Genomic DNA, 72089 nt, shown 5'->3' on the forward strand with positions numbered 1-72089 from the left:
CTCATCGTGAAGAGTAAGCCTCAAACATTCCAAGCAACGTTCTTTCAAACCAATGCTTTGGAAGAGAAACAATTTAAAGTGGTGGGGGTTCCTAGTGGCCCCAAAGATGCACCCTGAAATTTGTATTATAAATAGAAGAGTCTATCTCAAAAAGTGGGGCCGGGCACACGCTCTGGAGGGCTGTCATACTAGCTGATTAATGCTATCAGTCCAAAGGGTTCTGTGTCTCTGTCCTTCGCCTGAGCCTGGGTCCAGCTTTTTCAAAGGACATTTACTTGATTCAAAGCAAGGGAAATTTTTAGCTTATCTATGTTTTAAGTACTATTTTCCCAGCCCCTGCTTGAATCCCTCTCTCTGTCCTCACACCCACATCTCCTTTCTTCCCGTTACACATGTGTGCACACGGCAAACACTTTTCCTGAATTGATATTTCACTTGTTTTCTTTGTAGTTCGATGGCTCGCGTGGTCTCTGTTTTATCCACCTGCTTCACATTTTAGGTTATACTTGCTTTCAAAATATCTCACAAGGTTGTTTTGATTAAAGCTTCAACATGCTAAACTCAGAGGAAAATAAGGGGAGATGGTGGCCGTTGAGAAAAGCAGGATCATGTACGTGACACTGATTTGAAAACAATAAAGTGCTGGTCAGACACATTTGAACATTGCTGTTGAGGGAAGGTTCCCTGTATAAGGCAAAGTGGACTGGGAGTCAGATGATATGACTTTGGTAGATTTATCTAACTTCTGTGAACATCAATTTCCATCTGTTCTACTTTTTTTGGGGGGGGGGTGAAAAGTTTTTGTTTTTTATTGTAGTGAAATACACATAACATAAAATTTACCATCTTAACCATTTTTGTGTACAGTTCACTGCTGTTAAGTATATTCACATTGTGCAACCAGTCTCCAGAACTCTCTGGCAAAACTGAAACTCTATACCCATTAAACAGCAATTACCCGTTCCTCTCTTCCCCAGCTTTTGGCAGCAAGCATTCTAATTTTTGTCTCTGTGAATTTGACTACTTTAGGTACCTCGGGTGGAATCATACAGTATTTGTCTCTTTGTGGCTAGCTTTTTTCACTTAGCATAATGTTCTCAAGGTTTATCCTGTTTTTTCTTTTAATTTTTTTAATTAACTGGCTGCGTCCATCTGTTCTACTTTTATTTATTTTTTCACATTAACGTGTTATAGAAATAATTTTAAGTCCCCATGGTCTGAAAGCCACTTGGAAGCTGTAGTTTTTATTGTGGTTGTTGTTGTTGTTTTGTTAAGAAATGGCTTTATTCTCTGGGTATTTACATTTTTAGATGTCTTGTGATTCTTTCTCCCCACCCATCACTCTCCCGTATTAATTCTTTTTCATTTGTAGTGTATCATTTGTGTATATTTACAGCTTAAATTTAGACCAATATTCAATTATTACTTTCCCAGAGTTTTTCCAATGATTCAGGTACAAGAGACCTGTGGGAATTATTTACTTGTTGCTATGAGGCTGCTTGGTTTCCTGAGTGCACTGCTCAGAGCTCAGGTCACATTAAGAAGGTCATTCCACCAGCCTGCATTACATATAAACAATGAATACCAGGATTGGCAAATTCAGTATCTTTTCCCCTTTTTAACTTAAAAAGAAAATATTCAAAGGGTTTTGTAAAAGTGTTATATACCATGACCAAGTGGGATTTATCCCAGAAATGCAAAGCTGATATAACCTCCGAAAAATCAACCAATGTAATCTATCAATACAATAAAGGGAAAACAATCCACATAATTATATTAATGGATGTAGAAAAGTATTTGACAAAATCCCATATCCTTTCATGATTACAAACACATAACAAACTAGGAATAGAAAGAACTTCCTTAACTTGATAAATAGCATCTGCAAAGTGCCCGGAGTTAACAGAATTCTTAATGGTGAAAGACTGTTCTTGCCATTTCTATCGACAGATGTACCGGAGAATCTGACAAGGTCCATTTAAAAAGAAAGAAATGAAATGCATCAGAATTGGAAAGGGAGAAGTAAAACTTTATTTGCAGTTGACAAGATCTTGTATATAGAAAATCCTAAGGAATGCAAAAGAAAAAACAAGACACTAATATAATATTGTATGTTAATTATACCACATAAGTGCAAAACAAAACAAAACAAAACAAAACAAAACAAAAAAACCCTAACCCCAAATAGAACAAATGAGTAAGTTCAACAAAGTTGCAAGATTCAAGATTACTATTAAAAAATAAATTGAATTTCAATACATTAGCAATGAACATTATGAAGATAATATTAGGGAAAATTCCACTTATAGTAGCATCAAAAATAATGAAATACTCGAGTAGAAGTTTAACAGAAGTCCAACATTTGTACTCTAATAAATGCAAAGTGTTGTTGAAAGGAGTCAAAGAAGACCTAAATAAATGGAAAGACATTTTATGTTCACGGGTTGGAAGATTTAACATTATTAAGATGGCAATACTTCCCAAATTGATGTACAGATCAACACAGTCTTTATCAAAATTCCGGCGCAAAATTTCAGCTAGCTTTTTTGTAGAAATTGACAAGGCGATCCTAAAATTCACATGGGAATACAAGGGTTGCAGAACAGCTAAAACAAAGTTGGAAGACTCGTACTTACTGATTTACTTACTGCAAAGCTACAGGAATCAAGGCAGTGTAGTACTCACATAAGATAAACTTATCAATCAATGAAATAAAACTGAGAATTCAGACCTTAAAACCCTTATGTTTATGATTTTTGACAAGGGTGCCAAGATTATTCAATGGCGGAAAGATAATCTCTCTTCGCTGGGGTGACGGGATAGTCACAGGCGAAAAAACGAGCTCAGATTCTTTCCTTATACCATCCTCCCAAATTAACTCAAAATGGATACAGACCTGACTATAAGAGCTAAACCTATAAAACTATTAGATGAAAACACAGCAGTAAATAGTTATGACTTTGGGTTAGGCAAAGTCTTTGTATCTGACACTGAAGTACAAATAAAGGAAAAAAAGAGAAAAGTTGGACTTCATCAAAATTAAAAGTCTTCATGCTGCAAGTGTATCAAGAGAGTAAGACGACAACACACAGACTGTGAGAAAATACTTGCGCATCATGTATCTGATAAGGGACTTGTATCCAGAATATACGAAGAACTCTTACAACTCAATAATAAAAAGACAGCTCGATTTAAAATGGGCCAAAAGGTCTGAAAGATATTTCTCCAAAAATGATACGCAAATGGCAACTGAACATGTTAAAGGGTACTAAAAATCTTTAGCCATAATGGAAATGCAAACAAAACCACAATGAGATACCATTGCATACCCAGTAGGATGGCTATCATAAAAACACAGAGACTAGCAAGTGCTGACAAGGATGCTGAGAGACTGGAACCTTCATATATTGACAGTAGGGATGTGAAATGTTGTAGCCACTTTGGAAAACAGTTTGGCAGTTCCTCAAAAGATTAATCATAGAGCTACTATGTTACCCAGCAATTCCACTCCTACCTAAACGCTCAAGAGAAAGAAGAATGCATATTCACACAAAAACTTGTATGCAAAGGTTCATAGGACCATTATTCATAAGTCAACAGTAGAAACAATCCAAATGTCCATCAACTCATGAACGGGTAAATAAAATGATATATTCATACAACAGAATATTATTGAGCAACAAAAAGGAAGAAAATTCTGACACATGCTATAACATGGATGGAATCTTGAAAACATTATGTTAAATGAAAGCAGTGACTCACAAAAGACTACACATTGTATAGTCCTGCCTGTATGAATGGCCAGGATAGGGAAACCAGTTGAGAGAGAAAGTGGGGCCGCGGGCCTGGCTTGAGGTGGGGGATGGTGACTGACTGTATGAACACAGGGTCTCATTTGGGGACAGTGAGAATGTTCTAAAGTAGACGGTGCTGACGCTTGCACAACTCTATGACTGTACTGTAAACCACTGAATTGTACACTTTAAAGGGATGAATTATATTGCATGTGGATTATATCTCAAACAACTTTTACGCATAAAGTAGATGGGTCAGGATAATACTGTCTTAATTCTACTGATTTGGAGAACATTAGGCGCCATTTATGAAGCCAAACATTTTCTCAGAAAAGCTGAACTTTGGGGTAGGAAGGGACGTGAAAAAAATGAAAAGGAGATTCCAACTAGCTTAAATAGCCAGGGAAGAGGAGCGCCTTAGCAGAAGTATGGGAACTTAAGAATTCAGGTGCTTAAATGGCTGAAAGGGAAGAGGGAGAGGAATCTAAAATGGGTGTAAATGTTTGCAAAAGAACCTCCCCAAGGCTGTTGGATTCGGGTGGCAGGAAAGAAGAGAAGTGAACCCTTTGCCTTGGAGAAGGTGTACGAAGCCTGGGAGAAACTGTGTGGAGACAGGGGGTGAGGTTTGCTGTTTGTCCGTCGCTGCATTTCTTCTAGGGCCCTTTGTTTCCCGACTTGCTTCTAGACTGGCGTGGTCACTCTGTGGTCTCTGCACAGGGATTTGGGCTGCTCTGGAAGAGGGTGTTCCCAGAAAGCTCCCGGGGAGTCTGGCTGACACAATGGTCATAAATACACTTGAGAAACTGGGTTTCATCAGCAACACTCTGAGCGCCGGGCACAAACTCTGGATGGATGTTGTGCAAATGTTTGGCAGAAATACGGACTTTCCTTACTTTTAGGCATATCTGTGGCTTTTTGATACTGTAAACAACTGCCACAGCCATGGAGGAGTAGTGTATCTGAAATTGTTTATACAAAAGAATTCCATCTGTCAGTCTGTTTACAGTTCACATGTGAATGGGTGAAACCTTCATAATAACCCGGAAAAAAAAAAAAAATCTGGGATTTGCTGCAAATGATGGTTTCAACAGGGTGTACTGAGAATGTTCTTCCTCCACGAAGAGTGGTTTGCTTAGAAATCATGCTCCTTGATGACGGTGTGGTAATTCAGTGTTCTTTAAAGTTAAAGATTCAGACGCCAGGGCTCCAGTTTGGGGTTTCTGTGTGGCAGGTTGTGCAATGCTCTCCAAAGCCAGTCAAGAGAATTGGACCAGAAAAGTGTTTAGCCTGAGGCAAGGTCAGATGCTGACCTAAAAGCACTGAAAAATCTTCACCATAAAAGATATTATGAGTCCCTGGTGCAAGGGAGTCCTACTTAGTTTGCCCTTTAAGCCCTCTTTTTGTTCCTCTTTGAGTAACATTTTATTCAGCGTTTGCAGCTCTTAACCCCTGTAGCTGGGTCACTTCGTCTGGTTCATCCACGTAGACATTGCCAGAGATGCAGGCGCAGAGAAAGCACTAAAGTAGCAACAGGGGTGTTTGCGTTGTGACTTGCTAATGGTGTCCGGGTTTTTATTTTGCAGAACATGTTTTTTTTTTTTTTTTTTTTTCTTAACTTTTTATTTTTTTATTTTTTACAATAAACTGCATATATTTAGAGCGTACAATTTGGTATCCCAGTCTCCCATTTCGTTCCCCCCCCAACCTTTCCCCACTTGGTGTCCATATGTTTGTTCTCTACATCTGTGTCTCTATTTCTGCCTTGCAAACTGGTTGATCTGTACCATTTTCCTATAGTCCACATATATGTGTTAATATACAATATTTGTTTTTCTCTTTCTGACGCACTTCACTCTGTATGACAGTCTCTAGGTCCATCCATGTCTCTACAGATGTCCCAGTTTCATTGCTTTTTACAGCTGAGTAATATTCCATTGTATGTATGTACCACATCTTCTTTATCCATTCATCAGAACATGTTCTTTTAAACTGCTTTATAGTTGCTGAATGTGTAATATCATGATTTAAATCGGGTACGGATTTTCAAAAATGAGGGCATTCAGGGGATTTCACTGGTGGTGCTGTGGTTAAGGCACAGTACAGGCTGCCTGGGTTCCACTCCTGGTCAGGGAACTAGATTCCACATGCATGCTGCAACTGAGTTGGCATGCCACAACTAAAGAGCCTGCCTGCTGCAACTAAGACCCAGTGCAACCAAAATAAATAAATAAATAAAAATTTTTTGTAAAAAGAGGGCATTCAGTGAATGAGATAAAAATGTTTTCAAGCAATTATATTCCAATAAAGAGCTTAAAAAGATAAAAAAAAGGTTTTCAATTAAAAAATTTTGTTTCAAAGGATGAATTAATAATCCTAGTCATAGTTCAAAATTTTAATCATTTGACCACAGGAAAAAAAGATCATCAAAAAAGTAATCGTGCCTGGAAAATGAAACATGAGGGCAGACCTGCCTTCAAATCACCTTCAGAATTACTTATCTGTACATATCATATCATATGTTTTTTTTTCCCTTTTGGCTTTCCTATAAAATCTCTACATAGACTTGAGAAACCTCGCTCAGTGATGTTTCTGAGGACATTCGTGCCTCCAGCATCAGAGCATTTCTCCTGGTACCTAATCTAATACCCACGCACGGCTTACTGGGCTTACAGTCTTTTACTAATTGTTTGTTAACGGAAAATTATTTTTTAAAGTCGTTAGGCGGAACACTGACTGAAACCGCCTTCCCTGGTCAGGAACAATAGTATGAGCTGTCTTACACCAGGAAGTCCTGGTGAGGAACGCGGAACTGATAAGCTACCACCGACGGGAAGAATTCGGAAAAGGTCCAAAGGAGAGAGGAGACGCCAGTCCACACGTCCTACCAACCTCCCAGAATCCTCCTCGCTGGAACTCATCTTGGCTGGGTGATGTGTGCGCCACCAGGAAGGACCCTGAGGCAGGAGGATTGACCGGAGACAACCCGGAAACTCACCCCATCACCATGGAACCCGAGACTGGGAGCCACGTGGAGCGCCGTGCTCCTGGGCTCCCTCACCTGCTGCTCTCCGCCCGGGCGCCGCTTCCCAATGAAGCCTCTCGCTTTGTCAGCACGTGTGTCTCCTCGGACAATTCACTTCTGAGTGTGAGACAAGAGCCCCCTCTCGGGCCCTGGAGGGGTCCCCCTTTCTGCAACATTTAATTTATATTGGTTCAATTCTTCCTTTCTCGCTGAATTGCAATCTTGGTAGATCATACATATTTAACTCTATAGCATCTCTGACATACACGAGATTTACTCACATAAATCTCATTCAGGTTAATGAGTATTTTCCCTGGAAATATCCTTTGACTGGACCGGATATTTTAACATGTCAAAATATCTTTATCTTCCTCTCATCCCCCTTTCTGTTTCTTTTTCCCCCTTTCTTTCCTTTCTTTCCACGACTTCTTTCCATTCTTCTTAAGTTTCTTCCCTTTACAATTATACGTTGAGGTCCTACTGTGTGATGGGCCCTAGGCATTCAAAGACAAACCTAATGGAAGCAACTGTCAAGTGGTTCCTATTCTGATGCGTTAGGCATTAAAGAATATCAGTGATTAAAGCAGCCTAAGTGCATCCACAAGACAGGTGGGAGGAGCACCTAACTCAACCAGGAGGCCTGGGGGAGGCTGCTAAGAGGTAGGGACATTTGAAGCGAGACTTATAGGAAGAATAAAAGTTGGCCAGGCAGATGGAGTCGGGCAGGAAGCTCCTTGCAAAATGAATAACACTTTCCAAAGTGCTGAAGCAAGAAACGTGGTGGTTTTCCTCCTTCCATCCATCCTTCCTCCCTTCCTTCCTTCTTCCCTCCCTCTTCCTTTCTTCTATTATCTATCTATATCTATCATCTATCATCTATCTATATCTATCTATTTCTATCTATCATCTATCTATATCTATCTATCTATCATCTATCTATCTATCTATCTATCTATCTATCTATCTATCTATCTATCATCTATCTATCACCTATCTATATGTATCTATCTATCTTAGTCTGCTAGGGCTGCCTTAATGAAATACCACAGACTGGGTGGCTTAAACAACAGAAACATATTTTCTCGCAGTTCTGGAGTCTGGAAGTCGAAGAACGAGGTGCTAGCAAGTTTGGTTTCTCCTGAGGCCTCTTTCCTCGGCCTTCTCACCGTGGCCTCCGATGGTCTTTTCTCTGTGTGCCTGCACCCCTGGTGTCTCCTCCTCTTGTGAGGACACCAGTCCTGTTGGGTTGAGGCCCCACCCTCATGACCTCATTTAACCATAATTGCATCTTTAAAGGCCTATCTCCAAACGTAGTCGCATTGGGAGTTAGGACGTCAAACATATGAATTTGGGGGAACACAATTCAGTTCATAACAGCATCTTTCTATCCTAAACTCCAAGGCATGCCCGCTAGTTGGCCTTCAGTGAGAGGTGGTCTTAGTCAGTGTAGAAATGGCCATTACAATGCTGCATGGGTTATTCAAAGCCTGCCAAGCTCTGGGTTTAGCAAAAAGTATTGAGTCTATGAAATCAAAATCTCTATTTTTAGAAGCCTTAAAGGTATCTAATTCATCCCCTTCATTTTGCAGAAGAAAAAATTGAGACCCAGAGGGTTGAGATGACTTACCCAAGATCATACAGCTTGTTTATGGAAGAACTAGGATCAGCACCTGGGTCTGTCTATCATGGCTAAGGCTGAGTTTACACATTGAGAACAGCCTTTAGTTTTGTAAAATATGCCTTACCTCCATCCACAATCTAGAGCTTTTCAAGGTATACTTGGGGTTTTTGTGAATCACCGTCATCAGAAAAATGGAAAAGAGGCTAAGTGGAGTAGAAGAAAGGGGAAAAGACAGAAGAAACAGAAGTACGTACTCAACGAGGAAGAAAAAAAATAATCTGGCTTCCTTGATTGGCTAAAACTGAGGTCATGGCCTTTCCTAGGGTTCTTACCCCAGCACTTTTTACCTATTTGCTACATAGTAATTGGAAACATCTATGTCTCCTCTCTCTCCCTTTCTCTCACTGAGAAACTCTAGCCCATCACTCCATCACAGACCCTGCCAATTTTGCCTTCTAAAATTGTTCTCAATCTCTCCTCTCCAGCTAATCCTATTACCATTTCTACATTCAGGTTTCACCCTCCTTCACACGGATGCTACCAACCGTCCCCGGACTGTTCTCCGTGTCTCAGTCTTGTTCTTCTTCAATCCATTCTTCACTCTTTGCACAAAACCTCTCATTGCCTATAGCAGAGTTCCCAATCTTTTCTGACATATTTCTCTTTTAAAACTATATAATCTCTTGATCCTTCTTGGAGGTTTTTTAAAAAATAATTTTATTGTGTGTGTAATATACAATAAAGGAGCTACTTTAGGTAAATCAAATCCTATTTTAGATTATTTTATTATTAATTTTATTTTGATTCCAGCCTCGGTAATACTCATAACATATAGACCCTATTTCATGAGTGATGCATAAGATTTAACTTTCAGTAAAATATGTAGTAAGAAGTATAATGTAAGGCAAATACACTGAAAATATCATTGTACTTGGAATGAAGACAAACACACTGGAAAATGTAGGTTGAAATTTAATTGTTTAATGGCGTAAAAATCGACAAAAAATGCTTTCACTATCTGATGTTTGTACTTTGGTACTTAAGTGGTTTGATTTTATGATTTTTCTGTTTTCTTTCCAACTCGAAATCTGGAAGAGGTTTTGAGGTTGCCATCTGCAAGTGTTTCTGCACAAGCAATACCTTTCAAACATGGGTAGTCTTTATTGCCAGTAAATTAAAGCTAAATCAGGTAATAATTGTCACTAAAATTTTTTGTCACTTTGAAGTACCAGGGACTTCTTCACCTATACCAAAATTATGATGAAATGAATGCCCTTTGTGAATATGAAGATAAATTGAGTTGAATTTGCAGAATTATTGTTTTTATTCTCATTATTGCTATGATTTTAACATTGAGGTTGTTTATGCTTTCCAACTTTGAAGATCAATTACGAGTGTATGAATTATTCATAAATGCATTCATATTCATATATTTGTGTGAATTATGAATATATGATGAAACAAATGAGAAATTGTAAGAAGTTAAGATCCCCCCCCGGGTCAGTAATATAAGAATAATAATGCCTAATATTTTTCATTAGAGCTTTCATGGAACAGCTTAATTCTTGCTCATTATAACCTCAAAAGGGGGCGATGACTGGCATTTCACAAACAAAGAGACAGAGATTCAGAGAAGTCAGGTAACTTGCCTGAAATCACACAGCTAATAAGTGACGGAGCTGGGTTCCCAGGTTGAGTCTGGAACCCACACTCTCCACCGTGTTGTTTGCCTGCTGAGGAAGGTCCTAGCAGGCTCACGTGGAGGCTCTGGATGGGTTCTGTTTAAAGGGGACAAAAATCATTTTATTTTCTGATTAAAAACACAGGTGAAATTGGAGGAGAAGCTTGCCACCACGGACGTGGACTCGTTGCTCGTGCACCCTTGCTCTAGCTCCCTGCGGGCCCCGCTCACGCTGCGCCTTCTGCCTGCTGCGCCCTCCTCTCCTCTCCTGGCTTGGTTCACTGACTCATTCTTTAACCCACTTCAGGCAACCTCCTCCAGGGAGCCATTCCGCCTCCTTTCTCCTCTCTTACCTGGATTAGAGGGTGGTGACTGTCTCTCTGCAGGACCCTTTCCCGACTCACGGTGGATTCTCTATAGTCAGCTGCCCGCCCCCCGCCACCATTTCTGTCTGAGGCTGGAACCTTGTTTACCAGAATCACTTCCCTTGTATAGCTCCAGATGTGACCTTGCCAATGAGAGGAACTCACGTGAGGTTTGGGGATGGATGTGAAATGGAGGTCACTGTTCCCAGCAAGGTGTGGGGACAGGCACGGCCGATCCCCAGCCCTCTCCCTGAGCTCTGTGTTCGTGTGGGCTTCACACACCTCTCTGCAGGACCCCTCCACAGACTCCCGGAGAGCTCGGTTCCTCCATCCACACTCAGGCGCTCAGCTTGCCACCTTCACTGTCAATCTCTCGACCTTCAGGAGAAGCTTTCCGGGTGTCTGCTCTCCCAGCTCTTCCAGCAAGCCTGTTGTCTCCTGATTTTATACAGAATCTTTTCTATAGAGAGAGTGGCTTCTGTTTCCGGACCGAACCTTGCCTGGTGTGCCGCCTTCATCATCCTTCCCATCCCACTGGGTTGTAATCACCTGTAATCAGGCATGACTATCTCCCCAGCCAGGCACAGGTGCTCTAAAGGCTGGATGGACTTTGAATAGCAAATACCTGGTATGGTATATAGGAGGCCCTCAATAAATATTTGATTGATGAAGATACTTGGCTTCAAGAAACCTCAGTTACCTTCGGGAGCAGAAGGTCCGTATTTGGGGTCGCCAGTGGGTTACCTCTTGACAACGGCTGCCACTTGCAGGCATAAGGGACAAAAGGAGGGAGAGAAAATAAGAGAGGGGAAAGAGAGGGCACAAGAGAGGAAAATCAGAGGAAAGGAATGAGGGAGGTGGAGAGAGGGGAGCAGAAGAGGAAGCAGAAGGGCTTGGGTGGCCGCGTGTCTCCTGCTGTTGGCCCTGGGCTGGGATATCTCACCTGGAGTGGCTCTGCTGTCTTCTCCACAGTCCTGTCCCAGAAGAAGAACTTCCAGATTCTGCCATACTATTAGCCAAGCCACACGAAAGCCTCCATATATAAAGACTAGCCAGTCCCTGGGATACCACAGTGCCCCCTGGGGACCGCCAGAAGCAAAGCCCTGCAGGAAGCCTATTAGTTCAGAAGGATACCCATTCAGGTATCCTCAAAGGAGTAGGAGCAGGCAGAGCCCTAAGGCAAAGTTTTATAAAGGATAGAATCCATTTCTACATTTTTAAAAATCTCAGGCTAATAAATTCAAATAGGTATATTGTTTCTTCCTTGGTTAGTAATTAGGAACATTTTTATTTTGGAGGCTAGGGAGGTGAGAATGTTTTCAACCAAAAATATTAGAGAATTTTTCAAGATGTATTTTGTGAAGCTATTATTTTTTTATCAAATTTAAAATTTTCGTGACCAAACTCTCACCACTGAAAATGATGGTTTTAGATGAATTGTCTTTTTAAATAATTTTAACCGTTTGTGCAGACTTCTTGGTGCTTAGCTGACATGCTGTCCACTTAGGATGAAAGAGAACAGAAAACGGCTTGTTTGTTTTGCGCAATTCACAGAACTTCTAGCGTCCTTCAAAGAGAGAGCTGCATCGCCCCCACCACCACCCCCATCTTTTGCTCCCTTTTCCAAGGGGAATATGTACCAAAATATCAACTGCTAAACAGAGAACAAGTTGAAATCTTCCAATAGATCAGGATACATTTGAATTTTAAATTTAAATAAGTGGTTTGCAACAATGTAGATTTACTTAACAATTTTCTTAATTTTTTTCCAAAGTAATTTAATTTTTTTAACATACAATAAACTGCACATATTTAGAGTGTATAATTTGGTATCCCAATCTCCTAATTCATTCCCCGCAACCCTCCCCGCTTTCTCCACTTGGTGTCCATATGTTTGTTCTCTACATCTGTGTCTCTATTTCTGCCTTGCAAATGGGTTGATTTGTACCATTTTTCTATAGTCCGCATATATGTGTTAATATACGATATGTGTTTTCCTCTTTCTGACTCACTTCACTCTGTATGACAGTCTCTAGGTCCATCCATGTCTCTATAAATGTCCCAGTTTCATTGCTTTTTATAGCTGAGTAATATTCCATTGTGTATATGTACCACATCTTCTTTATCCATTCATCAGTTGTTGGACATTTAGGTTGCTTCCATGTCCTGGCTATTGTAAATAGTGCTGCAGTGAACATTGGGGTGCATGTGTCTTTTTGAATTATGGTGTTCCATGGGTATATGCCCAGGAATGGGATTGCTGGGTCATATGGTAACTTTAGTTTTAGTTTTTTAAGGAACCTCCATATTGTTCTCCATAGTGGCTGTATCAATTTACATTCCCACCAACAGTGTAAGAGCGTCCCCTTTTCTCCACACCCTCTCCAGCATTTACTTTTTGTAGATTTTCTGATGATGCCCATTCTCACCGGTGTGAGGTAATACCTTATTGTAGTTTTGATTTAAATTTCTCTAATAATTCGTGATGTTGAGCAGCTTTTCATGTGCTTCTTGGCCATCCATATGTCCCCTTTGGAGAAATGCCTGTTTAGGTCTTCTGCCCATTTTTGGATTGGGTTGTTTGTGTTTTTGATATTGAGCTGCATGAACTGTTTATATATTTTGGAGATTAATCCTTTGTCTGTTGATTTGTTTGCAAATATGTTCTCCCTTTCTGAGGGTTGTCTTTTCATCTTGCTTATAGTTTCCTTGGCTGTGAAGAAGCTTTGAAGTTTCCTTAGGTCCCACTTATTTATGTTTGTTTTTATTTCCATTACTCTAGGGGGTGAATCAAAGAAGATCTTGCTGTGATTTATGTTGAAGAGTATTCTTCCTATGTTTTCCTCTAGGAGTTTTATAGTGTCTGGCCTTACGTTTAGGTCTTTAATCCATTTTGAGTTTATTTTTGTGTATGGTGTTAGGGAGTGTCCTAACTTCATTCTTTTACATGTAGCTGTCCAGTTTTCCCAGCACCACTTATTGAAGAGGCTGTCTTTTCTCCAATGTATATCCTTGCCTCCTCTGTCGTAGATTAGTTGACCATAGTTTATCTCTGGGCTTTCTGTGCTGTTCCATTGATGTATATTTCTGTTTTTGTGCCAGTACCATACTGTCTTGATCACTGTAGCTTTGTAATATAGCCTGAAGTCAGGAAGCCTGATTCCACCAACTCCGTCTTTCCTTCTCAAGATTGCTTTGGCTATTCAGAGTCTTCTGCATTTCCATACAAATCATAAAATTTCTTGCTCTAGTTCAGTGAAAAATGGCATTGGTCATTTGATAGGGATTGCATTGAATCTGTAATTGCTTTGGGTAGCATAGTCATTTTCACAATGTTGATTCTTCCAATCCAAGAACATGGTATGTCCCTCCATTTGTTTGTGTTGTCTTTGATTTCTTTCATGAGTGTCTTATAGTTTTCTGAGTACAGGTCTTTTACCTTCTTGATTAAGTTTATTCCTAGGTATTTTATTCTGTTTGTTGCAATGGTGAATGGGATTGTTTCCTTCATTTCTCTTTCTGATCTTTCATTGTTAGTGTATAGAAATGCAAGAAATTTCTGTGTGTTAATTTTGTATCCTTCAGCTTTCCCAAATTCATTGATTAGCTCAAGTAGTTTTCTGGTGGCATCTTTAGGATTTTCTATGTATAGTATCATGTCATCTGTGAACAGTGACAGTTTTACTTCTTCTTTCCCAATTTGGATTCCTTTGATTTCTTTTTCTTCTCTGATTGCTGTGGCAAGGACTTCCAAAACTATGTTGAATAGTAGTGGTGAGAGTGGACATCCTTGTCTTGTTCCTGATCTTAGAGGGAATGCTTCCATTTTTTTCACCATTGAGAATGATATTTGCTGTGGGTTTGTCATATATGGCTTTTATTATGTTGAGGTAGGTTCCCTCTATGCCCACCTTCTGGAGAGTTTTTATCATAAATAGGTGTTCAATTTTGTCAAAAGCTTTTTCTGCATCTATTGAGATGATCATGTGGTTTTTATCCTTCAATTTATTAATATGGTGTATCACATTGATGATTTGCATACATTGGAGAATCCTTGCATTCCAGGGATAAACCCCACTTGATCATGGTGGATGATCGTTTAATGTGTTTTTGGATTGTGTTGGCTAGTATTTTGTTGAGGATTTTTACATCTAAATTCATCAGTGATATTGGTCTGTAGTTTTCTTTTTTTGTAGTATCTTTGTCTGGTTTTGGTATCAGGGTGATGGTGGCCTTGTAGAATGAGCTTGGGAGTGTTCCTTCCTCTGCAATGTTTTGGAAGAGTTTGAGAAGGATGAGTGTTAGCTCTTCTCTAAATGTTTGGTAAAATTCACCTGTGAATCCATCTGGTCCTGGACTTTTGTTTGTTGGGAGATTTTTTAATCATGGTTTCAATTCCATTCCTTGTGATTGGTCTGTTCATATTTTCTATTTCTTCCTGATTCAGTCTTGGAAGGTTATACCTTTCTAAGAATCTGTCCATTTCATCCAGGTTATCCATTTTATTAGCATATAGTTGCTTGTAGTAGTCTCTTATGGTGCTTTTTATTTCTGCAGTGTCTGTTGTAACTTCTGTTTCATTTCTAATTTTATTGATTTCAGTCCTCTTCCTCTTTTTCTTGATGAGTCTTGCTAGAGGTTTATCGATTTTATGTATCTTCTCAAAGAACCAGCTTTTAGTTTTATTGATTTTTGCTATTGTTTTCTTTCTTTCTATTTCATTTATTTCTGCTCTGATCTTTATGATTTCTCTCCATCTACTCACTTTGGGTTTTGTTTGCTCTTCTTTCTCTAGTTTCTTTAGGTGTAAGATTAGATTGTTTATTTGGGATGTTTCTTGTTTCTTGAGGTAGGATTGTATCACTATAAACTTCCCTCTTAGAACTGCCGTTGCTGCATCCTATAGGTTTTGGATCATTGTGTTTTCATTGTCATTTGTCTCTAGGTATTTTTTGATTTTCTCTTTGATTTCTTCAGTGATCTCTTGGTTATTTAGTAGCATATTGTTTAGCCTCCATGTGTTTGTGGTTTTTACAGTTATTTTCCTGTAATTGATTTCTACTCTCATAGTGTTGTGGTTGGAAAAGATGCTTGATATGATTTCAATTTTCTTGAATTTATCAAGGCTTGATTTATGACCCAAAATGTGATCTATCCTGGAGAATGTTCCATGTGCACTTGAGAAGAACATGTAATCTGCTGTTTTTGGATGTAATGTCCTTAAATATCTATTAAATCAAGCTGATTTATTGTGTCATTTAAAGCTGTGTTTCCTTATTAATTTTCTGTGTGGATGATCTGTCCATTGGTGTAAGTGGGGTGTTAAAGTCCCCCACTATGATTGTGTTCCTGTCGATTTCCTCTTTCATAGTTGTTAGCATTTGCCTTATGTATTGAGGTGCTCCTATATTGGGTGCATATATATTTATAATTGTTATCTCTTTTTCTTGGACTAATCCCTCGATCTTTATGTAGTGTCCTCTCTTGTCTCTTGTAACATTTTTTATTTTAAAGTCTATTTTATCTGATATGAGTAGTGCTACTCCAGCTTTCTTTTGATTTCCATTTGCATGGAATATCTTTTTCCATCTCCTCACTTTCAGTCTGTATGTGTCCCTAGGTCTGAAGTGAGTCTCTTGTAGACAGCATATATATGGGTCTTGTTTTTGTATCCATTCAGCCAGTCTGTGTCTTTTGGTTGGAGCATTTAGTCCATTTACATTCAAGGTAATTATCGATATGTATGTTCCTAGTACCATGTTCTTAATTGTTTGGTTTTTGTTTTTGTAGGTCCTTTTCTTCTCTTATGTTTCTCACTTAGAGAAGTTCCTTTAGCATTTGTTGTAGGGCTGGTTTGGTGGTGCGGAATTCTCTTAGCTGTTGCTTGTCTGCAAAGCTTTTGATTTCTCCGTCGAATCTGAATGAGATCCTTGCTGGGTAGAGTATTCTTAGTTGTAAGTTCTTCCCTGTCATCACTTGAAATATATCATGCCACTCCCTTCTGACTTGCAGAGATTCTGCTGAGAAATCAGCTGTTACCCTTATGGGAGTTCCCTTGTATGTTATTTGTCATCTTTCCCTTGTTGCTTTTAATAACTTTTCTCTGTCTTTAATTTTTGTCAGTTTGACTACTATATGTCCTGGTGTGTTTCTCCTTGGGTTTATCCTGCCTGGTGCTCTCTGTGCTTCCTGGACTTGGGTAGCTATTTCCTTTCCCATGTTAGGGAAGTTTTCAACTATAATCTCTTCCAATATTTTCTTGGATCCTTTCTTTCTCTCTTCTCCTTCTGGGACCCCTATAATGTGAATGTTGGTGTGTTTAACATTGTCCCAGAGGTCTCTTACACTGTTTTCAGTTCTTTTCATTCTTTTTTCCTTATTCTTTTCTGCATCAATGATTTTCACCATTCTGTCTTCCAGGTCACTTGTTCGCCCTTCTGCCTCAGTTAATCTGCTACTGGTTTCTTCTAGTGTATTTTTCATTTGTTATTGTGTTGCATATCTCTGTTTGTTTGCTCTTTAATTCTTTATTTGGTAAACTTTTCGATGTTTGCATCCAGTCTTTTTTCAAAGTCCTGGATTGTCTTCACCATCATTATTCTGAATTCTTTTTCTGGAAGGGTGCCTAGCTCCTCTTCATTCAGTTGTTTTTCTGGGGTTTTATCCTGTCCCTTCATTTGGTACCAAGTCCTGTGCTTTTCCATTTTCTCTATCTTTCTGTGGCTGTGGGTTTCAGTTCCACAAGACGAAATACTGCTGATACTGCTTGATACTGTTGTCTGCCCTCTTGTGGAGGAAGCTATCTAGGAGGCTCGTGGGTGCTTCCTGATGGGAGGGACTGATGGTGGGTAGGACTGGGTGGGTGGAGCTCAGTAAGACTTTAATCTGCTTCTCTGCTAATGGGTGTGACTGTGTTCCCACCCTGGTGGTCATTAGACCTGAGGTTACCTAGCATTGGAGCCCACAGGCTCTTTGGTGAGACTAATGGCAGACTCTGGCTCATGCCAATGAGCACTTCCCAGAACCCCTGCTGCCAGTGCCCCTGTCTCCTCAGTGAGCCACAGCTACCCCCCACCTCTGCAGGCAACCCTCCAACGCCAGCAGGTAGGTCTGGTTCAGTCTCCTATGGGGTCACTGCTCCTTCCGCCTGGGTCCTGGTGAACACACTTTTTTGTGTGCCCTCCAAGAGTGGAGTCTCCGTTTCCCCCAGTCCTGTGGAGGTCCTGCAATCAAATCCCGCTGGCTTTCAAAGTCTGATTCTCTGGGGATTCCTCCTCCTGTTGCCAGACTCCCAGGCTGGGAAGCCTGACATGGGGCCCAGAACCCTCACTTTAGTGGGTGGACTTTCTTCAGTATAAGTGTGCTCCAGTTTGTGAGTCACCCACCCAGCATGTATGGGATTTGATTTTAAAGCAATTGTGCCCCTCCTACCATCTGATTGTGGCTTCTCCTTTGTCTCTGGATGTGGGATGTCTTTTTTGGTGAGTTCCAGTGTCTTTCTGTCGATGGTTGTTCAGCAGTTAGTTGTAATTCCGGTGCTCTTGCAAGAGGGAGTGAGCTCACATCCTCCTACTCCGCCATCTTGAACTGTCCCCTTAACAATTTGCTTTAAATTCAAAGAGTCAGTGTTGCTTCTAACTGTTCTCACTGACCCGTGAGGAATACATCATCTGTACTCACAGTCTTTCACTAAAGCTGCCTTCACATAAAAGACAGTAAAATTACTTAAAAATACCAAATTTACTTATAATTTTTATGAAGTACCCTGGAGAGTTTAAGAATTTACTGGCAAAAATTTATCTGTATATATCTTTCTCATTTTTTTTTAAGAAACTGTATACTTCCTTCTTTAAATTAAAATAATTCTCAAGTAGCACAAAACAGTGAAAACCAATAGGAAAAGTAAAAGGCATTAAAGGGGTGAATCAGGAGTGAGGGAAATTGTGCGTTTGAGCATGGGGTGGGAAGGTGGGCTGGAGGGGTGAGGGATGGAGTCGATGGAGCGCTTTTCTTTTTATTGTATTTAGACCTTGCTGTCCACACAGCCTTCTGACATGTTCACAAATACAAATTCAACATGAAAGGTAAATCGAACAGTTAAAAAAAAAAAAACCCGAAACAGTCCCGTGAAGAAGACGACAGGGCTGCCCATTAGGGACGACCAGAAGAGGATCCTGGGTTGCCTGTCTCAGGCTTCCTCTTCCATAAGAGGTGAACCTGGGCGGGGAGCCTGCAGACACACGGGGCTGGGGACGTCCTCGTGGAAGGCTGGATAGGAAGGGGGACGTGGTCACGGGAAACAGTGTCACGAGACTAGAGCTCTCTGGGGTGAGTGGCGAGCCCTCCGGGGTCTTGGAGGGGTGACGGGGGGTGGGGGGGGCAGAGCGGCAGGGGTGGTCGTGGTGGCAGAAGAGGAGGACGCACAAGGTGCACTTTGCCTGCTGGCGGGAGCCGTGCGCCGTGCCGCGGCAGGCGGCTGCGCTCTGGGCCTCCCCTCTCCCCGCCATCCCCCCAGGAGCCTGGGCACCAGCGTCCCCTCCTCCTGGTGCGACCCTCCCTAGCACACTCAGCAGAAAAACACCGCGGGGCGCGTTACATCGGCCCAGGGTGGGGCCTGGAGAACAGAACAGCCGCTCACCGCTTTGAGTGGGGACGCTTCCCCTCCATCCAGGAAGGGGCCAAGGGGGGACCTCTGCCACGCAGACCGAGTAACGGTTGCCTCTTGGGTGCAGAGAGCCTGCAGCGGGAGTGAGGAGCGAGCCAGAGCTGTCCGTCTTTCGCTTTAAAGGCGCCCCTTCTGAGGATGCCTTTGCTATTCCTTTGGAGCACGTCTTGCCTTTCCATACTCATCTTTAAAAAAAGAAAAAAAAAACTGCTTTAATGTTTAATAGTTCTTGTCATGATGCTAAGGGCCAGACTCCAGCTGTTCTTCCCAAACCTCTGGGAGAGGCCTGGTTACATCTCGTTCTCATAAATCTTGACTCCAGTTCTAGCAAGTCTTTAAGCCTGACCCTGACATGCCCAGGCAACGGATGATTAGAAACAGGAGAGGTGGAAAAGGCCACTGCCAAGTTGTGTCCACTTAAAAAATACATCAGCTGGCAACAGCCGTTTCAACATGCGGAGCGAAGTGGCACATGTCTGCCTGTCTGAGGCAGTGCAAGGTTACAGACTTACAGTTTTACTTTTCTATTTTTATACGACTTTCCCGAGAAGACCGAAGTCACGACAAGTCTGCTGATGTGCTGACAATGTCTGGGCCCCCGGAGAGAGGCCTCTGTTATTCGTAAAAGTATATTTACCTGTGGTGTTCCGTGACGGAGACATAATTTAATAGATATGAAATCAATTATTTATCAATATATATTTATCAGCACATGTCTATTCATATCATGATAACTTTTTAATAACAAATGTTTATTGGTATTAGTTACTCAATATTTACTAAAGTTAAGGATGTAATTAGTAACTGAATGTTCACCAAAGTCTTTGGGTGGGGCTACACGACTCTTTTTTTGGTCAAAGCACTTTGAGTGAAATGATGTGTCTGCTCCTGGCTGGGGTGGTTAAAAGCTGTTACCTAACCCTTCAGCTCTCCCTTCCTCCCCTGCTTCCACCGAGGAGACTACGTGTTGTCGTCTTGATGTGGCAAGAACCACCTGGTGGCCCTGGATCACCACGGGAAGCTGTAACGGAGAGTCTTCGAAACCTAAACGGACTTTGTGCGAGCAAGAAGTGAATGTTCACGTGTAAGCCACTGAGATATCGCGTTTTGTGCGCTACTGCAGCATAGCTGCACCTCTCCTAGCTAACACTTCCTCCACCAGCATCTCTCTGAAGAAGAAGGAAAGCTGTGAAAAGGGGAGGAAGTAAGTAAGCTAGGCAGTTAAGAGGTCGCATCTTCAGATCATCAGATAGCTGACCAGAGGAGTTAGTGAAGGAACCCTGGGGAAGAGGCCATGAGAAGGAGGTGACCCCATCCCAGCACTTCCTACCTTGTGGGAAAGTGGAACGGCAAAATCTTTCAACGTTTAATACGTAAAGTATTAGAAACCGTTGAGAGAGAAATTGGCACGGCATCTGTGGGAGGCAGTTCGGCACCATGGATGAATAATGAAATTTCTGCAGGCCCTTTGGCCGAGCAACATCCGTGCTAGAAATCGATCCTTCAGAAATCGTTGGGTAAGTGTGAACATGTATGTGTTGAAGAATGACTACTGCAAAATTCATGGGAAATTATAACATCCTAACTATCCAATAATAGGGAATTGTTCAACTATTTACTTGCTACATTTCTACTTTAGAGTACTACATAGCTTCAACAACAAGGAGACAGGTTTACATCCACCAACACGGAGGGCCGGGCGCTCCGGCAGGCAGCCTCTGAGACGGCCCCCAGGGATCCTTGGCTCTGGTGTTCATGCCCTCGTTTCCTCCCTTCCCCTTGAATGTAGGTTGAATCCAGTGACTGGCTTCTAATAAGCAGATATGGCAAAAGTAATTGGATGACACTTCTGAGATTAGGTTTCCAAAAGACCAGCTTCCGTCTCTCTCTCCTTGCTCTTTTATTTGTGCAGTCAGGGAGGACAGCTGCCTCACTGCAAGCTGGCCTATTGTGATGCTGTGATTTATAATAAGAAATACAAACTTGGTCTTTGTCCCCATGCCTGGAACAGAGCTCCTAAAACCTGGGGAATTTCCTAAATGATGAGAACCATAAAGGTATCTTCTGCTGTGTTGATGAGGGGACTTTTGGGAAACACTTAGGTAACTTAAGGCTGGGAACTGACTTCCAAGGGACTCAAGCATGTGGTTACATGGCTGGAACTTTCCGTCTCATGCCGTGACCTCTGGGAGGGAGAGGGACTGTGGCTTGATGCATTCACCAGTGGCCAATGAGTCAGTCAACCGTGGCTGTGTAACGAAGCCTCCATGAAATCCCTGAAGGACACGGTTTGGAGAGCTTCCAGGTTGGTGAACATTTGGAGGTTCAGGGATAGTGGCATATCCAGAGGGGCCTGGAAGCTCCACGCCCCTCCTCACACGCCTTTGCCCTCTGCATCTCTTCCGTCCGGCTGCTCCTGAGCTATATCCTTTTATAATAAACCAGTCACCTGGGACGTAAAACATTTCTCTAAGTTCTGTGAGCCCCTCCAGCAAAGTAATCAAACCCAAGAAGGGGGTCGTTGGAAGCCACAACCTACAACGGATGGGTCCGAAGCACCGGTGATGGACAGCCTGCACAGGCATCTAAAGTGGGGGCAGTCTTGTAGGACGGAGCACTTACCCTGTGGAATGTGGGGCTACCTCTGGGCTGACGGTGTCAGAGCCGAGTGCATTGTAGGACACCCTGCTGATGCCAGAGAACGGCTCGGTGTGGGGAAAAAACCCACACACTGGAAGCGGGTGCTGAATCCTATTTACGGAGATGTTCCCGTGTCTGTGTCTGCACCTGGCGTGTAACAGACCTGTAAAAGACTTGTGCTGTGTATTTGTAGTCATGTATCCAGGAAACACTGGACACCCACACGCCAGGCGTCGTGCCAGCTCTGTGGGTGCAGTGTTGCGCTGCTGGACCGTCCTTCCCCTCATAAAAGGTAGAGTCTGTTCAAACACACCCCAGAGAGGCCTCCAACCCGGGGGACTGCAGAGGCGCTCACCCTGGAAAGGGGATGTTTGTCTCCAGCTTCTGACAAACGTGGCAGCTGGGGGAGTGGTCTCAACATGCACGCCAAACCCAGGTAGGAATTTTAGAATTAACATTATATTTTCCCCTAATCTCACTTTATTAATTGCTAGCATTACGCCTGCACATGGTAATAAAAATTCAAAAGTATCGTGGCTTCCCTGCCGGCGCAGTGGTTAAGAATCCACCTGCCAACTCAGGGGATGTGAGTTCCACCCCTGGTCTGGGAAGATCCCACATGCCTCGGAGCAGCAAAGCCCGTGCACCACAACTACTGAGCCCACATGCCGCAACTACTGAAGCCCAAGTTCCTACAACCCGTGCTCCGCAACAAGAGAAGCCATTGCAGTGAGGTGCCTGCGCACCACAATGAGGAATAGCCCGCACTTGTCGCACCTAGAGAAAGCCCACATGTAGCAACGAAGACTCAACACAGCCAATAAATAAAAATAAATAAATTTATTAAAAAATTCCCAAGTTACAGACGTGTATCAAATGAAAGATGAAAGCCTCCCCATTCCTGACACCCTCCCATGCCAGGGGTAGCCTATTTGCCATCTATATGTTTTGAAGTCCTGCTCCTCTGTTTCTAGTTTTATCAGTTTTAAGCGGTAATTGGCCTTCATGAAAGCCGAGGAACTTAAACCACACAATCTTCCCCTTTTTTCCTGTTCTCCTTTTCCCAATTTCGACTTATTATATGTTTGCTTGTTTTTTCGTTAAAAAATTAAAGGGTCTAGTCTCGGGAGGGAGCCCGATGCAGAGAGCAGCCTGTGGGAGAATCCCGGGGAGGGGAGGCTCTGGGAGGGTTTGGGAGTGAAGGAGGGGATGGGAGAGGTGAGGCTGGGAGAGGTGAGGCTGGGCCGGTGCGCAGAGGCCGCCGGAAGATGTTCGATTCCCTCCTAAGAGCCACGTGGAGCCGCGGGAAGGGCTTCACACAGTAACCCTCTTATTTTGAAAAGCTTATTTTGAAAAAATGATTTTGGCAGCTTTGTGGAGACGAGGCTGGCACTGGACCACGGACGAGAGCAGGAAGGCTGGTTCCGAGGGGAGGGCCTGGGTCCACGCGAGACAGGCGGCCGTGACGAGGCCGGGGATGGACAGGGTGTGAGGCTGGGAGAAGGCGCGTGTCAGAACGACCCCCGTGCTCCTGTCGTTACAGAGCTGTTTACCGAGCAGGGGACGTCGGAGAAGTGGCTGCCGTACGAGGACAGGTGGGCGGCGCCCCTGGAGATGCCTGAGGATACCCAAGAGGCGCGGCCAGCGGGGCGGCTGGGATGCGGGTCCGGAGGACAGAGATGAGGTCTGGCTGGAGACCGCGATTCCAGAATGATTCGCACACGCGTGGGTTTTCAGTCCACCGGGGAGAGTGAGGAGGGAGAACGCAGTGCGAGGTCGGGGCCGAGGGCCTGAGACGGTGCCTGGAGACACACTGGGCACGCGGCCTGGGGCGGAGTGAGCGCTCGGCAGGTGTCACCGTAACCTACAGAAACGAGCACTGCTGCGTCTGCTGTTTTTGTTGTTAGTGGAGACAGAGATAAAAACCAGGAGGGTGTTGGTGCCACAGACGCCCAGAGAAGGGGTGTGTGTGTGTAGGGGGGGGGTGACCACGTCCCAGGGTCGAGAGCCAGAGGTGTTGATGTAGAGACGCTTCACTGTCCGTAGAGGGTGGGCGCTCGGGCTCTGACGTCCCCTGGGTTCGGAGAGCACGGCATTCTTCCTGATGCACTTGCTGCTGTCACTTAAACCACCAACAGTCGTTGCCGTTTAAACCCGGTCTGGGCACCCCCGGGGTGCCCTGAGCCACCTAAGCGCGTCCTGATCTCTACGGGAACCCACAGAGAGAAGAGTCCCTACAGCCCCTGGAGATACTTCTTCCTGTTTCGTCCAGGATAGGGCAGGACCTAGACACAGACGGGCTAGGCTTACTTAGGCTGACAGTGTGATCTGAGGGACTCAGAGAGACTTGCCATCTTGTCTCTGATTCTCCTCCGACTGGGAGAAGGAAGGCGGAGGGACCAGGCCTGTGAGGGCCTGGAGGCGGAGCTGGGGACACCGGGCCCAGCCCAGCGAGGCCTCCGGAGAAGGGCCGAGATAGCTGAGACGTGTGATCCAAGACCCTGGAAACTGAGTGTGTGTGTGTCCAGATGTGTGTAAGTATGACGAAGAAGCAAAGGACAGCTGCGGCACGGGAAGACAGTGGAAGGAGGATGAAGAGGGACTACTTGGCTTTCCTTAGAGGTTGCTCAATCCCGGGCAAACCCCTTTACAAGCTGGGTGAGCCAAGGAATGGAAAGGGCAGGCCGGTCCCAGCTCTGAGTGAGGGGCGTCACCTGACCACGGGGTCTTGTCGCAGCCCACTTCCCCGGGCACAACGTGAGACTGGGACGTCTTGGATCCTGTATATTGTACAGGCGGCCTCATTTTAAGAAAATCTAATAAATAAAAAATGAAATTCTTGAATCCATTCCCTGAATTGGAATCTGATGGAGGGCAAAGGGCATGTCTTATATTTCTTCCACATCCTTCACCCATTAAGCCCTCCATAAATACGCAGTGTTTCTCTACTAAATCATTCATCTCAGGGCGCTTGGAAATAATGAGCTCCCCAGCACTCGAAAGATACATTTCTATTTTCAAAGATTTCCTGGCAACTCTTTATGGGTGTATCTATTCTTTAGTCAAAAATACATCTGTAGACAATTTTAGTCCCAGTACACATATAACCAGACAGAATCGAATTCATGCATTCATAACGACTTACCGTGGCATCGCCCAGTTTGGCAGTTTTATTTTAATCGGCAAATATGTACTTTATAATCAGTAATAACTGTGTTCCCAGGTGCCACAGGAGGAAAAAGGAGCATGAGACACACTGCTTATAGGAAACTGGGTACTTTCTATTTGAGTTGATTTTTCCAGGCAAACAGTTATGACCTTTAAAAAGTTTTATTGGCTTTTATTTTTATTTTCTAATTTTTTTGGCCATACTACGCAGCGTGCGGAATCTTAGTCCCCTGACCAGGGATTGAACCCGTGCCCCCTGCAATGGAAGTGTGGCGTCTTAACCACTGGACAGCCAGGGAAGCCCTCTTGGCTTTTTAGAAGAACACGTTTCTGGGACCCCAGGACCTGCTCAGAAGAGAAAAATCAATCTTCTGAATTCAAAGAACTCGCACGGATTCCAGAGGCCAGCTTCTCCTCTGTCCTCGTCCTCTGTTCCAGTAGAGCAGAGGGGACGCGTCTGGTGGCAGTGGCCCTCGGTCTCTGGGGGGGGCGCGGGGAGCCTGGGGCCAGCTGTGGGCGCTGTTGAATCGCTCTCCTCAGACCCCGACGTGCAGACACCCCCCCAGCAAGCTTGCACCGCCGGTGGGAGCCTTCCTACTCCAAGTCTTGAAAGGATGAGCGCTTTCACGTCTAGTCTTTATTTTGTGCAAGCCACCCAAAGTTAAGAGGCCCTCTTCCCAAGATTCTCTGTGTATGTATGTTGTATTCTTTTGGAAGGGCGGATTTTAACATCCGCTCCTGTTGGGCTTATGGTTCGGCTCACAGACACCCCCTCCCTTTTGGCATTTCGGTTGGATTCCAAGGAGCTGTTTCAGAGCAGGGTGCTGGGGGAGGGGCACGGAGGGATCCTGTCCTATCGAGAGCTGGGCTTCTTTTGCTCTCCGGGTTTCTAACGCCTCCTGGTGTGTGTCTCCTTGTGCCATCACGGTAGCACATCACGACCACAAATACGCCTCTGCCTGCTGGAGTGCTGTGTGGCGTGTTCCCACAGAGGCGAGTTGTCTGGAGTGAACCCGTTTGCTCCTTGAGCCACGCTAAGAACAGACTTCTATGCACGTATACCTGTGTGGCCACCCAGGCTGCGAGCGTCTTGGAACTCTGAGACCCGTAATTCAAGGAAACCACTTTTCTGCGTAAATGAGAAATACATCCCTGGGTCGTGTATCGCTGAGGGCTGGGCCACCAGGAGACAGCAGCCACAGTGCACAGAAGGAACAAGAAAACCACCGCGGTGCCTGCAAAAGTGGCTGCTTGAAGCAGGGTGTGCTCGCACTTTGGACAGGTTTTACGCTCAAATTTGCTACATCATTTCTAGGAATCTCTTTTAAAAACAGAAATCTTTCCTTAAGCATCTGCGTTCTGAATGAGACACATCTCTGTTTAAACGACTTTAGTTTTCGTTATTATGGTGACGTGCAGGTGCAAGTGTGGAAAAGCAAACATCTGAGAAAAGCAATGGTTTTTATAGAGGAGCAGGGCTCAGTGTGCCATCAGCTGACGCTTTGCAGTGGGTCAGCAAAGAGCTGAAAGAAGTGCATTCTCTTTAGGACACTGAGATTGTGGAAGAGTCCATTATTTTGACTTGTTAACATAAGTAATGGCAAAGGATGTCACCAATTCTCTTCAGGCACGAAGGTGTCACAGAAGTCCTTTGTCGTGGACTATTACTCTGAGGGTGAGTGGAAGCTGGCTGCAGCTGGCCAGAAAGAAGCTCTTGAAATCCAGCTAAAGATAGAGAATTGGCCCAAGTCAAGTCCAGAGAAGGCTGCCAAGGCAAAGGGAGCAGGCAGATTACAGGAGGTAGGAATACAGGTGTTAGGGGGTGAGTGCTGGCCCCTGGGAGGAGGTCAACATTTCCTGGCTTGCTTTTATGCTTTCTGTTGGGTGTGGATCGACCTGAGTTCACGGGTTCTAGTTCCTGGCTGGAAGCAGATGAGAGATCTACGGGCGATGCAATGAGGACGACCGGGACGGTGATGACAGCAGGCGCTTTCCCGAGGATTCCTGTGCTCACTGCTCTAAACGCTTTACGTATTTTAACTCGTTAATTCTCACAGGGACTCCATGACATAGATGCAAGTGTCGCTCCCATTTCACAGACGTGCACGCGAGAAGTTTACAGAACTAGCCTGAGCACAGTAACTGATGGGCCAGGATCTGAACCCAGGCAGTCCGTGCCCAGCGTGTGAGTCCGTGCCCATAGCTCGGTTTCTTGGTGTATATTGTCCAGCACAGTCTGGCTCGCCTACTAAGTACTTTTCCTGAGGAACCTACGACGGAGGTCACCTTGGAAGCGTGATGTTCTTTCAGCAAATACCTCCGGCAGCCGGGAAAATATGAAAACAGCCTCTGTGATTTGAGGTATAAACTGTTTCCATTCTTATTTGCCTCGAGAACGTCCTTTGAATACTTCTTTTGCCCTCCCCTTAAGCACACACCATGGCCAAGCCGTGGAAAGCGCTCTCTGCGCACCTCTTCAGACCGTTGATTCTAACGCACTTAGCTCTGCTGAGCCGACGGGGGCGTGACCATCAGAATAACTCTCCCCTTTCTGGGCACTGATGGCGTGGAAGGCAGTATTCTTGCATGTGACCTGCACGATCTCCCTTCATCGTTGATCTGATGGATGAGGCAGGTGTCATAACCCCCGTCTTACAGACGTGGAAACTGAGGCACAGAGAGGTCCGTAATGTACCTGCTCGTTTGTACCTAAACAAGGACGTGGCAAACCTTGGATTTGAACCTGTGTCGGGAAGACTTGAAAGTTCTCACTCTTTACCACTGCAGGACCGGGTGACGCTGGTCTGGATAACTGTGTGAAGGTACTACGTCAGTCTCCCAAGGGTAACGTAGGGAAGAAAAATTTGCCGCCCCCAAATACCTCTTTGCCACGCAGGTTATTTTGAGCTGAAAACAATAAAAGGCCTAAAAAAACTCAGGAAGAAGCTTGGAACTTCCGCCTCAGCCACCTGGAGAATTTGGATGGAGGGTCTGTTTTGTAACAGAGCTGTCACAGAGACAGCTGCACAGACTCTGGGCAAAGTGTGCCGGGGGACCTCGAGGCAGGTGCTAGAGGCCGGCGTCCACCCCGTGTCCCACCGTCTCCCTGTGGCATAGCAGACATTTGTTCACCAAACATCTGCTTGTCCATCTTCACGCACGTTGCCTTCCTCCCCTCTGAAGACCCAGGCCCCTTCCCTCGACACCCTCTTTTGTCTTTAGCTGAAGATGGTGTTTAAGGTGAGGGTTTTGGCCCGTGTGGCGGGTTACTCCGTTCTCCTGGGCCTCTCCCACGTCTACATGGTATTAAACTTTTGTTTAATTTCTCCTATTAACCTGTCTCATGCCAATTTAATTCTTAGACCAGCCAGAAGAAGGCAGAGAGTAGAGGGACATTTCTTCCTCCTTGACAGTAATCAAGAGATTTGTGATTTTTTTTTAGCGTGTCGACTTGGCTAGACTGAACCACACTCCCCCGGAATTCATTTTCTTGTATGTTTCTGGTGACAGAGGAACCGAGGGAAAACTCTTGGGAGATTTTGAGGACTAAAGGGAGGCCGTAGCCATCCTGCAGCTCACACATGTTGCCGCGGGTTTGCTGAGTCACTTCCTGGTTCGTGTGAAACAGCATCTGGATCTGCAGGGCTCTCCTCCCCTGGACCCTGCTTCAGGTCCTCGGACGCTTGGGCCAGGTGTGTGTGTGTTTAGCTCTGTGACGAAGGGTCCAGCTTCTGTCTGTCACCAAGGTGAGGCGCAGGTTTTACCTACCCGTGAGGAGTTTCGGCTTGGGACCATGGCTTCCAGCACTTGATGTCCTTTACTTGACAGCCGTCTTCTCTTTGTCCTGTGGACATCCAGCTCCAGCGTTAGACGAAGAGGCAGAGACTGTTTATCAAGCTCCACGGTTGCACAAGGCCAATTCCCTGCAACGCATCTCTACTGGCTCTGCTCCTCTGGTTAAACCCTGACTGCTGTGGTCCCCTGCATGTCCTTGCTACTATGTGGTCCACGTCGCAGCGTGAAGACCACCACCTAGCCTCTGTATTCCATTATGCTATTCTTTCTGATAGTTACCTATGAAATAAACAAGGTGGGAACTCTTGTCTCATTTTACAGAAGATGAAGCTGAGGTCCCGTGATGTTTGGTGGCTTTCCCACAAACTGTACAGGACTAGGACTGTTCAAGAGAAAACCATAGCCTCAAAATGGTGTCACCTGTGCTAAAACCCGTAATACCAAACCTAGGCTGAACACCTGACCTAATGTGCAGTTTCGACCTTCCCAGAAATGTAGTCTTAATCGGTCAGTCTGGAATTTTCCGGTCAGCACCGCGATGAGGTAACAGGTCACATGGGGCCTCTCCATCCCCCACCCTAAAGGAAGAAGGGATGGTCTCCGTGATAGACCCTCACGCTTCTCCCTAAAAGGATGTGACCTGGCCTGAAACGATCCTTTCTTTGCTGTTGCTAATAGCGTCCTGGCCTCAGCCTCCAGCTATAAAAAGCTTTGATTTTGTCCACGCTTTCTGAGTGCACTTCCATTCAGTAGCTGGGATACTGCCTGATTCATGAATCATTGAATAAAGCCAATTCCATCTTGGTGTTTACTTACCTGAATTTTGTTTCTTTAACAGATTCCAGGCCATTGGACCTGGAAGTTAGTGTCCTATACTTAGTCTGAGTTTAAATATCATGATTTTTCAAACCGATGCAAATACATTTGGTGTTAGATCTTGTTGCCTGGGTCAGCCCTTCTGTCTGCAGTTTGAGCTGAGATTTCTTAGTGGAAGTCAAATTATAATGGAGCTTGATTTGACATTTCCTCCTATCTGTGTTTGAAAAGAACCTGCTCTTGCAGACGGACTGTTTCTGTCCCCTCAACATTCGTATTTTGAGATCTTAAACCCTCAATGTGATGGTGTGAGAAGGGGAGGTGTTTGGGAGGTGATTGGATCATGAGGGTGGAGCCCTCATGAATGGGTTGGTGCCCTTATCAAAGAGACCCCGGAGAGCTCCCTCGCCCCTTCTGCTGTGTGAGGACACAGGGAGAAGATGGCCGTCTTTAAACCAGGAAGTGGGAGTGGGTCTCACGAGACGCGGAATCCGCCGGCACGTCGATGCTGGACTTGCCCAGCTCCCAGAACAGTGAGAAAGAAAACTCCTGTTGTTTACAAGCCACCGGCGCTACGGTGTTCTGCTATAGCAGAGCCCAGAGGAACCAGGACCGCTGCTGCTGAATTTCTTCAAGGCGCACGCACACTGTTTACCTTCTCTCGTCTTTCATGGCAGAGGTGTTACTGTCCAGGGCGAGGGAGCCTAATAGTCCTCTCTCCTTCCCAGCAGGCACCTGGGAAAGGACCACGTTGAGGAAAGTCAATAACAGAAAGCCTTCCGGCAGCTTATGGAACAGAAGAGAGCTATTTTCATAGGAATGACAAGATCAGGACCAAGCTCTAAAGGATGTGAACGCATTAATCCCTTGCCTGCAGACAGAGAAAACTCTGGGTTTTTTCCCTTCGTTAAAACTGAATCTTAGTTGAAACTTCTCTGAGCGCGCACAGTGCCCAGCCTGCTAGGATGTCAGCGACGTGAGACCAGAGACTGTATCTGTCTTGCTTATGGCGGCCTTTACAACACAGCACATGAACAGGGCTTAGTGCGTAGTAAGCCCTCAAAAACACCGACAGAATGAGGTGTTTTTAAATTGAAATACAGTTGGCTTACAATGTTGTGTTGGTTTTGGGTATACGGCAAAGTGATTCAGTTATACATGTATATAAGAATCTGAAAAGAACATATGTGTATATTTTCACATCCTTTTCCATTATAGGCTGTTACAAGATATTGAATATAGTTCCCTGTGCTATACAGTGAAATGATTTTTAATGGAATTGAATAAAGAGAAATCTTTGCAGACAAGGATTTCTCTCCCGTAATGATAGCCACGGCTAGAGTAGCTATTTCATCCCCCTCTTTTAGAACCTGTGTGTGTTAGATGTGTCTACACACCAGCATGTGTACATACACATGGATGTTTACCCTGTGATGTCTCTTTCACAAACTGCATGATAATCACATAGGAATTAGTTATAAAAAGGGTTAACGCCTCAAAATGCAGGGGTTTCCCCCTCACGTGGCTGCACTACCATCCTTACTAGTGACTGGAACTCCCAACTGTTTTTGGAAGAAGGTGAGACGTGTGAACAGCGAGGCCACATGGAAAAAAGAGAAGGAAGGGAGGGGTATCTTGAACAGCTCCCAAGTTGACACCTCTCAATAGACATTAAACGATAACAGTTCTCCTTAAAGTTTTAACGATGGAATGGGACGGAAGGAATTTTCAAGATGCAAGCGTCAGGGCCGCTCTGGGTGTGACCTGTGTGAGCACAGAGCCTTTAGGAAAAACTGCTCTCCTGAGTTTGCTGTCATGTTGAAATTAATTGAACCATATCGTAAAGGAGTAACTTTAAAATGTGAGAACTGGCTGGTCTCTTTCTCTCATTGGTTGCTCGCCCTACACCTCTGCCACCCCTCCTCTACTGTTGGGTTCATCTGCTCTGTGTCCTTGCTCTGCTCTGCGAGTGATCTGGGTCCTGCCACATTTCCGTGGTCACCACACACGGGGACCACGAGCCGGAGTCCAGCTCTCGAGCCCAGGGGTTCTCATTGTTTAGATGTAACGGGTTTCTGGTGCTGTTACAAAGCTTACCTGCTCAGGTTATTTCTCAATATCGAATCACAGTAGAAAAACAGAATTCCCCTGCTTGACGCAGGTGGGATGACACTTGGGAGTACTGATGACTTAAGCAGAGACTTTCCACCTACAGCCAAATCATTGACGGCTTAACCATTTGCACCTAAAACCAAGGTTTCAATCTTGGTCCGAACAGGTCCTTATCACCCGCAGTTTCCAAACAAGCGAATATTCCCCCCCAAAGTAAAATACCAAGCAACGAGAATGAAAGCCTGCAAGTTCAGCACACTGGAGGAGCCTGTCGCGTGTCACGTTACTGGTTCTGTGTGGCGCTGGGGTGGGTCCTGAGGAGGAGGCCGGATTTAGTCTGCAGTTTTTCCCACGCTGTCTTCCCACAGCTGGAGAGGAAAGCCCATCCCCGCAGGGTCATAAACACCGATTTCTTTATCAATTCGATCTAACCATGTAACTAGACACGAAGGGGTTTTGACTTTCCTGGGAAAACTGAGAGAGTGGTTTTGAGGCAAATAAAAGGAAAACGTAGATGTTTTCCTGTCTTTTGTTAAATTTTCCGTCAATTTGATCCATCCTTGGGTATCAAAACCTGTTTCCTATTCAACTTCTTGTCCCAGTTCTAAAAGTGCTACGCATGCACTCCTAAGTGTACTGTGTATGTACGGATATGTGTGTAAACGCACACGCACACACGCACACTGTTAAGTCATTTCTATTTTGAAGAGCGTTCAGACTGGTGTTTTGCCCCAATGTCTAAAGCAGAGTTAGCATGCTACTTGCATTCTGCTACCGCCTGAGCCGGCATGAATTCTCACCTGGACCACTGGGATCAGCTCTGGATGGGGCCTCCCGCTTTCACCCTTGCTCCTCACAGCCACCTTCTACGCAGCAGCCAGAGTACTTTAAAAAGGTGAACCAGACCATATCACGCCCCCACGCATCGCGTTCTGGTAGCTTCCCCCGCAATAGGCATAGACTCCAAACGCCGTACCATGGTCTACACAGTCCCGTGACCTGCCTGTCTCTCTAACCTGTCCCCGTAAGGAGACCTGTCCTCCACTCTACTTTGGATAAAGATCCCTTCTGCCTCGGGAGCCTTTCCACTCTCTTCCCCGCACTTCAGCAAGGGCAGTTTTTCTATTCATTCAAGTCTGCAGCTCAGATGACATTTTCCAAGGGAGGACGTCCCTGCTCACCCTGGCTAAAGAAGCACCCCCACCCCCCATCCTACTCTTTTATTTTTATATTCTTTATGGAACTTGTCACCACCTGAAATTACCAGATGCACTATTTGTAAAAGCGGTTTCTGTGTGGGACCCCCACAGGAATTCAAGTCGCATGAAGGCAGTGCCGTCATCTGCTCTTCTGTCGCTGCACTCTGCTGTCTGGAATCTTACAGGCATAGTCTAGGGGCTCAGAGAATTATTTGATGAGTGGATGAATAAATGGGTAATTCTGCTTTAAAAGCACTGTTGTGTAAATTTGTTGATTTTGTGCCTGCCTTTTTATTTTGAAAACCTTTAATCATAATTACCAGGGCTGATTGGCACTTAGGGAATATTTTAGTTGGAAGTACTGTTCAAACATTATTCCAGGGAGACATTCCCTTAGCAACATCCCTGACAAGGAGTCATCTAGTTTCTATTAAAATATCTCCAGTGTTGAAAAGCTCACTCCTTATTTATGTAGCATGTTCAAAGGTTAGACAACTCTGATTTTTTTTCCCTTGAAACAAAGTAAAATCTTCCTATTATGCTGAATCTTAATCCTAGTTCTGTCTTGAGGGGTTATACAAGATAAGTCTTTTCTGTCTCCCACACAGAAGAACTATCCCATAGCGTCTTCTCTCATCTAAATCTCTTCTCTCATCTCAATAATTCCTCACATGACACTTTTACCAGACCCTTCATTGTTGTAACATTTTTAAGAAATGCTTCCTTCCTTTTCCTTTCCCCTGAATGCATTCTTTTTTGCCAGCATTCCTATTAAATTCTGCTGCCCAGTGTAGAGCAAAATACGAAGCCATCTGAGTATGGAAAAAACATCAGGGATCTGAAAAATCACAGAGAAGTTGAATTGTGAGAGTCCCCTAATTATGGATTTGAGGGAAAGGAATCGTGAGAAGCCACTGGATTTCCCCCTTTGTGCCACCGTGGAGATGGATGGGCTTTGCAGGTGTCACTCTTTCTCTTTGGACCCTCAGTAGGCGAGCATCCATTCTAGAAGAAAGGGCGTCCTTGACTCCTTGCCTGTATGGTTCTGCTACATCTTCAGCCTGAAATTGTAACAAATATAGATTATTTTTCCAACACTTTATATTGCTTCAAAGGCCACAGTGCATTTCTTCCTGGTCCCCTTCCAACTTCAATAACAAGCACAGTACAAAAGCTGGACTCATCATAGGAACCAAGTGGTGACTGTCCTTCCAACAGAGACGTGATCACATGGATAATCTCTGCCCCTTGGATTTCTCTGAAATTACTTTGGTCTGTACACTTTGGATGGCATGTGATTTACCTGGCTGTGTTGAAATGGCTTGAATGGATTCCAAGAAACCACTGAAGTAGGAATAAAAACAAACACACACACAAAAAACACTTAAAAAAATTTAAAAAGTAGCAGGCCAAGAAATGTTTTTTTTTTTTTTTTCTGTTCCAAATGGCTAGGTTTCTTAAAATCTATTTCTGTAGAGTTAAGTTCTGTTTTGAAAACTGACGTTCATTTGACTCTATTATCTTAAGTGGCCGTTGTTATGTCATGAGAAAATAGAAGTATTCAATGGACAGTGTTGTCCCAGTCACGGGGTAATTGATTTTATGAAGGTCTGCGGCTTGGGGACCCCTGTGCTGCTGGTACACGGGCAGGGAGAGGGAAGGTGGCTTCACGAGCCTGAAAGGGACACAATGCCCTCAGATATTTCAGTCATTGAAATACTCACTGCCAGTGTCTTACTCAAAGCGGAGAGCAGGACAACGAGTTTTACTTCCATACACACCTCTTGGCTGGCCTCTAAGGACTTGGACAAGCGATTTCTTTTCCCATCCAAACCTGCCCTTAATCTCTATTGAAGGCATATAAAATTTTACAGCAATAGTGTTGGTGGAGAGAAGCGAAGAAATCGACTGGCGTGATACCTCTGAGGGCTTCTTTTAATGAGTTTTACCAGTAGACTCTAGCTCTCCTGGTACTTCCTTGAAGGTCCAGTGGTCAACTGGTATAGGGCCCAGACCTCACGAAGCTAGAAATTCCAAATGGATCCCGTTCAAACATTTTTTTTTTTTTTTTACCTTCAAGGTTATTCACCTGGGCACATTTGCAGGAAAAGAAAGATTTTAATACCAGCAGTATCATTGATTCTAGACATCTGTGGTTAAGGATTCTGGAAGGGAGAATTTAAATATTTTTAATTTTCTTTGATGGTCATGGTGTTTTCATGTGATCTTTACTAATGAGCTGTGCTTGATGGAATGAAGAAGATGGGGGAGGGTGCATGCGAGAAGATACATGAAACAGCAGTGACAGGCTGCGGAACCTGGAGCGAGGGTTGGAGGAGATGTGCTGGGAGGGTTGGTCTAGTCCAAGGAAATGACTGTATCATCTGTTTGATAGCTCTCCAGGGAGAAGATGCCCAGTTCGCTGGAAGAGAAGCCAGGGCGGATTTATTTGGGGATGTGTGAGCTATCTTCCACAACTGGAGAAGATTAGAGGGAGAGCTGGCACGTGGGTGCTGGAGATCTTCTCTTCGTCACGGGAACGTCAGTGCGCAATTTCAAAACCTAGAGCTCCTAAAGACAGTATGAGAAATCAAAGATGCACGTGGCTTAAAGGTGACATTTCTTTGCTAAAGGTGGTGGGCTTTTCCAGGAGGTGCTCTGTTGTCACGGCTCACGTAGAGATTTTTCTGTTAAGGGTTCTTAAAGAACCTACATAGGCTGAGAGGAGAATAAAGGTGAGAAACGGTGCAACAGTTGTGGTCGTTGGCGTTTGCCGGCAAGATTCTTAAACCGAAGTCTTTATCTTAAAATCAAAGAACAAGGGTAAACAGAGTCTTTCGTGAGGGGATGTTTTGTACCCATTTTCAAGCTGGTGCTCTAGAAGGAATGTAAAACAGAGTGAAAATTACACGTAGGAACAAGCTTCTGTTCTCTTCATAGACAGCTTCTCCTCCTGGGATAAAGCAAGACCACCCATTGCTGTAAGGGGGAGACCTGGTAGCTTTACTATTCCTCTGGACGCAGCCAGCCAGCATGACTTTGCTCTGCCCTTTCCTTGTTTAGCAGTGCAGGCAGGCCCGTCCTTGTTCTTCCAGTCGATTCGGACTCCTTGCTTTTCTGCACGGCTACCTGGCGTCTCTGCGCATCCGTGTTTCACAGCTGAGGTTAGCTCAGGATTCCGTCTTCCCCTCTCACGTACCAGTTGTGCCGTGGGAGCAACACGGCTTCTCTTAGCCCGTTGTCAGCCTGGAAAACAAGGCTTGAGGCAAAACTCCGCGTGTTATCACTTCAGAGGGAAACGCCACCCTAGAGAAAACACAGTGAAGGGAAAAGAGAGTGAGGCAGCCCAGGAGGAAGAGCAAATGCAAAGGGAGATATTCCCAAGCTGGCCAAAGCTTTGTGACTAGTAGGGTGGATCGTTGCATCTTTTAGGACATCCTCAGGGTACCATGGGAACGGTCATGTCTCGGAAGAGTCCACCCGTGGGGAGGGAAGGAGAGGCCTTTATCCATCCGCTCCCATCTCCCGTTGGTCAAAGTTTGCCCCACAGCCCCTTTGCACTTCTGGGTTGTACCAGCTGGTCCTGTAGCCACTGTGGAAGCCCAGACCCAAGAGCGAGGCCTCTTCGGTGCAGCGCAGCGGCCAGCCAGGGGCCCTGCGGGCAGCCCTTCCCGTGCGCCGCGGGGCCAGCGCTCGGTCCGCGGGCGTGGACACCGGGAGGCTCTCAGAGCGCCTCACACCCCGGGGACTCAAACAAAGCCTTTGGCAAGAGGCAGGAAGCCCTGGGTGGGCGGTGGGAGGAAAGGTGCCTTCAGTCACGTCCACCGTGACATTGGACTCCAGGAGCAGCTACGGCAGGGGCCCCGCGGGCTCAGCGCACGGACTGGCACGGCGAAGACAGGTGAACTCCCGCCTGCGGAGCTCCAAACCTCTCCTCGTGGCCGGCCAGGCAACGCTCGGCGCTGGGCAAGCGTCCTGAAGGGCGGTGTGCAACGGGAACCTGTCACCGCGCTCAGCGCACGGACCCTGCTCAGGCCGCCTGCCTCGGCAGGGAAGATGCTTGTCCCTTTAGTTCAAGCAGCCAATGACGAGACCAAAGCCGAGACTGATTCCGTGCACGCTTGATTCAGCGGCCAAAGGATGGAGACGCGGGGATTCAGTTCAGTTCACAGAGTAGCTTGTCCCCCACGCGGCGAGAGGGATCGGAGTGTGATGAGGGAAGACAAGGGAGGCGAAGGAGGCTGATGCTGCGCGGGCTCACGCGTCGGTCCGCTGGGGAAGGCACAGCGCTTTTCTGGGGGAGTGGGCCGCCGCCCTCTCTGCCTCCTTTTCTGGTCCTCAGTGTCTGCGCGTGGCTGCTGGCAGCTGTGTCGTTTACTACGCTGCGGGAGCAACATTAGCGCGGAGCCACACCCAGGGTCTGTTGCAGGTCAGATGCGTCACCATCTTGGCCCCAGCTGGCTCCATCTGATTTTCTTGTTTGTGTCCCTCTGGCTTCCTCTCTTATCTCAGAACCCTGTGGATTACAGGCGTATGTTACCTCCTGCCAGAGGTGGGGGGTTGGCAGGTCTTGAGCAAGGACCTGGCGCAGCTCTGGCAACAGAGCTCTCTCTGTGCGTCCAGGGCAGGAAGGGAGCGTAACTTGGGTCCAGCCCATCACCCATCCTTTCTAAACCCTGGTTTCTTTCTGGGTAGTGAGCAGCAGCGACTGTTATCTCCCCTTCTTCTCCATCACACGCTTCCCTCCACAACATCCTCTCTCTCCAATCACGTGCCTGGCTCAGCTCTGAGTCTGAGTGTGTGAGGTCTCTTACCCTCGGGATCTCCTCTTCTCCCAGGCTTTCTAAGTTGCTTCACCGCTGGTTTGCAAGGGTCCTAACGACTCAGCCTCTTGGACGATGCTTCCTGACGGACTGGAAGCAACTCTTGCGTGTTCCTTACCTTCCAAGGAAAATAGATGAGCGCGTTATTTAGGTTCTCCTAATGCTTTATTTATTTGATAAGGACTTGACAGTGACTGCATTTGGAACGTCCTTCTGAAGTACTGTGGGCGTTGACATTGCCAGTTTCATCTCCTAAAAGCAAGTGTCTCTTAATGAGGAACAGCCGTGTTCTCGCCATAGGAGCAAACGTTTCACAGCTTTTGGCTGTTGATGTTGAGGAGGTAGGCCTACTCCTTATTGTCACTGTTTTCTTATTATGATTTATTAGTATTCATTAATGTCCCCTTATCTCCTCTAAGGAGGTTTTTCTTTCTGTTTAATCCCATGGGGTGACTCCTTAATAGGTAACAAGCTGCCCTACAATAGAGAGATGGGTGATACCTACCTCTACCCTCTCCCAGCTCCGCAGGATGGGGCTCGGCAGGTCAGGGCTGCAGTTTGGGTCCCAGGGACCAGTGCTGGGTAGAGGAATGAGGAAGTCACCACCTGGGTGTCCACGAGTGGACAAGTCAACCGATGACTCTGGTCCGCTGTCCTCAGGGAGCGTGGAGGCTTCACACGAGGACCAGGGGCTGCCTTCGGTTTGGCCGATGAGAGACGGAGTCAAGAGTGAAGAGCTGGGTGCAACCGGAATGAGGCAAGATCAGGAACCATCAAAGATAGTTTGGGACAATTGCAAGGACAAAGCTCGCGCACGGCTGCCACTGGCTGGACAGAAGTCAGCGTGTGAAAGTGGTGACAGAGCTTGAAAGGATGGCGCCCGGTCGGGGTAGGTCCGAGGTATGACCGGGGCTGCCCATGTGGAAGGGACACACCTGCCTCAGGTCTCCAGCTGCACGCAAGCACCGCGCGACACACGGATGGAAAATAAACACACAGGTAAATGATTCCAATTTGGTCAAGGCAGCAATGCAGCAGGTGGAGTTTGCCCTCTGGCCTTGGCTCTCTCCCTGCCCGGTGACGTGCGTGTTCCACAGCTGGCACAGGCGCAGCGGCGTCCAGCACAGGCCTTGGCCGGCTCTTGCGGGAGGCAGAAGGCCGCCAGCCGCGGTTTCCCGCTGTCTCGGGGACTCTCAGGCTCCCCTGGAAAGGCACCCTCCTCCTCTTGTTCTCAGGATGGGGACGTCTCAGCTCGCCGCCTGCGTAAGGAAGCCACGTGCGGTGACTGTCAGATTTACTCTGGACTCTGCTGGCCTCGAGGTTCCTGTCGTGGAAACTGTAGCTCTTCCCACGGTTTGGATGTTTTACACCTACACATTACATTCACAAAGCCAGCGTTTAGACTCATGGAAAAAAATAGCTAAACTGATGACTAATTTTACATCAGGAGCTTACACCCAGAGGAAGAGAGTGCTACGGAGTCAGCAGAGCCGCCCCACCCCTGGCCCCCTGCCCTCTGCTCGGATCAAGGAGATGTTCAAGTGTCTCTCTGACAGAGGGTGGAGGGAGGACGGAGCAGAGGCCCAGCTGCGTGCACCCACATGGCCGAGGGTTCTAGAAACGCAGGCGGCCTGAGGTCACCCTCCATGGGCTCTTCTGCCTGAGCTGTGCAGCCATGCCGCCACTTGTCGTGCTGAAGAGGATTGTTTAGGAGGAACGTGGGGTGGTTTTTCTTGCTTAATGTGTCTGCACTAGAAGGTCATGACCCATCTTTCTTATTGCACGCACTTTTATTTATACACCATAAGGAATGATTTCCAACTCACTCTCCCCACGCCACTCCTTCCCCAGGACATATAGAAACGTCCACGTTTGAAAGGAAAGGCTCTTGTTTTCTTGGCTGAGTATCAAGATTTTTGCAGGTTGTCAACTCCTTAAGAGGGGAGAAGCATAAAATCCAGCTGTGGAAACCCAGAAGTGACCTAACATGATCCAGGTGTTGCGAGTCTTCTTAGGAAAGAAGGCGAATGTCTACGCGGTGCCTGACCCACCGTATCTGGAGGGACCCGCCTGAGAACACAGGGCACAGGCCTGCTGATTATGGTTTTGATGCGGGCTGTGAGTGAGTCCACACTGTGTAACAACCGCATGGCGTTTATCAAGGCTGGTGTTGTAGTGGTTTTGGAAAGTCTGTGACCTTGTATGTATCCAGCTCCCACTTTGTGCAATGCTCAGAAAAATGGATTTGGAAGCAATAAATTTGTATAGACAACATGGCGGGATGGAAAATGCAGGGAGTGGGGAGAGGTGGGTTTTAGCCTCAGTTCTGCTACTTGTCCGCCACGTGTCTGTGGGCAAGTCTTCAGTCTCTCTGATCATCACTTTTTTGATCCCTAAAACTAAGAAAATAGTATTTTCCCTTGAAACCCTACTACAAGATGCAGCCCTGTGTTGGGGACAGGTTTCTTTGCATGCGTAACTTGGACAAAGCTGTGGATAAAGCAGTTAGCAGCCTGCAGGCACATCTGTTCCGTCTGGAGCGACATCCTGACCCACCACTCACGGACCAGGCACGGTCCACTATATTTCTAGGTTGTAGTTTTTAGCAGTTAAAATTGAACTAGTTTGGCAGAATGAACTAATTCTCCAGCATGAATAACAAGCCACCTGCCAACATCTTCCTTACGCATTTTCAAATACCACCTAGTTCTCCAAGCCACCCAGGCTCTTCTGACCTGGAGTGCCTCCCAACACTGGCTGTTCCCGTGCAGCCCTTCCGTCAGTCCTGACCACGGCTAACGGTCACCTGGGAGGCGTCTTCCTTCCAGGGCCAGGAGCCCAGCCTCAGTCAGCCTCGTGCCTGCCCACCCTAATGTCTAGAGCGATGCGCGTGTAGCTGCACCGTGAACGCTTTCTGAATTGATGCCTTCGCTTCTTTGGTAGAGCTGCAGCGGCGCGGGAGCATCTGGTGCTGGCAGAGGCCGGCACAGCGAGAGAAAAGCCGAGTGAGAGTCAGGGCACTGGCCAGTATTCCGGCTTGGCCCCTCTGTGGCTGTGCTGCGGCCCTGGCCGAGTCACTGAGCTCCCTGAGCCTTTGTCTCCGCCGCTTTATAATGAGAGAATGGGATGCGTTGGCCTTTCAGGCTCCTCGTTTTACGCTACCTTCATCTAAGGGCAGGTGATGAGGAGGACTTCAAGCAAATCAGGAGATGCTTCAAAACGATGACCACCCAGTAGGGTGATTCCAAAACAATAGGCATCTACTCTGTTTTGAACGGTCATCATTATCTTACATAAATATGGGATTCAGGGTAAGGAATTTGTCAAGGGTATCTATGAAGAATTTAAAATTAAGACCTGGCATTATAGGAGTAATCTGAGATTATATCCACATAGACTAGTGTACAGATTGCAAAGTACATTATATGAAAAACAAATATGGATTGGAATTTAATAAAGTCTTTGAATTTCTGTGGTTATTATTTTTAAAGTTTTACCATACCTTGTCTTCTTCATGTTTTCACATTAGAACATTTTGGAGTTATCCCTGAAACTTGAAGGATCCTTTAAAATAGCACAGGTGTGAAATGTGTCTTTATTAGTGGAAAAAGATAGGACTCTTCCACATGTGTTGGTTAGTTTCCATTCCAAACTGCAGGGCTTTCTCTTGTGGCGTGGGAGCAAATTCCGTAGGTACTTATTTGTAATCGTTGGGTGGTGTGCACTGCACCAAATTGTTTTATTGCTGGGTCCTTTGTAATTGATTGAGACCACTGCAACATGACCTCGTTGGATCATATATGTACATGTGTAAACATTTCAGGTCTCTCTACATCAATTGCACTGGATCTACAATGTTAATTTGACAATCCAGTCAACTTTACAATCCTTTTATCAAGGTTGACTTTCCATCTATCTTCTTCAGGACCAAGAAAGAAACTCAATAAATTTTAAGGCTCTTTTTAAAATTTCTTCTTTTAAATGCAGTGGAATCTTTACCAGATGAAGTCAACCCTTAAATGAGTGAACTATTTCCATTGTCCAGCTGTCCAAGTAAATTTAAAGCAGAGGGGGTTTTTGACAGCTTTGTTAATGTAGCTCTTTTTTTTTTTTTTTTTTTTCTTGCTGGTAATTCAAGCATAATTGAGGTCTGGTGTTGAGCTTTAAATATGTTCTTGAGACTTGAAAAGGAAGCTCAATGAGGCGTGTACGGCAGCAAAACCTCTCAACTATTCGCACATTTACATGACTGGAATCACGAAGGCCTCTCACTGTAAATGTGATGAGCACTTTTATAACCAGACATTGACATGGGCTAATGGGCAGTGAGCTGCAACTCAAATGAAGAAACTACAAATAGTAACCAGAATACGGGCAGGGTCATCAATCACAATTAACAACCTCGTGGTTCGTTTCTGAAGGCTCTGATGCTGTATCAGGTCACATCTGACAATTAGCCCAGGAATTCTCCAAGCTTCTACTCAGAAACCCACGTGTTTGACCATGACTCCAGAGCCCCCAGACTACTCAGTGGCTTAGTTGAGGGTGAGGAAAACTTCCATTGTTGTGTTTTGCTCTTTTAGATTTAAGTAATTTAGAGAGTCTCAGTCTATCATTCAGCAAGATTTAACAGCTGTGTTTACTAAAGTATCCAAATTTGGATTCTGATGGTATAGCTAATAAGACGGGAGGAAAATCCTGCAAAAATGTCATCAGTGACCCTTACTTTCCTTTGTCCTTTCTTCGCGTCTTGCCTATCATCAATTAATTAATTGAATCATTCAACAGATACTGAGTCACGGGCCAAACACCGTCCTAGGCACCAGGGAGATGACCCAGACACACTTTCTCACTGCCCTTGCAGAGCTTAGGCTCCAGTGTCATAACCAAGATTTCGAATATTCCTGCATTAGTCTTATCCTAGACGTCATCTCTAAGTTATTTAAAAAAAAAAAAAAAGAGCAATGGGTTGAAATGCATTCTGTTAGAATTTCAGTCTGGGTAACCACTTCCTTTTCCTTCCATGGTGGATTGAGAATAGAGATGTAAACTAGAAGATTGCTGGGCATTTTTGTTTCTTTCCTTGAAAAGTTGGGGAGATGGCTGAGAAGATAAGAAGGGACTAGGCAATTGCTTAAAAACAACATTTTGAAAGAAAAAGCTGCGGACAGCCTTGCTGTGCCGTTTGTCTATTTCTTGAAAGCTCTCGGGATAGGCAGCAATGGAAGTGTCTATTTCCAGATTAAATGAACAAGAGAGACTGTGTGTTTAAGTTCGACTGCGGAGTGAAAATCGCATGTAGTTTATGACACGTCAGCTAACGTGAGCATAATTACGGGTAACACATGATCCACAAGAGCAGTGTGGGGTTTGGACAATCTTTTCTAAGTCCCTTCTCACTCAGGATTGTTGAAAACCCAGGCCAAGGATAGCTAATAAAAGACGTTAATACAGATGCTGGCAATAATGACGTACTGATAGCAGCAGTACCTCCTTGACGCGTTTCTTCTCTTGGGTCTTGTGGTGGCTGCTGTTCCTCTCTCGAGTGTCACCCTTGCTCTTCTGCAGGCTACCCTGGTACGATCCTTTCCACGTCTCAGGGCCCCAAGAGCGTCTGCTCCAGGTTTATCTGAAGCACAGTTTTGTTATTGTTGTTTAGTTTTAACCAATTATGTTTCCAGGGATACCTTGCTCCACCCATGTTCGTATGAAAAATGCTGGCTTCTAATTATTCATTAACAGGAAAGCCGTCTTTTTTTCTGTGCACTCTTACAGGCTGAGCTTTCTTCCTTTTAACCAAAAAAATACAAGGGAGAAGACTTTTACCTTCGAACTGCTTCCAGATTGAAGTGAAAGCAGAGTTTTCCATGAGCTGGAAACACAGCTGCCGTCACCCGGCCTGCATCTGCTCCCAAGTATCCCCCCGACGGCGGCGGCTCCCCGGCGGAGCGTTTCCTGCCAGTTTCACGCCCTCAGCAGCGCGAGCTGTGCTTGCACAGGTCCCCTCACAGCCGCTGCCCTGATGAACCCGTGAACCCATTACCTGACAAGACCAAGCTGGACTGCTGGGGTACGTAGCATCCCAGGACGGCCTGTCCTCAGTCTTGTTGGTCACCTCCAGCAGGGCTGTCGGGGTGGAAAAGAGGAGACATCCTCTCTCCGCTCTCTGGTTGGAATTTAGAACTGAGGAAATACAGAGCTTGAGGAGCTGAACTGAAAGGTTACAGGTTAGACTGTTACCGGGTGAGCTTGGGGTCAGGGCAGCAGTTACAGGCTGAACACTCGGGGTGAAGATGAAGAGAACGGGGAGAGCAAAGCAGAGATGCGCTGAGATGGTGAGTGGGGTCTGTGAAGCTCTTGAGAGAAAGGGAAAAAGACAGACTCACATGCAGGTTCATGGACAAACACGCAGCAGCAACCAGTGCAGTTCCTGACTGCTTTCTGCTTCCAGCTTCGCCCACACTTCTTACTTTGTGGCGCCTGGAAAGAGGCACTTTTGCCCCTTGTGACCAAACAGTGTGATGAATTTTTGCTGAACAATTAATAGCATTGCAGCAACAAGACAAGGTAACTGAGAGACACCCGATGTGATCGCGGCCCTCCCACCTGTCATCTGCGAAATTTTCTTCCAGACGCCTTGGTATTGGACAGTAGCTGGAAAACCGCTGGAAATTGTTTTCTCCCTTGTTGATGCGCATTAAAAAATTAGATACCATCAATATCAGAACGTAGAGGCCCTTATTATGCAGTCCTTCGTCCTTTCATTGTAGTGAGTGCTTTACGGAACCCGTAAGCTGTTACATATGACATAAAAATAGGCTGTGATGACGTTGAGTGCTGAATACGTGATCTGCAAACCACAAGATGTTTGCGTTTCATCCTGGTGGTGCGATCGCTGCCAGGGATTCTCTCAGCGGGGAACGCCACGTTCTGAAGGCAGCTGCGCGTAGCACTCAGTCCTCTGTGGGGTTAAGTGCAAGAGGTGTATTTCGGAGCATTTACGTAAATAACCATGCCACTGTTCATTCGTGTGGTTGCCTTTCTCTGCCGAATATGCTTTGGCAATAGGATATAGTAAAGCTTTAATTTCGGCACGTGTAGGGTGTCGCGCGTGAGTGAGGCGGGTCTTCCCAAGCAGGTGGCTATATGAAATTCACAGCGTCCGTGCCCACTCCCGTACTTCTCTTACGCGGGGTGTTTATCGTCTTTTCTCAGCCTCCCGTTGCTTGTGTGGACATCGTCCTTTCCTCCCGTCATCTCTTCAGCTGCCGTGGAAGCAGGGGTGGCTCAGGCTGGCGTGGACCCTAATGGCATCTCTAAACAGAAGGAGGTGAGGACCACCTGGGGACATAACTCACGTGGCCCGGTGGACGGCAGGAGGCAGCGTGTGTTTGATGTCCACGTATCTGATCATCCTTGACCGCTATTCCCTGCCCGGCCCGCCAGCGACACCCGCACCCCCACCACTGTCCACCGCCCACGACACGCACACCGCCACCCTGACGTGGAGCTAGAAACGGTGTTTGTCTTTGTTCAGACAATGAAAAGGGACGTTTTCCTGGGGTAGAATGCTTCCAGTGGTATTTTTTCCCCTTTCGGATGTTAAACGACAGCCGGCAGGCCGAACGCAGGGCCGGAGGCGGCCGCCGGCCGGTGCCTGTCGCATCAGCGCAGCAGGAGGGCCGCGACCTGGAGCCCATCTTGCTTTAATAACGGCGTCGCGCTCGTAAAAGACTTTTAATGGCTGCATGAGACATATTGAAGTATTAAACCCCATTCCTCCCGGCTGATTCACAGACCCCAAGGAAGAGGACTCCTTCGCGGCTTCCAAGGTTGAAGAAATGTGCCCAAGCCGGGCGCGAGCCAAGCAAACGCAGCAGCAGAGACACCCCGGCTCCGCGCGCCTCACCCCGCTGCCCGCCTGAGAACCCGCTGCCCCGTGTGCGCCGACCCGGACACAGACTTGTCTGAATCCCACGTCTAATCCTGCTCCAGGAGAACGAGCCGGGTTCCCCCGACACCACCTTCTGGCTTTCAGCGTTTTGCTTTGGGTGGTTTGCTCTGGCCCTCCAGCCACAGCGCTGCGTCCCGCCAGACGCTCACGTCCCCGCTCCTAAGTGTGAGCAGAGCGGTGCGCGTGGGTCATCTGTGTGGTCAGCTCTCAGGAAGGACTCAGCAGCCTGGAGGCGACGACCCTGCGCTTTTCCCGAAGCCTCGCGCTGGAGGACAACCTCACATGAGACCCGGTCCCGTCCGCTTCCTCGAAGCCAGTCCACCAAGGTCAGGGCCTGACGTCTCTTTTCCTAATTGCGTGATGATCCTGCCGTAGGTGACAAGACCAGAAAGGACCGTATTTGCCTTTCTTTCTTGCCTTCTGCTGTGGACGTCAGGCCTATATCATTCGGAGATGCTTTCATTTCCAGAAGACTTACAGACTTCCCGTGGGGAGCAGAGCTGCCTGGGGAAAACCGTGGTGGAAAGGTATTTTCAAGCAGAGAGCTGGGGCTAAGTGAGCCCAGAAGCACTTGGGGTTTGGCAAGCTCTGTGGGATTTTCTTTAAATATTTGGGGTACAGCAGAGCCCAAAACGTATTTTGCTCAAAGCACCACTTCCCTTTCATTTTCCAAAACTGGGTATATTCAGGGGAAATTTAATCTGTGTACTTTGGAATCATGTATCCCTCATTCACCAAAACATTGCAAGGTAAATACTGGATCTGGGTTCAAGGACTCTCTTGAGTTCTTTGATAAGCAGTTTCTTCCTTTGAACTCGAAAGAAAAGTTTTGGCAGCTTTGAATGAACCCTGAACCCGGAGCAGTACAGAGCTGACTTCTCAAATTATCTCCCAGCCGGTGGGTGGAATTTCGCATGTATCTAGTACAAAGCACTGATGGGGACCAGGCTTTTGTGGGGCAAGGCCCTCAGAAACAGACTTGGGGCGTTCCTGGGCTTCTCCTTCGGGGCCTCCTGGTACCCCTCGGGCTCTGCCAGCCTGAGGTCCCTCCCGCTGCAGCCACAGGCCCAGGTTAGTTCCGGTCCTGCCCGTGCGCAGTGCTGGAGCCTCCCAATCCTATCCTTATTTAAAACCATATTTTGTCCATCATGTGGTTGGATGCACTCATTTTAATGTTTCGAACAGTGCATTGAATTATTATTTATCTTGATCGCTGAGTTTTTTGTCGTCCTCTTACACTTGCACCTCGCGTGCCCTGCCCAAGTCCCAGCCGTGCCTCGACCTGGGGCTTCCCTGTCTTTTTCGCTCTGTGACCTGCATCACGTGTGTGTGGCATCCAGACAGGCGGACAAACAGCTCCTACCTAGAGGGGCTGGTGCAGGGGCGGGGGCGTGGGAAGGGGTTCGGTGAGTCTTGAAGTGTGTCTCTAATCAGCACGAGGACCTCCGTGCCTGTCCCCCGTGTGTCCAGTCACGTGCCCCTCCTCCCATCTGTCTGACTTGCTGCTGAGCCCATGGGTGTGTAGTTGCCCTCGTGTCAGGGAGCTATGTGCGTGGTGCAGAAGGATGGAGCAGACACTTCCTCCTAGGATGTAGTCTTCTTCCTTCAAGACAGTATTTCATTTTAATCTCATGCAGGTTGGAAACAGGAGACATTCTCACCCCTCTCTTATTCATCCCAGGGATACCTAAGGGTAGATCCTGAGCCAGAGGAAAGGGAAGACATTTGTGTTCACGCAGAATGTTGTTGTCAAGACTGGATGTAAGTTCAAGGTCTTTATAGGCCTACTTGGTGGTCTCTTTGTAATGGTGACCGTCCGCCATGATTGAGTATCTTCTTAGATACGTTGTGTCGTTCAATCCTTATAACAATCTGAGGTCAGAACTCTTACCCCTAATCATGGATTAGAAAATGGGTTTTGAGAAGTTAAATAGCCTCCCCAAGGTCCCCCGATAGGCGAGAGTGGGATCCAGATCTTTCTAACTCAAAGCTCTGGCTCTTACCCATCCCTCTGCACGCCACCTTCTCGTATAGTCCACACATTGGAAAAAAGCCTGTTTCCCCTCTTTTCAGAGGCGTGCTGATAGCAGTCTTTCACACTGAGACGCTGGATAAATAGAATGCTAGAATTCTTTCATTAACGTTCTGATTTCAATGGTTTCTTTTTTCAGATTATAATGTAAGAAATGCTCAGAGGCTAATTTATAGCAAAGCCAAGTCTCTTTGCTTCCCGTGTTGCAGTCTTCACGGTGTTTTTCTCCTCGAGTTCAGAAGCCAAGGTGCATCACAGAGCTGCCCCTGGTCCAGTTTGTGCAAGTCTGGATGGAATCAGATAGACAGCAATCTACTGTGAAAGTTGTGGGGTTGGGTCGAGGGAGAGGGAGCTCTGAAGGATTCAGGTTCATCTGGGGGTAAGAATGTCCACGCTCCTTAAAATCCTGAGTGTAGACCTGCTGGTGTGTTCTTTCCTGGCTCCTGCTCCGAGCAAGCAGCAGACTCTACGAGGAGCTCCCAGCAGATCTGCTTCACGCATTCTCTTCTGGAAGGGCTTCTCCCCTGGCCTCCAGAGCTCCACGGAGGGCTTTCCCCAGACTCCTTCTCCAACCAAGGCGCCAGTCTGTAGATCCGGCCTGTTCCTGGGATATCTGATCGAGAGGACACGGTACCTTGGGAACTGCCAGGTCCCGCCCTCACGTGGGACATCCCCCAGCCCGCCTTCCACCTTGCGAAGTTCAGATGAGGAGGCTTCTAAGAAGGAGCTCTTTAGCCAACAAGGCAGTGGAATGGGTCTGGGGTTGAAAGCACAGCAGCCTGCGTCCGGGGCTAGTTACATAAGAGAGGCTCCAAGTGAGGACGGAGCATGGTTTTCTACCAATAAATAAGGCGAAAAGGCTACGCTCACTAGGGCCACAGCTGGGAAGCAGCTACAAGCCGTGAATTTCTCATGCTAACAAGTCCAAGCTCTTTGGAAAACAGATGCTCAGCCCTGGGACTGGCACTGGATCTCCCCTGGCAGGAACTGCAAGGCTCAGTGATGGAAGGGTATCTAGAGACCATTTGCTCATAGACACAGCTGAGGGCCAGCAACCTGCTTTCCGGCCCCGCCTGGGCTGCGCCCACGGGCCCCTTCCATGCAGCGTTTCCACGGCGACGGAGGCAGCCGTGCAAGGCTTCTGCAGCCCACGCTCTAGAGAAATAATTAAACAGTTTTTCTTAACCTCTTGAACTTCTCATTTACTATTGCCATCCATTACGTCTACCTTCTCAAATCGCAGAATCCCGAAACTGAGCTCTGGGGTCAAGGGTTTATTGTTTAATGGAGATAGAACATTTTGTAAATTGCACGAAGTCACAATGTTTATAATAGAAGCTTCTGGTGTACTGAATCTTTTCCATTTAACAAACAGTGAGCTTTGACATGTGTTCTTCCTACACAGCAAGAAATGTGGGGTAAGTGCAGTACTGGCGTGAACGCGTTACCAAATCTTTCCTGTAAACCAAGTGACATCCGCAGGCAAATAAAAGCATTCCTTCCACCAAATACCAGGAAATGCTGAAAGTATCACTGTTCTTCTAAGGTCATGCTGAAATGAAGTTTTGGCTCTTAGAACACAGAGTAAGGAGGAACAAGGCCAACATTTTTGTCGAATACGCATTCGCTGCTGCAAGTCCTCAGGGACGACCTCCTGGTTGAAACATGAGCATGTGTATGGGGAATTTTTCCTGGGATTTAACCTTCAAATGAAAAGTGTAAATATTTTAAGAACGTGTACACATGTTAAAAAGTATTCCTGTTGTCTCTGTTATTACTAGAATCTGTACTTTCAAGTCAGAAACGGATTTGCTTAAAACAAAGCAAACATCCTCCAAAATGTACCCAGCCAAAATAACCAATGTATAAATACGTAGGATTAACACAATATGAATATTCTTCAGTAAAGAAACGAGAATTGGAAGTTTGGGGGATGTGACAGGAGAGAATGTCTCAAACCTCCACTTTTAACCTGTTGTGTTGGAGATCTAATCAGTGTTTTTTAAAGGAAACAATGTGCGTGTAACACTCTCCAGTGTGTTTCTTTTGGGACTTCATTATTTAATGCTACGCAAACTCGTTTGGACTAAAAGAGCAGCTGATAAAAAGCAATGTAAAACGTGGCTTTCCGTGCGTGATTAGCGTAACAGTTTTCTTAAGGCTTAATCATTGGTTCCTGGTACAGGATGTATTTTTGGCTCACTTTTATGAGTTCAAAATAGATACAATACTTAACTTTTACATTTGTCATGGTTCAGGCAGATTTCCCTGAAAAGTTACCCCCTCCCAAGGTGACCTTTGGAGGGAAAGGCTCACTCCAGTTTTTTCTAAGTTTCTAAAATAACTCTATGGTAGTGATGTTTGTTTCAATGGGCTCACCTGCTCACCGCAGGCCGGCCAAGGCCTTTGCCGGGACGCAGTCCCGCCATTCCTGGCTGACCAGCAGGTGTCACTGTGGGTTCGGGAGGTAACCCGGTTGACCGTAGAAAAGAGTGACTGATGGGGGGACTCCTAAGAGAACGAGAGAAAGAGAAATGTAAAAGCAGGTTCTTAGAAGAAGGAAAAGTTAATTAAAATTCCTGTGTTTACGTAGACCTTGTCTTTAAGCGCTCAGAGTTCTTTGTACCACTTCCCCAGCTCCTGTAGACCCAGCTTCAATGATGCTGCATTAGTCACTGAAGATAACTTTCACTGGATAAAACAGCCACAAAGTTGAGAAAAGTTGAGAGGTGGATTCTTACAGCCTTCTCTTAATTTCTCAGGCCTTAGCTTTGTGCTCCATGGACATACATCTTTTTGACCCATAGGCACCTTTGCTTAACCTCAGAAACGGGCAAAGTCTTCCAGCTCCTCGGGAGGTCAGAGACACGTGTTCCAGAAGAAGGTTTTGGCTGTTACTAACCTCAGTGGTGAAATAAATTCTGCTGTTTCATTAGTTGAAGGGGCATCCTGGTCTGGAAAGTTGGTTCTGGTATCTCCACCAGATCTGGACTGCTCCGTTTCAACAAAGCTAGCCTCTCCTAGTCGTATATCTTTCTGAGTTCATGGAATTTCTTAATAAATAAAATTTCAATTGGTAAAATTAACACATATTTCTTGAACAACTGTCAGCTTTAAGAATGGATGGCCATAAAATCTGCCTGCAAGGAGAGGAATTCACAGCTGGCCTAATTCGAACAACAGGCTGTAAATTGATTTCTTCTTTTTGGCTTGATTTGTGAAAATGACATCCATGTTGCTGGTACAGAGAGAAGACAGTTTTTTAAAGAAAAGATCCATGGCTTGACTTTTCCAAATGAGGCTTAACATATGTGTGAAACATCCTAATTTAGTCAAGTTCTGAAGAAAACAAAGCAGAGAAGCGTTTTTTTCTTTTTTAAGAATTTTGTTGTTGTTCTTTTCAAGTTATTTATTTATTTATTTTGGGCTGTGTTGGGACTTCGTTGCTGCATGCGGACTTTCTCTAGTTGTGGCATGCGGGGGCTACTCTTTGTTGTGGACCACAGGCTCCAGGTGCATGGGCTTCAGTCGTTGTGGCACGTGGGCTCAATAGTTGTGGCTCATGGGCTCTAGAGCACAGGTTTAGTAGTTGTGGCACACGGGCTTAGCTGCTCCGCAGCATGTGGGATCTTCCTGGAGCAGGGACCGAAACTCTGTCCCCTGCACTGGCAGGCGGGTTCTTAACCACTGTGCCACCAGGGAAGTCCAGAAAAGAGAGTTTTGAAGGAAGATAGAAATCTTTCCACGCCCTGGAGAGCTCCTGTGCTCTTGTGCCTCTAGCATCTACTCTGCACCACTTATCCCGGATCACGGACCATCACTTCATGATGAAGTTGTCGTGCCTCATTGCTGGAGGTGCTACAGGCCAGGAGGGTTGAAAGCAAAAGCAATAAACCTCTATGATGAACCTCCTGCAGTTTCTACCTGGTTTTAATTCCCTTGCCTTTATGTACCTATAAAGTTCCTAATGATATAATACATTCTACTGCTGGTTCTAATTAATTATTAAAATTATAAGGTTAAAAAAAGAAACGATGAAATGTGCAAGTTCAGAAATGTTTAGAAAACCTAACTACAGTATGCATACTTTGTTTCCAGCCACCTTGGTTATCCACCCACAAAGATAAATCTGAAGGAAGCTGATTTGGTTCCATGGAAGATAATACAAAGGATGGCTTATAACTCAGTAAGAGTTCTTCAGAAAGTCCATGCATTTAAGTCCATATGCCCTTTTCCCAGCTCTGAGCAGGCCATTTTATTTGTACATAAGAATGGGTCATCGACGCGACGTTTTCTCTGGCACTCAGAGATTAAGACACGTTTGCTTAGGATTTCTGGCAGAGTGGTAGGAATCGTAGCAACAGGCTCTGTACGCACCAGCAGCTGATGGGCGTGGGGCGAGGAGGAGAGAAAGGAGAAAGAAGGATGTTAAGGGATAAAAATATTTATCCAGGGTAACGGAGTACCAACAGAATTTTCTTCTCAATTAGATGCACACAGCTGTGAAAAATGGGCCCCTTGGCCACTGATTTACCCTTTGGAAAAACGCCCCCCAGTCCCATGGCAACTCTTCAGACCGTGGCTCCGAGGAAACAGCGATCGCCTATGTTATTTCTCACAGTCTATATCAGGTGTACCTGGGTGTTCTGTGTACATGCAAGCCTGTGTGTGCTTTTCTAACTGGAGTCTGCCTTCCCTAGGAGGGGAGCTGCGTGTTACAGATCTCACACCCCTGAAAGCTCCTGCCTTGGTACAGAGCGTTTGGTAGGACTTCAATGAATCTTTGTTGAATGAATGAAAATTATAAAGGGTGCTTTTGTCTGGCAAGCATGGGTATTGCTAGATTAGTTTTATGTAGTCCATAAAACTAATTCACTTCTTGTGGTTGCATATCCTGACGTGAAAATTATGCATTTACTGTGTTTTCATAGATATTAATGGGAGCTATTAAAAAACTAGAAAACGTTTCTAGGTTGGTGGTCTTAGGCCGCTTTTTGAATGAAAGAGACTTGAGGTAAATTTTAATCGTGAAAGGAACGGAACTCTACACATTGCTTTGCTCGAGTTTAGCAGTCTGTGTGCATTATTTTCCTATTTATTTCGTGAAGAACAACAAGACATTAATTCCCTATAATTTCAGCATTTTCATGTAAAAAAGCAAACGGAGTAGAGAATAAAGGGACAGGAGTAACCAATCTGGCTTTGGGATATTTCTCCTTCTTTACATCAAATGTTTTAAGACGTGCAGCTTAAAAATGAAACTATGAGTGTGATGACCCAGCGAAAAAATTAAAAAGAGTGTGTTAGATTTACGTTTTGGACCATCAGGTGTAGTTATTATGAACCAGATGATATTATGTTTCTGTGGGGAAAATATTTTTAGAAGTTATTTAACGTTATTTATAGAATGCAGCACCTCAAATCATTACTTATACTTTTGGGGGGAGGGGAGCACTGTAAAAATATATGCGGAAAAGACGGATGTTCATGTACCATGATTTCATTAACATATTTCTACTTTCTTTGTCATCCAGGGTAAACTCTAAGGATGCATCAGGAATTCCTGAGCCACAATAAATCCTTGGACGTCAGACTCTGTGTGTGGGTGAAATGGATAATCTTCTGACCTTTAGTAAGCGTTCACCAGAGTAAAGGAAGTCCCCTCGCATAATGCTTCCCTACTGCAGAGCCCTGGCAGGAAGCCAAAGTATGCCCTCTGGCAAACTTCCAGTCTGGATGGCTTTCCTGGAGCTAGAAGACGTTCATGAATCTGCCCAGCCCTGTGTTTTTTTTTCTTCTCTCTTTTCAGAAAGCCTCTGGAAAGACCTTTCCAACGTGCAACCTGCTGAGGAAGATGTGAGAACACATTCATCACGGATTTCTTCAAAAGGAACTTGGGGCTGTCCTGCTCGAACTCAACAGGTCCACTTTCTGGCTCTGCAGGGGCCACCAGACCATCACAAGATGCTGGCAGGTAACCTAGACGTGGGTGCAGCTGAAAACTAAGCTTAGGACAAGAATAAATTAGGATTTTCTGACCCTTGGAGATGAGGTACAGCCATGGCTGGCTTTACTTCTGAAGGACGAAACCGGTAGAAAGTAAAATATGTTCATAAGGATCGTTTACTGTTGTTTTCCAAAGTTTTATCCCAAATCTCAACTTTTTTTCCCATCACTGTTTAAAATTAAACTCATTTTCATTTTAAATCATCACAAGAAAGAACTATCGTACAGAAGGAATACATGGTTCATGTAGTACTTATCAATCTTAGAAGGTAAGCCCACTTCTCTTCTGCTTTTATTTCGTCACTTCTTACACTGTCAGTTGGTTTGACATCGTTGGAGAGTCGTTGAAATTTAGGTATGCGCTGCCCAACAAGCTTTTTTGAAAGTTTTCTCTTTCTCAGATGGGTATTCGGGGCATGACCCTACCCTCCCAACACCAAAAGAAAAAAATAAGGACCTCTCAGAAATGTTTTAGGTCAGAAAGCCTTTTGGTGGACTTGGGACATTTCAGAATCACCTTGGTGTTACAAACCAATACAATTCCTGAGAATATTTTCACGCATGCCTGTGAACAATGCCCCCTCTTATTGGCCTACCAAAGACCCGCTTCTGGAGGAAATACAATTAAGAGTTGCACTAAAGAATAGTGGAGTGTTTTTCTCTTAAGACTCGGCTGTCTGGGTGGTTAAGATTCACTCAGACATTTCCAGAAACTGACTATAGACCAGTAACATCCCGGTGGTATCTCTCGCCAATCTACAAATGCATTCTATCACCCAGCTAACGCACATGGCTTGTTCTTCTTCTGTCCACGACATTCCCTCAGCCCCGAACATCTCACTAAATTTATCCAAGCCCGATTCACCCTTCAGAGCCCCAGAGGAGGTACAGCACCTCCTCAAAGCCTTCTACCCCGTCTCTGATTTAATGGAAGCTCAAGCTTCCCAACTCTTGGGGCACCTTGGAGGATTCCATTGGTAGCGACACATCCTGACGTGCTTCAGAATTATCTGTTTGCGTGACTTACAACTAGAAGGTAAGTTTCTTGACTCTGGAGATCCTTTCTCATCTGTATTTGTATCCCTGCAGTATTTAGTTTAATTGCTTAACCAACATTTGTTGAGAGATTAAAACGTGAAATTCTCTTATGTATTGGCAATGAAATGATCAGATTCCTTCTTGAAACGTAGACAGTCCTGTAGAGAATATGAGTTACAGTCCTGTTTCATTCCCTTTAATCACTGACTATTCACGTATTTATCCGTGCTTCCAGTAAGTATTTGACGGTTAAGTCACGAGAGGAGAGATGACGGGCAGCAGGGATGAACAGGTAAGACTGGAAGGCAGCAGGGCTCACCTTCAGAGCGTGCATTCTCTCGAGGTCAACAGTACCTGTCGTATGACCTTTAGGCGTTAGGCTGAATCCTTGGACGTTGCCAATATGTGACAATAGCTGACCTCCAAAAATGATAGTCGTTCAGTAAATTTATGTATTGACGCCCCCACTGGATGTAAATATTGTTTTCCTCCATCCTGTGTCATAGTACCCAGGACAGTGTCCAGCACAGAGCAGGTTCTCAGTACAAGCTGTGGATGAATTAAGAAGGGCATTACTTAAGCCCCAAATGTTTCTTGGCTGTAATTTACTATGTTTCTTAGGACTCCTTCAATTATATACCAGAACCCCAATTTATACTATTTAAGCAAAGAAGGGAATTTATTTTCTCACACAGGTGGAAACTTGAAGGATTTCAGGAACTAGTTTCGGGAACAGCTAGACCCAGGGGCTTGAATAATGTCATAAAGATTTTGTCTCTTGCCTTTGTTCAACTCTGCTCGGCTTTGACCTCAGGCAGGACCCCACAACTTGCTGATTCCTAGTGGCTCCGAGCTTATAGTCATTAGCTTAGCTATGAAAATAAAAATGCTTCTTTCCCAATTGTTCAAATCAAAACTCCTAAGCTTGAATTTCACAGAATCTACTTGGGCAATATCTGAGGAGCTAAGGGGAGGGGGTCAAGTCCACCTCGATCGACGGACTGAGAATGGGAGAGATGGTGGTGCCCGGAAGAAGAATCAAGGTGCTGTTACCAGAGTGACAATTATGATAACAGCTGACCCTTCTTGAGCCGTTACCTCCCTTCTACAGCCCGCTGAGGGAAGCACTGCTAGTGTTCCTGCTTCATACTTGAGTCGGCTGACGTGTAGAGAGGCTAAGCAGCTTGCTCAAAATCACGCAGCGGGGGAGACAGAGCCAGGACTGAAACCCAACCAGTGCAGCTCCAGCCTGTTCCCTTTACCACTATACACTGTCACCTGAAAAGGAGTTCAGGGGCAAGCGACAACACGGACGTCTTCCCTCGTTAAGTGACAGAACCAGTGGTTTCATAGCAACTGATGCACGATGGCAAGGGCAGCATTGCTGGTTCACGTGTCAGAATGTTGCCGCAGTGACAGTTCTAAGACAGTCCCGAGAGTTGTTCTCTGGCTGCTAAGAAAGTGATTCCCAGCAACCACAGGAGCTCTCTTTCTTCATTTCCTCCTGCATCCTTTTCCCCAGCTTGCTGACTTCCACTAAGTCGGTTTGATTCTGTTCAAAAACAATATTGAGAATCTTCAATGTACTCAAACAAAAATGCGCTGTGGTTGTTTAAAACATATTATGAAGTATCTTAGTTACATTATGTTTAGACCCTTTCTAGCTTTGACATTCCCGTAGCTTCAGGATATGTATGTCATCCACACGCTAGCTGACCAGTTTTGGGTGCTGAAATGGACCTCCCAGGAAAAGGCATAGCTCGCTCTGTCCCTCCATTCCCTGCCTGTATCCTTGAGAGTAATTATCAAAGCTTATTTCTAGTGGGTAAAAAAAGTGGAGGCTCAGGTGTTCTGTTTTCCCGTAAAAACAATGCATGGTGCTTGGTTGGGAGGAACTCTGGAGAAGTGGAGAAAACAGAGGCCTGAAAGTGTGTCCACCTGCCTGGGGCTGACGGGGCTTGTCTTTGAGGTAGAAGGTCCGATCTGCTCTGTTTCCTGTACGGTGGGAGGGGAGTCCGGCGAAGGGTTTAGGTCAAGGTTCTTCCCTATCAGGCTTCGACTTGGCTGACTCGTGCCTTTGTCGCTGTTGGACTGGTGGTTGTAACCTCTGTTCCTCTTTGCAGATTAGGCTCTTCTGCAACCTCTTGGTTTCTGCTTTTCCACGACATTAGCTCTGTCCTGCCCTGGTGCGGCCTCTGGCACTCACCATGTTAAGTGATTCCATCTCAGTTCAAATTTGTAAGCTCTTACTGGTTCATCCAAAATTATCGATGAGCTCAATGTTAGACCAATGGATGTCCCTCATCCTGTAAACTGTGGCCAGAGGGCTCCTAGCTCCCGGACCTAGGACCAGTCCTTCACGAGGGGTCATAGGTGGAGAGCAGTTTCAGGGAAGAGCGTGTGCGTGCAGGCGTGGGGGTGGGGTAAAGGCGCATGGAAATTGGGACTGTGTCGTCTATAGTATCCAAAACTGTTCTTTGTTATGAAACAAAGCGATTTCTTTTTTTTTTTTTTTTAAACAAAGTGATTTCTTAACTGATATATCCACAGGGAAAACACAGTGAGAATCCGTTTTCATGACAACGGTCTGCGGGTCCCACGCAGCTCCGAGGTGACTTCTGAATTCTCGTAGACCGACTATGCTCATGGGGAGGTTTTGGCAGGTGCAGGTGGTTCATGTTCGGCTGCGTCATACGGAAGCGCTCCAACAGCCAGGACACTGGACACAATAACGTTCCCAACACCAGCTCACACTGCATGAGAGATCTTCCTGCGTTGGATCATCACATATAACTTCGCGAAATGGAAAAATATAACACAAAAATAATGACAAGTTCCCACATCAAAAGCCCTGTTATTATTGAGGAGGAGACCCTGACTGACAACAATTAAAAAGCTGTGTACAACCAAGTGCCAAAGAGCACGCGACACCCCCCTGTACTGCAGACGGGCCCGTGGGCCCGTGCGGACATGCCTGAGGGCAAGCAACACGTGAGTCTGTGGTGCAGTAAGGGTGTATCTTCCCGTGGCTCCGTTGTCCAACTCAGACATAGTCCCCGAGAGAAATCCTCCCATTGTCTAAGAAAGATACACATGAGAAACTCCAGGGCAGCATTGCCATGGTAGCTGGGACCGTGGCAACCTAGCTGTCCATCGCTGGAAGCCACGGGTAAGTGAGGTGTCATGACGCATCATCCCACATGACATGCAGCAGTTTGAAGTCATAAACTAGATTTGTATCCAGAAGCACTGATAGATCTTAATAAGAGAGTATTAAGTGAAAAATGAACGAACAGAAGGACGGCTTAGTGCGATATTATGTAAATTAAAAACAGGTACCGCACAAAGCAGCACTAAATTCTTCAAGGACACGCGAGCATCCGAGGACAGAGCGTCGACACGCTAGAGGGGTTGCCTGTGGGAGGGAGGGCGATGGGAGTGGGGATGAAGGATGGAGGGGAAATAAACCTCTAGAAAAGGGAGGGGGTGTTGCACAGCCAGGCGCCGGCAGGGAGCCACCGAGGCGTCTAATTCCCAGTGTCGTACACCCGAGGTCCAAAGAAGAGGATCAGAAAGTGCAGCGGGAAACACGAGGTTAGGAAGGACACCCGCCTGTAAACGAGGGGGACGCTGGACCCCAGTGGTCTCCGGCTAGAAGTGGTCCTTGCCCTGCCTGCAGCCCTGACGCGGGGCAGGGGTTCTCCGGTCCTCGGGGCCCCACCTTCTAGCTGTGTGACGCAGAGCGGAGGGGAGGTGGAGACCGCGATGAGGGTGCGTGACGCCTGGAGCACGGACCACGTGACCTGGGAGAGAGGCCGCTCAGTCCTGAGCGGCATCCCGGGCTGAGTGAAACCCGGGGAGGGGGCCCCAGGTCTGCCCCTTGCGAGGCTCTGCCGGACCTTGGTTTGCTCACTGGAAGAGTGGAAGGCTCTCGTCTCAGCTCTGCGTCCCAGCCCTGGGGGTCCGTGATTCTCCCTCCCACAAGCGCACCGCGGATGAGAACCTCGTGTGCAGAGATGGTGCCCAGAAAGCGCGCACCCCCTCTTCACGCGTAGCCAAGGAGGCAGCCCACCGCCCTCTGTGACCCCCATGGCCAAGGGCACGCGGGGTCTCGTCCCCGCCGCCTTCCTGTTAGATAGAGGCGTCCGGCAAACACGTTTGCTCTGATCCTTTAAAAAATTTTCTCCTTGGAATTCTTCTAAGGAAATGTGATAGGCAGAGAGAACAGATAAAATTGGCACATTTAAAGATGCCATTTTGAGGACAGTGTTGTCATTCCTTCGGGTGATTAATTGTGCAGGACCATCTGAAGAATAGGAAATAAGGTAGAATTACACTTTGTATAGAAACCCTGTGAACGTGAGCTCCTCTACAACAGCAGAAACATTCTAAAATAAAGTGCTCTTTTCAGCAAAGACTTTTTTTTATTAGGAAAATATAGGAACGTCCCCTCTCCTTCAATTTCTTCTGAATATTTCCATTTTCTCCCCAGGACTTGAACATCTCTTGACTACACAGACACAGGTATTTATTATATGAGCCAAAGCTAGCGGGCTAATTAAAATCAAGCCTAACCTCCTCTTCTGGTGACCTCAGCGCTGAGCTGCTCCCGCAAAGGTCCGTGTCCACCCGCACTGCTCACAGCGATGGGTTTCGTGAGAGGAGACTGTGGACGGGTTGGTGACACACAATATGCAGCCTGGCTGTGTTGCCCCACCGGGGGAAAAATGGCTTTCGAACCCCAGTGCGGAACTGTACACTTGCATTCTGCCTCACGAAGAAAGACCCGCATTAATTTTTCTGAAGGTTTGAGAGCATCTCCTGCGGAATGCCGGAGGCATCCTCCCCGCGGAGTCGGCCGTCTGTGGCGTGCTTCAGGCCTGGTGGTCAGGTGGGCTGCTCTTCCCCCGAGGAAGAGCCACCTCTCAATGGGTGATTGCTGCCAGGGACCAGATGTTTCCCTTTAACCTCCTATTGGTTCTAATCTCCCTCAATCTTTGATCCCAGACCCACTTGAAAGTAACCCCTCATTTAGCTCCTCTTGGGTGGTCCTCCGTGGAGATTTAGTTAATTCTAACTTCTTGTACAGTCTTCCCCCACGTGCTCCCATGGCAAAATCCTACCTTTCTAATTGCTGGGAGGAAAACTGTTAATCCTTTTGATTCAGGGAGCAGTGTAATAGCCTTAAAACGGGCAACTTAGTTGAAAAACTCAGAAATGGCTGATTCCTTGTGGGCGTTCTTTAATAGCGTTTCCTTCCCCATTCCTTCCCTCATTCTTGTCAAAATAAAATAAAATAAAATTTATTATTTAAGATATGCTTGCAAAAGGCTATCTTCTTGTTACCTCGCTGTTCCAAGGCTCTGTCTGGATTTCAGGCGCGGTCGCAGCTATTTTATTGGTCGTTACAGATGAGCTTGATGGGTCATCACGGAAAATGCTCACCAGGACACGTGACGCTGACGAACGGGAAGGAGAAATTCGTCCCCGCCTCCTTTCCCGTCATGTAAGAACAAACAGCTTACATGGCTGCTCTTAGATTCCAAGGTTTGTCTAGGCTGCATGTGTCAGATATCAGCGTGCGTTTTGGAGATGCGGTTTTTTAGATGCGGTTATTCTGCATGGTGGCTGGTATGCATTAGTGTTTTCTTGACTTCATTATCAAAAGCTAACCAAGCAAGTTTGTTTTTTGAAAGAGATTTCCAATTTTGCTTTGGATTTATAAAAGCAAATTCCTTGAAAAAAATTCTGGGAATAGGAAGGTTTCTGGGTTCTTGGTGTATTCCATTGGACTTACTTATGAATCGCGAAAAGGTCAAGGATTTTGCTTATTTGTTTTCCGTAGGCACTCTAAATTTTAAAAGATTTGGAGACTTTTAGGGACTTTTAAGAGACACTTAATTTCTTACAGATGCATTAACATATTGAATTTATGTGAAAGAGTGAAGGCCAGGCAAAGGATATTGGGTTCATTATTTACTAGTGGAGCTAGTCAAAACTTCCCTGTTTTAACCAAGTAGTGGTTTGGCCCCTATTCAAGAAGCCATCTCTTAATTTTGTTGTCCCCAGCAATTAACGTACCCTGGGAGGGTGCGTGTGCCTTTACTGGACACAGCTATATTGGATGCTAAACTATGCAAGTCTGTCTTGCTTCTGTCTGAACTGGACACGATGCTTCTGGGTGATTACCTCAAAGAATGTGCTACCCTACCTTTCTATTCCGAATGAAACTTATCAGCGAGGCCTGCAGACTGTGAAGAGCCTGAGCCCCTCTCCTCATCACATCTCACGTTCCATCATCTCCCCCATGCTTTCTCCATTCCGGGCACACTGGCCTTCTCTCAGTGCCTCCTCCCACGTCCCCTCATCCTGCATGGAAGACTGTGTCCTCACGGTCACGTGGGCTTACTCCTGTCCTGCTCAGCCTCTGCCTCCCTCAGGAGAGACTTGCCTTCCTGCCTGTGCCACGTGCAGTTACCATAAGCTCTCAAAATACCACGTTCTTCGCATCACGGCATCAATTTTATATTTATGTCTTATTTGATTGTCTTTCCACTCCACTATTGTGAGAGCTCCGTGAGGGCAGAGGTGGGGTTGAGGGCTGTTCACTTTTGCTTCTCTGGCACTCAGGAACTTGCCTGACGGTTGGTAGTCAACAAATATCTCCAGAATGAATGCGAGAATGAAGGAATGAACAACATTCAGGTTGACTTGACCTGCACCCGACTGTTTCCTGTAGGAGGTCAATGCTTTTATTCTGAAGTTCATACTTTTCGGAGCATCAGCATTTCCTCTCTTGTCTTGTTAAAATCCTAGAGCCTGGAGACCGGTTCTTGGTCTTCTGACACAAGTCTCTCTTGTCTAGTACTCCATTCAGTCTCAGACAGTGATGGAGGCCAGGATGACCCCTAGGGGTTGTAGGGAGAGAACCCAATAACACGCGCCCCTCTTCTTCCTCTACAGAGACATGTATTTAAATCAAACAAGTGGAGAAGAAGCAGAGACAGAACAAAAAGGCAGAGGCAGCCTGAGAGATCTGTGGGTGTGTGCGCCTTGCTGAATGGCTCATCAGACTCTCGAGCTGAGTTAGCACATACAAAGCTTTGGGTTTCTCCGAGTGCTGGCCTGCAGTGGACACCTTCCTGTCCTGCCCCCGTAAGGAAGAGCATGTGCACTACCTCCACTGGAATCTTAACACAACTGTCAAAGTCATGTGGCATTAGCTAGGCAAAATCCTAACCTCAACTGTTTTGTTCTGCAAGGATAGGACTCAAGATGGAAAATTAAAATTGATCATGCCATGTTTCATTCATCCTTCCCTTTATCTCCAAATCGAGTCTCATGAAGCCTCTGCCCTTTCATAGCTTTTTGGGTTATACTGCAGTTCTGAGGCCCTCCGTGTGTTGATAAGCGATTTGCATTGAAATAATCTCCCCCAGCACTGGAGTTTCCTACCTGATGAGCTCTGGCAGAATCCAAAGTTTCTCTTTCAAATTAGGCTTTACTTTAGGAATAGAAGCTAGAATGAGTTTTATAGTTTTCTCACTTATTTTTGCCATTATTTTGCATGTTCTTTGTTTTTTTGTTTTTTCTTTAAAACTGTGTTCTTCAGGGAGATCAACTCAATGATTGGTGATGACTTAGAGAGGTGGCATAGGGAGGCTGGGAGAGAGGCTCAAGAAGGAGGGGATATGGGGATATATGTATAAATACAGCTGATTCACTTCGTTGCACAGCAGAAACTGGCACAACAGTGTAAAGCAATTATACTCTAATAAAGATCTGAAAAACAAATAAATAAATAAATAAATATATAAGTGAATAAAATAAGTACAATGAAAAATGGCAAAAAGGAAAACATATAGCTTCAAACAGTCCTTAAAAAAAAGAACAAAAACTGTGTTCTTGAGTGATTTAAAGCACAGTTGTCTGTGTAGAATTTACGCTGCTTCATTGAATAAGAAAAATTCACCCTTTTTAATAAGAAAATGTCATCTTTTTGCTGGTGACTATCAAGGGGAGTATAATTTTATGAAGCTATTTCTTCTCCATCTGTTGCGTGTCAAATTTGGAAACAAAAATGGGAAAATCTCACACTTTCCAAATGAGTCCCTGTAGTAAATAGAAACCTAGCTTTATTTTACCACATTGCATAAGACAGTGCTTTTACAAAGCATTTAAAGATAGGTAATGCTGTGTCTCAAAGACTAGAAATATTGATTTATAAAGTTAGGTGTGAATAAAATCTAAAGATAAACAGCGTATCATTAAAAAGTGAAATAATATTATTCTGATTCATACTTGACAATTTTTGAAAGAATGTTAAGCCCTTGTATAAATACATGGCCTCCCCAGCTGTTCAAATAGTATGATTAATTAAATGGATTCTGTCTGAAAACCAACACTGGCTCTTGTTCTCAAGTTGCAAATACGTCTAATGTAAAGGGAAATGGAAAAGTATTTCTCTGCTATCTACTGCATTTGAGGAAAAGAATTAATATTGTTGAAATTCCAAAGTATTCCTTAGCATGTATGTAAGTGTGTTTGTGGTATGGACACGTGGGTGTGTATCGTATGTTTTTTTAATGGCAGGAAACCTCACCTATAAGGAACTCAGCTATTTGACAATCTCATCAATTCAGAATAAAGCCAAGAATCTGGTAAAAGCCAACAACAGAGACTTCTTGGAAGCCCAGACAGAGCTGATCAAAGCCCACTCACTGCATCTCATGCATTTAAATGTAGAAAGACAAGAGTCATAGACCTTTAATTAGAATATTGCCGTGTTTTCTTTTAGTGTAAGTTAAATAGCTTGCCTGGAGGGTGCAAAGCTGAGGCAGATTGCAGTGGTTGATCGGGACGGGAACGTCAGGGGCCTTAACTCAGCAGACATTAGGGGGTCAGGGAGCTACTACAGTGACATTAGGTGGTCTCTTGAGAAGGGGAGAGACTGTATCAGGCTCGTTCTTTAGGGAAAATAATCGAAATGAGTGGAATATATTTCAGAGGCTGGAAACCCAAGGCAGTCATCATCCTGTTTCATTCCTCCAGAGACGACGGCATTAGCACCGCCGCACCAGGGGATGGAGAGGAAAGCAAAGCCTTAAGAAATATTATGAAGCAGAATAGGAAGGAATTGTTCTGGCTGAGAGAAAATTTAAAGGTGGCTTGAAAAATTTAAGTCTGTGGTAGGAAAATGGTGCTACTGACAGAATTAAGAAACGCAGGAGGAAGAACAGGTTCGGGTGGGGGTGGAGGAAGGCGGTGAAATCGTCTGTCACTGGAGGTATAAGTAGACTATCTAGGAGACGACGTCTAATAGGAGCTGCAGACGTAGGCTTGGACTGTCTCTAGGACCAGGTGTAAAAGCAAAGACCATAATGGCTGATGATCACTGAGTACTACTAGGCAGAAGGCACTCTCCTATGCATTTTTCACGTATTCAATATTCACAACTCTCTCGTAAGGTAAGTACTATTTTTAATGCATTTAAAGTTTTATTTTCAATAAATTAAAAATGTAAAAGTAATAACATAATCATTGTGGAAATTTCAAGCCATAGATAAGCAGAAAAGTCAAAAGAAAGAATAAAAGTTGGCAAGTCAAGCGAATAATAGGCTTTTTTTCTCTAAATAATGTTTACAGCAAATTAGAAGCAATTTTTAAAAAAGAGATTTTAACAGACAATTAATAGCTGTGTAGAAAAGGAAGAAACATCAAAACTACAAGAAGTAGGAAAAGAACGAAAACAAACATGCCACCACCAACAAAAAACCCCACAGAAGACCTACGGCAATTTTGGGCCATTTAGGAGAGAAGTAGTCTTCCTCACTTTACTAGGCTGCGGGATTCTGACTCTCTAATAGTCCACTAGAAAATCGATTTTAAAATGAGCCTAGAAAAACGTTGAATGATAGCTCATGTACTCTTTTAGGACGGCAGAAAAATTTAGTTGCTGTCATATTTAAACTCAAAGATCTTTTGCACAATGGGTTAAATTGTCATGTGATCAATAAAGCCAGCAAGACCACATGAGTTATTCCACAGTGGTTCCAGGCTACTGAGTATCATATTATGTTTGTAACAATCCAGTTGTCAAATCTTCCTTCCCAGGCAAGCAGAGACTGGCCCAGGGTGAAATTCACTAGCAGGGACTGGTATTGGAGTGGGTGTGGTTCTTCTGCACTTTGAGGGCTCTGCTTAAAAGGGAATTAGAATCAAAGTCCAGGTAAGGGCTGGGGTGAGCCCAGGAAGTATAGGAAGTTCCAAAACATCTGGTCCAAGGGTAATGGATGAAAAAGCGAAAACCAGATTTAAAGCAATGGATCACATCAGAGAGCTGCAGACAAGAGAGAGTCATGAGGTCTGAGAGCAGGGATCAGAAAGATTCCCAGAAGTGATGGGATGTAGAAGATACAAGACTTTTCTAGGGTGACTAGGGTCGAGCATGAGGGTAGGGAAGGAACAATGGGGGCTCAATCCTTTAAGCAAAGAAATGGAAGTCCTATGAACATAAGAAAATAAAAGAATCCAAGCAGTTTACAAAGAATGTGCAGAAACATCTGGAAGGCAAGAAAAGCAGGATAATAAATATCTATCTATATATTTCATGTGTATATATGTCTCGTATACTGTATTGTAAATATAAACATATGTTATAAGTGTATATATATGTATATACACGTGTATGTATTTGTATATATACAAAACAGAAGATGAAGGCTAGCCACTGTTCAGTGTTTACTTCCGCTAGTGGTCAAACAGAAAGGAGAGAAAGGAGCATAACTTTTAATGAGAGGAATTTTGTTAGCTTTTGAACTGCTTAACAATATGTATTCTGCCCTTTGCCTGTGAAGATACCTCTCTAGAATTATAAGCTGTAGTTTTGTACATTCATTTGTTTGCTCTTTTTAAAAAAAAATTAATTCCTCCTTTCATTCAGCAATGTTTGTTGAGTGCATACTATGTGCCAAGTACCATGCTAAACACTCACTTTACACTGGCTAATAATTCAAGGACACGGACAAATAAAATAATTATACGTTGACAAAAGTTGATGAAGGAAAACAAGTGGGGTAATCAAATTAATAGGTAAGATCTAATTCAGATTCAACAATTAGAGAGAGTTTCTCTGAGGAACTAACATTTAAGCTGGAAGCTGAAGGGTAAACAGGATCAAGATAGTGAAGAATGAGAAGGATTGTTTTTTGTTCTATTACTGCATAACAAACAATTCCAAAATTTAGTGGCTTAAAACAATAACCAGGTCCCTATCATGGTACTCTCGTGGTGTGCAATAAAAAAGCATGGGCTAAACACATAGAACAATTATCAGGAGGCCATAAAAGTGGATAGAAGCAAACAGGGACTCAAGAAATGACCCTGCAGTGAGCTTCCTATCTTTTTGTTTTTACTTTTCCTCCTATATATGCAGGTTGAATGTAGCCGTAGGAGAAAATAACCTCAAGAAAACAGAACAGGAAAGAGTTATTTCTCAACTCAGTTTAAGAGGCCATTGCTACCTTGATACCAAATCTTGACAAAGCTAGTACAAGAAAAGAAAACTACAGACCAATATCTTTTGTAAACAAAGATACGAAAGTTCTCAACAAAATAGCAGTATTAGCAAATTGAATCCAGCAGTATATACAAAAAATTAGTTATATGCCATTGCAAACAGAGATTTACCCCAGAAATACAGACAGGTTCAATATTCAAAAATCAATCAGTGTAACTCTCTAGATTAATGGGAAAACAAGGAAAAACAGGTGGTTTTATCAATAGATGAAGAAAAAGCATTTGGCAAAACTCAAGAACAGTTCCTTATTAAAAACTCTCAGCAAGCCAAAAACAGAAGGGCATAAACAAAGCCCTACACTAATATGGTACCTAATGGGAAGAGATTGAATGCTTTCTCCCTAAGATCATGAACTAGATAAGATGACTATTGTCAATACTCCTGTTGCAGTACTGTTTACAACAGCCAAGACATGGAAGCAACCTAAATGTCCATCAACAGATGAATGGATAAAGAAGATGTGGTACATATATACAATGGAATACTACTTGGCCATTAAAAAGAATGAAATAATGCCATTTGCAGCAACATGGATGGACCTCGAGATGATCATACTAAGTGAAGTAAGTCAGACAGAGAAAGACAAATATCATATGATATTGCTTGTATGCAGAATCTAAAAGAATTGATACAAATGAACTTATTTACAAAACAGAAACAGACTCACAGACTTAGAGAATGAACTTATGGTTACCAGAGGGGAAGGGATAGATTGGGAATTTGGGATTGACATGTACACACTGCTATATTTAAAGTAGATAACCAACATTTTTTTACATTTACCTACTGTAAAAAAAATTAAAAATTAAATTAAAAAAATCACATTAGAACTCCTAGCAAATGCAATAAGGCAAGAAAAATAAATAAAAGATATTCAGATAAGAAAAGAAGAAGAAAACTGTACTTATTCATAGATGACATTATTGTACATAGAAAATGCTAAGGAATATACAAAAAAGCTCCTAGAACTAATAAGTGAGTTTAGTAAGGTCATAGGTTTCAAAGTCAAAAATAAATTGCCTTTCCAACAGAGAAGAATTGGAAACAGAAATTTTTTTTTAAAAAGGTAGCATTTACAATAACTTAAAAGATTGAAACATTTAGGTATAAATCTAATAAAATATATTCAGGACCTCAACCCATATCTCACACCTTATATAAAAATTCACTCAAAAAGGATCTAAATATACAATGTAGAACTATAAAACTCTTGGAAAAAATTGTAAGAGAAAAGTCTCCTTGATCTTGAGGTAGGCAAAGAAGTTTTAGATACTAAACCAAAAGCAAAATATAAGAACAAAAATATAAATTATATTTCACCAAAATTTCATATTTTGTTCTTCAAAGGATGTCAATAAGAAAATGAGAAGAAAAGCAGCAAATTGGGAGAAAATATTTGCAAATTATATATTTGACAAAGGCTTTGTATCCAAAAAATATAAAGAACTTACAAAACTCAACAATAAGAAAATAAAGAACTCAATAAAAGCATAGGCAAATGATTTGAACTAGCATTTTGCCAAAAGAATATGCAGAGAGCAAATAAGTACATGAAAATATGCACAACATTAATAGTCATTAGGTAGGGAGGGTGGGAGGGAGGCTCAAGAGGGAGGGGGTTGGGGATGTATGTACACACACAGCTGATTCACTTTGTTGCACAGCAGAAACCAACACAACACTGTAAAGCAACTATACTCAAATAAAAGATGAAAAAAATAAAAAAAGTGATGGTGGGAAAAAAAATGGTCATTAGGGAAAAGCAAACTAAAACCACTATGAGTTACCATTAGAATGACTAAAATAAAAATACTGAAAATAGCACATATTGCCAAGGAGGTTTTACAACAAGAATTCTCATGTACTGCTGGTGGGAATGCAATGTGGTACAACCACTCTGGCAGTTTCTTACAAGTTAAACATACACTTAGCATAGGACCCAGCAATCACGCTTTAGTTATTTATCCCAAAGAAATAAAAAGTTATTTTCAACTAGAAACCACATAAATGCTTAAAATATTACTGTTAAAAATCACCAGAAAATGGAAACAACCATAAAATACGTCAACAGTTAGTAAATCCACACAGTGGAATACTACTCAGCAACAGTAAGTAACGAACTATGAACACATAACACGACATGAACGATTCTCAAGTCTATTACACTACTCGGAAGAAACCAGTCTCAAAGTGTTGAATACTGTATGATACCATGTATGTGACACTGACAAAAGCAAAACTATAGGTTCAGAGAAGAGCTCTAGAGTTTGATGGGCATGGAGTTATGACTACTGAGGGGTACGACAAGAAAATATTTATGGATGGTAGACTTTTCTGATTTAATTTGTGGTGGTGGCTTCCAGAATCTATGCATATGCCGAAACCCATAGAACTGTAAACCAAAAAAAAATTTACCATATGTAAAACTTAAAACATAAGATAAATTTAAAGTGGCAATAACCATTTTATTGTTTATAATTTTGTGAGTCAGGAATTTGGCAGGGTCCAGCTAGGATGGCTCTTCTGCTCCTTATGGTGTCAACTCAGATGGAATTCGAAAATCCAAGATGGCCTTATTTATGTCTCTGGGTCTCGATGCTGGCTGTCAGCTAAAACACCGTGGTTCTTCTTCATGGGGCATCTCTTTCTGTATGGCCTATTACTCTTCAGGGTCTCTCTCTGCAGGTGCCCTCTCACTTTAGCAGGATGAGTTGAACATTTTCACTTAGCAGTCGGGGTCTGGGAACAAAAGTGGAAATTACAAGGCCACTTAAGACCTGGTTTCAGAAGTTCCAGAATGTTACTTCTACTGCTTTACATTAGTCGGAAGTCTAGTCTATCAAGTGGAGGGAAAACGGCCTCTATCTCTTGATGGGAGGAGCTGCAAAGTCTCTTTGCAAAGGGGTGTGGATGCAGAGAGACGTGATTCACTGCGTGTGGGAGTGGAGTAAGGCAGAGCAGGATGACTGCGCAAAGGCTCCGAGAAAGCCGAAATAAGAGCAAACGAAAAGAAGGTCGTTGTGGCCATTGATGAATGAAAAGAAGTTTCCAGAGGGGTCAGGTAGGAGGAAAAAGTGGAGCAAGCTTGTGTGGGACCTGACAGCTATCGTTGTGAATTTGATTTTACTCTACGTGCGGCAGGAAGCCACTGAAAAGTTTCAAGCAGAGAAAAATCTCATATGATCTTGCTATGCAGGGTGTGATTGTTTTCTAAAGGTGAATAAAATTCAGCCAGAAGTTGAGTAAAGAAGAAGATCAATCAACGTCTCTTCTCCCCTGCAACTATCATCAGCATCTGAGAGTGAAAAATACATTGGGTTGGCCAAAAAGTTTGTTCAGGTTTTCCTGTAACATTAACTTTTTAAATAAATTTATTTGTTTATTGGCTGTATTGGGTATTCATTGCTGCGTGCGGGCATTCTCTAGTTGTGGAGAGTGGGGGCTACTCTTTGTCACCGTGCACAGGCTTCTCATGACAGTGGCTTCTCTTGTGGCAGAGCACGGGCTCTAGGCACGCAGGTGTCATTGTTGTGGCTCCTGGGCTCTGGAGCGCAGGCTCAGTAATTGTGGCGCACAGGCTTAGTTGTTCCCTGGCATGTGGGATCTTCCTGGGTCAGGGATCAAACCCGTGTCTCCTGCATTGGCAGGAGGATTCTTAACCACTGGGCCAGCAGGGATGTCTCCCTGTAACACCTTATGAAAAAACCCAAACGAACTTTTTGGCCAACCCAATATCAATAGAAATTTTCTTATTTTGTGTGCTTCTTGTCTCACACCACATTTTTCCAGGTTTCTCTTGTAACCACCACAGGGGCGGGGTGAATTATATTTCACATTGACTTTGCATCTTTTTTTCAATGACCTGGAGGGTCTCTTGGTTATCCCATTGTTTATTGATACCTACTTCTCCTGCAGCTACTGTGGCCATGATACTAGCTTTAGGCTTGCAAATTTCCTTTCCATACCTGTGAATAAAGTCATGGAGATGGCATTCACCTACCAGAAGTATTTAATTATATTAACCATGTTCTTGGACTGGTGTGAGGAAGTGGCCATTATACCTGGACCAGTATAATGAATAAGACAGACATGACCCTTGCCCTTCCAGATCTTACAGTCTAACGAGGGAGACAAAGAACAAGTAATGAGAAGTATGATGGGAGCAACCAAAACAGAGTGCTACCGTGTGTCCAACAGAAGGAGCTGCCCTAGAACTGATTATGGCCTGAGGACAACAAAAAGACCAGTCATGTTGGAATAGAGCCCCATTCTATAATAAAGAATTTGGCTAGACTTTGGTCTCTAGGCGGTAACCTCTAACTCCTTGGAACTATCTGAGTGATCAGTGCATTTGTTACCCCTGGTAGGACCCAGAACTCTTCCTGACTTTACGCTCATGAGGACTCAGGATGGGGTTAGCTACTCTGGAAGAAGCAACAGTGTGATCACAGCCTTAGGGCTTGACCCACGTGGTCTCAGCCTGACCCGTGGGGAGGGGAAGGAAGATGGAGATTCAGTTCACTCCTGCGGTCAATGATCCAATCAACTGTACCTACGCAATGAGACCCCAATAAAAATATGGACACCTGCGACTCAGGTGAGCTTCCTGGTGAGTGATACACACTGGTGTACTGGGAGCGGGGTGGGTCCTGAGGGCAATGGAAGCTTTGCATTGGGACGCGTCCAGATCTGGCCCCATGTGTCTCTTCATTTGCCTGATCCTGATTTATGTCTTTTACATATAACTGTAACCACAAATATAGTTCTTTTCTGAGTTTTATGTGTCCTTCTAGGGAATTCTAGAACCTGAGGTGGTTTTGGGAACCCCTGAATCTGTAGTCAGTTGTTCAGACATGCAGCTGGCCTGAGAACTCCAAAGCTTCTGGCTGGGGTCTGAAGTGAGAGGAGTCCTGTGGAGGACTGTGCCCTTGATCTGTAAAATTTGACCTAACCTTGGGTAGTTAGTGTCAGAATTGCATTGCAAGGCCAATAATGGGAAATCCAGTTGCATTGACAAAATTGGGCCAGATTATGAAAGATTTAGATATCAGGCATTAGACTTGGAAAGGGAACATTGTACAATATAATAAAAAAACAAAACCTTAAATTTAGTAAGTCTTTGCCATGTGTCAGGGACTCTTCTAGGTACTGTTTAGGTATTTTAGGTATCTTTTCCTTACATTTTATCTCCTTCTATCCTATCGTAGGAAGCATGAGTAATTATTTTATAGATGAGTACTAAAAAAAAAACCCACAGAAATATCAACAAACATGGGACTCTTCACTCGTCTGAGATTTGCCATTCACATGCTGCCAATCTTGGAAAGACCAAAACTTTCATGACCTCATCAGCCCTTCCATCCCTAAGTTTTATGCTTCCACATGGTTAAGGCGAATTCTAAAGTCATAGATTATTAAAGTAGTCTCTAAGACTGCTTTAGACTAAGTCTCTCACATTTAAGTGTGGCCATCCACTTGTATTTTCAACAAATATTGACTGAACATCTGCCAGGTGCCACACACTAGGCTACGCATTGGAGATGCAGGGACAAGCAAGTTGGGGTGGTTCCTTCCCTCTCAGAGCTGAGAGTCGTTCCCTCAATACCTGTGCTACTGGGTAAATTCCCATTTAATTTCACACGAGTTCCCATTTAAATAAGCAACTCCAGAGAAAGTGGGCAGATCTCAAAAAGGCAGCAGGTTACATGGGGGTGGAGAAGACTGGGGATGAGACTGGCCTCACTCTCAGGAGAATGGAAGCCTGGCGGGAGGCAGAAAGC

Source organism: Hippopotamus amphibius, chromosome 2 (assembly GCF_030028045.1).
Source record: "Hippopotamus amphibius kiboko isolate mHipAmp2 chromosome 2, mHipAmp2.hap2, whole genome shotgun sequence".
Taxonomy (NCBI): domain Eukaryota; kingdom Metazoa; phylum Chordata; class Mammalia; order Artiodactyla; family Hippopotamidae; genus Hippopotamus; species Hippopotamus amphibius.